At 37.5% G+C, this 72,089-nt stretch overlaps 2 protein-coding genes and 1 non-coding gene across 3 annotated transcripts; 2 read left to right on the plus strand and 1 right to left on the minus strand.

Moving 5' to 3' along the window:
* The first annotated feature begins 994 nt into the window (after positions 1–994).
* Positions 995–56,285, plus strand: LOC141630834 (uncharacterized). The gene is made up of 7 exons (XM_074443585.1): positions 995–1,221; positions 33,958–34,140; positions 35,920–36,912; positions 44,023–44,147; positions 44,242–44,376; positions 56,112–56,148; positions 56,245–56,285. Exons 1-3 carry the CDS (start codon positions 1,080–1,082, stop codon positions 36,360–36,362), a joined length of 768 nt encoding a protein of 255 aa, XP_074299686.1. The 5' UTR covers positions 995–1,079; the 3' UTR covers positions 36,363–36,912; positions 44,023–44,147; positions 44,242–44,376; positions 56,112–56,148; positions 56,245–56,285.
* Positions 24,141–24,247, plus strand: LOC141645164 (small nucleolar RNA R71). Its single transcript, XR_012544750.1, has one exon. It is a non-coding gene; the product is annotated as a small nucleolar RNA R71 (small nucleolar RNA).
* On the minus strand, positions 55,113–58,077 carry LOC141641518 (protein FAR1-RELATED SEQUENCE 5-like). The gene is made up of 5 exons (XM_074450177.1): positions 57,957–58,077; positions 56,602–57,238; positions 56,291–56,492; positions 55,796–55,964; positions 55,113–55,549 (listed from the first exon to the last, which is right to left on the minus strand). Exons 1-5 carry the CDS (start codon positions 58,075–58,077, stop codon positions 55,113–55,115), a joined length of 1,566 nt encoding a protein of 521 aa, XP_074306278.1.
* Between the last annotated feature and the right edge of the window lie 14,012 nt (positions 58,078–72,089).

Consider the following 72,089-nt stretch of genomic DNA (forward strand, 5'->3'; position numbering starts at 1 on the left):
AGTCGTTATGGTGGCTGTCGTGGGGTTTTCGTCTGAAGGAAAAGGCTGCCGGTGAGTAAAAGAGGGCTCTGGCAGTGGTGCCCGGGAATGAAAGGTGCTAAAGCAATATGTTACCGACGATGGTGGTGGTTTGTGGCGGGTAGTGATGGTGGTTTGTGGTGGGTGAGTGAATGAATGGTTGTTGATAGATATGGTATTCCCTTTCATATAAACTAGCCAAACAATAAGCAAACTTATGGGTGATCTCATTCCTTTAAATAAGTAGGGGTAATATGGGTATTTTGCGTAAATCTTTCATTAACGAGTCGGAAAACATGAAAAACGAGTATCAGTTCAAATATACGGTGGTGATTGGGGAGAATACGTAAAAGTCGGGGGGTTATTTGTAAAAATACCAATACGTGGAGGTAATTTGTAAAAATACGCAAATATATGGTGGTTATTTGTAATTTATCCTAATATATTAATAAAATCCGGCTCTGAGAGTTGGGTAGGTACTGACCGTACTGTGTAAGCAACCTTTTCTTTATTACTACCAAAAAAAAACATGACAACAACAGTACAATATTAACCTCATAGGAGTACAAAATACCGGTTCGTTCAAATGTGAACACTAACTTTATTGGAAGGCTTAGTTTGAATCGTATGAGAACTCATAAGACAAGATCCATCGAAGTCTTAGACAAGACTTTGGGATAAAAGACCTTCATTGTTTAAGGGAGAAAGGAGACTTGACTTATCCGAACTGAACAATAGTTTTTATTTGTAAATTATTTTAGCGGAAGCAAAAGAGTAACAATAAGTCTTACTTAAAACCAACTATATCCGTCTTATTAATAACACGGATCATATTTGATACCAAACTGAAAATATGGGCCGAGTACTATTGTTAGCTGGCATTTAATAACATTTTAAAGTACATAGGTCCTGTTGTTAAGTGACAAAACTGTTATTCTTACCTGTTACACACCTCCTTCATGTTCCCCAAATTTCTTTCACTTCTCTCTCTTCTCACCTCCTAACTCTCTAAAAAAAAAAGAAAACAAATACATAAAAATCAATAATCATCAACAAGATCAATGGGAAAGAAGAAAATGGCAAGCAGAACCCCTCCAAAAAAGGGTCCAAAGAAGACTGTGGAGGAGGTGCCATTGAGGTCGAAAGCCACCGGAAGGAGGAGGTTTATGGTTGAAGAAAGTGCTGGTGAAGATGAGGAGATGGGTAAGAGTAGGAATGTTTGTCTATAAAAACGATATTGTTACCAATTTGGGCAATGCATGAGTGTTTTGGATTTGCATGTAACACCCGCCATTTTTGTAATCTACTTTAGTGACCGTATTTTATTTTCGATTACGATTTGATTTGTATGACTCAGAATTTATCTGTGAGCCATTTCTTTTCTTCCTTTGAATTCTTAAGTTCTCTTACGTCTCGAATATTCCTTTGTTTCGAGAGGTATTATGTTTCTAATCTTTGGAGCTTCGTTTTATTTATTCATTTATTCGTATTATAATTCTACTCCGAGTTAATTCGTTGGACTTTGGAAATTATCTCTTTTGAACCCTTTTTATTCTTATTCATTTTTTCTCATATGTTTTAATTCTTACTTATGAGATTTAAATTTTTATCTTTTAATTTACGATTTTGATTTATTTGTTTTATTAAATCCGTTCTTAGTTGATTTGCAGTCCAATTTATCAAATGGACCGAGTATTGTTCAAATGATCATTTTAAGATCAAAACCTAAACCTTTTACCGAGATATTTTAAAAGGTGTTTAACATCTTTATATTTTATTTATTCACATAATATCTTATCATTCACATATCTATTTCTTTTGCAAAAAAAATATGAAACGTAACCCTGTAACTCTGAGGGTTACTCTGCTTCCGACGTTGTAAAACAAAATCTACGTACGTGCTTGCCTTTTTGCTTCTTTATTTCAAAATTCTACGTACGTGCTTGCCTTCTTGCTTCTTTATTAAGATCGATCTTCTCTGATCATCCGTTCATCTATACTAAAGGATTTCGTGACGATCCACACAAGGACGAGTACTTGATTGATTCGGATTCGTAACAAGGTAACTGATGCCTATCGTTGAATGCACCAAAAATAATATTTATAATTCCAACTACAACTATAGATAGCGGTAGCAGGGTCGAACCACAGAGAGGCGAATGCAATTATTAGCTGTCTGATTTTAGTCTTTAAAGTAACAAGTGAGTGGGGGTTTGTTTTGAGTTGATCTATGGCTAAAGGCAACAAATGAAAAGTAAACTAAGCTAGTAGATGAAATCAAGTATTAAAAGGGTGCTAAGATGGTCGGTTCACTATAGTTTCGGCGGCAGCATCCTAGGTAAGTCTGAAATAAACACAAGAGACGGGAAAATAAGAAGTCCTCTCGGTCCATTCTTAACAGGTAGCATCTTTCGATCTCGCTACAGGTCCCTAATATCACTAATATTAACTTTCGTCCTGAAAAGTGATTTAAAAGTCTAAATTAACTTACCTTTCGATCTCATTAATCTAGTCGTCTTAATTAGGTAGTCTATCTCCCTCCCCTATCTTTCGATCTTTATTGGGCCGGTCAATTTCTAGGCATTCAACTAGTCGCGTGCACTCGATTCGTCAAACATAGTAATTAAATTAATTAAAACGAAGCATATCTCTTGTGGCCAGTCGATCGACCAGGGAACCCAGTCGATCGACCATGGCGCGTTCTAGGTCTTCCTATTCTAATGCCGCCTATACTATAGATTCCCTACATCCTAGCACATGGGGTTTAGCTACTCATACTGGAAACAATAACAATAATACAATTAACTAATAAAGCAATAGACTTCATGATCAAAATAACTAAACAAGCAAATAACATGAAATGATACTTGGCTTTTGGGAAACGATTCTAGCAATTCTATACTACGAACGAAATAAAGCAATAGAACTGAATATTGGAACAGAGAATACCGTAAAAGGATTTGCAGAGAAAGGAAGAATCCGAAAAGCAAGAACGAAAATAAATTGTATTCGAACAAATATGCCCTAATGCTAAACTCAATATAGAACCCTAATAAATTTGATGATAATCTAAAAACTGAATAATGAAAACTTGATAATGTCAGGTTACGTTATATAGGAATATAACGTAACACTTATTCCTAAACCTAATATACAATGGGCTTTGGAATTCTCGTTCTATTTCTTTAATTTGCGCGTCAGCTCGTGTGATGGTCGATCGACCATGCAAGGCAGTCGATCGACTGGTCTGCACTGAACAGTAGCTTCTGTAAGTCGCGCTCTGGTCGATCGACTATGGAGGTCAGTCGATCGACTGGAGTAGCTGGTACTTGGTTCTAAATTCTTCATAAAGTTGTCTTTCAGGCCTCGAAATGCGCACCAAGTTCATTCCTTGTGTAAATACTTCATGTCAAATGCAATGCATGGTACTCGGGGACGGATTCGGCTCGATTTCTACTCATTTCCGCATAAATCTGCAATATTACATAAAAATACGAAAGTAGACGAAATGGGGCAAATAGTAGCATAAACTACACAATTGAGCTCTGAAATGCGTGTAAAATGAGGTGTAAAACATCATATAAATGACATGCATCAAACTTAACCAAACCAAACCCTTGCTTGTCCCAAAGCAAGAACAAGACTCGATTCTAAAACTTAATTGGAACGAGTTAAATTTCAGAGCGAAATGCAAACTGAATAGCCTAAACCAATTTAATGCAACAACTAACAATCAATTAGCAATATGAATCATGCAAACGAGTTATGTAGTCGTTAAAAATTGCTGAACCGTCAACTATAGAGACTTATCAAATCGGACTCTCACGTGTCGCCCATATCACACATAAGCACAGGTGAATAATGTATATGATAGAAAGAATTCATTTTGTAGTGACACTCACCTAACTACGACCTATAAGGACATGCCTGCAATCTAATATGAAAATAATCTCTATAACTGTACATATGCATTCCAACCAATCAAACGACCATGACACATGCCGAGGTAAATATGGATATGTGAGGTAATGGGTAAGAAGAGGCTAAGATAAATTTGGATAAAAACAGAGTTAAAAGCCAAGCTAGTAACTAAGGGAACCAAATTATAACAACATCCAACTTCTTGCTCAAGATAAATCAATAAAATCGGTGCTAATGATAGCACAAATCTCACAACCTCCAATAATTAATCAACTCCCCATAAGATGATAATAGAGCATGGGATTAAAATCACCAACTGATCAAAACTCTGACCACGTGATTTTATTTTCTCCTTTCTCGGGCTTCCGTCGATCGACCGGGATGGCCAGTCGATCGACCGCCCTCTACAGTACAGCACGTGTTTTTTTTCTTTTTTTTTCTTTTTCGAATCATTTTTCTTCTCTCTTTTTTTCTTTCTTTTCAATTCTATTTTTTTCTTCTTCCTTTCCTTCCTTTTTCATCTTCCCAACATCATCTCAAAAGATCATGTGCAAATAAAAATGAAGTAACAATCTCAAGAACATAAACTATTAGCTTGACAAGGGCATGCTAAATGTAGGATGTAGTAACGGGACAAAAAGGCTATTTTTGGCAGTGTGGAGCTTATGGGCAAAATGAATAAAAGGGTGACCTCTTCCACATGTGTCAACTAACCACGAACCAAATGCATACAGGTATTAAGCAGATTAAGTTCATATTTATGCAAATTAATGTAACATGCCTCATAAGGAATAACTACTCACAATCTTAGATAAACTGGTCATAGATGACACCAGTTATAAGCTCTAAACCTCAGAAAATGATGTAGTTTGCCAAAAATCTAAGTCAAGTCTCAAGTCCAGCAAGAATTTAACGAAAACTCGTAGACTATGCAAATGATTCTACTAATAACATGTCAATTAGCAAGGCTTAGGCATAAAACAGCTGAAAATGCAATGTCATCATTGATATACTACCGTTCCGACTAGACCTAAATGCTAAAATAAACGTGCAATTTTTTTTGAATTTTTTCGAAAATTTTCAATTTTTTTGAATTTTGTTTTTTATATATATAGGAAATAAAATAGACAATGCAAACTGAAATGCAATAAACATGAAACGGAAATGCAATAAAACATATGAATGCTACGCAAAACCCTTCCCCAAACCAAATTACACAATGTCCCCATTGTGCAAAATCATATAATGCAATAAAAGGGAAACAGGAATTTGCGTTTAAATTAGCTAAACAAGACATGAAGTAAGAACTCGGAAACTCACAAGACTTTAAGCGCAGCAAAAGGAAACCTCCCAAACCAGCGTGAGCTAGGAGGTTTCAGTAGCCAGCAGTGCTACTAATAAGTACCTGAAAAGATAGAAAAGTACCGCGCGTAAATCCGAGAAAACAATTTATTAAACGCAACATTACGTGTAAAATAAAGAAACGGAAGAAAACAGAAATGAGTCGGAGAATAAAGTGGAGAAAAGACTCCCTCAACTCCGCAAATCGACCAAACACAGCAGGGGAATGATCGAAAACAGGTACAGCAGCGTAGAACGATCGATCGACCACATTACCCAGTCGATCAACCAGAGTGAACAGGACGAAGCTCCTGGGCAGAGCGCTCGATCGATCGACCATCGCGCGATCGATCGATCGAAATACCTTTGTAACTTTCTGATTTCTTCAATTAGCTCAATAAATTGAGCTATCAAGGTCTATGAACCTGCAAATACACACAATAACGCGCCCAAAATTGTGCAAAACCCAAAGTAACAGTCTAAAGTGTATAAAATCCTAAGCAAACTTATTAAAATGCGAAGTCTCGCGCACACAAAAACAATAGAAAGTCCAAAAGCAATAAAATGAATGTTTTTGTAAGGTCTTAATCAACTAATAGTTGATCAAGAATGGCCACGGAATGTCCCACTTGCTCGGCTCCTGGCTACAAGAGGTAGCCTCTACAGTGCTCATCTCCTCAGCTGCACTCTTCTCAACTCTAACATTCGCAGAACTCAACGGATCAACAACTTCAGCATCTCCCCAATCAATAACCTCGCACGGCTCATCAGAATACAAATCGGACTCCGTTACTTTGACTGGCTCCTCATCATGCTCCTCATCAGTGCCATAGCTAAGACATCCTAAACCGCCTCTTTGAACGATTGGCTCCTTCACCGCTGGAGCAACATGCGGCTCTTCCTTCCCTAAACCAGCTCTTGCAATATCCAAAACAGAAGAATCTTCCTCCAATTTGCTCCCAATCTAGGGCGGAGGTGTTATAGCAGAAACAGGCATAGAGACAGGCATATCAGGAAGCACAAAATATGATTTCTTTTTAGAAACCGTATTACAAGTGACTGGCCACATGAGGTCTTTCTTCTTAGCTGTCTGGGCAAAGACAATGGAATGTTTCCCTACTTTGAAGGTCAAAGTCCCTGAGCCAACATCTATAACTGTACCAGCGGTGTGCAGAAATGGTCTACCCAATATGATAGGAATGTGAGCATCTTCGGGCATATCTAGTACAACGAAGTCAACAGGGAAAAATAACTTTTCTATTTGCACAGGAATGTCCTCTAAGACTCTGATAGGCTGGACGGCAGATCGATCAGCCATCTGTACTGTCATGTTGGTGACTGCAAACCTAGTCAATTTCAACTTCCTAGCAAGACTCAAAGGCATGACACTAATACTGTCTCCTAGGTCACACAAAGCCTTCTCAATAGAAAAGGTGCCAATACTACTTGGGACTAAAAAGCTACCTGGGTCTTATAGCTTATGAGGTGTGATGCGTGTCCTAAATATGATGTTTTACACTCTATTTCACACGCATTTCAGAGCTCAATTATGTAGTTTATGCTACTATTTTCCCTATTTCCGTCTACTTTCGTGTTTTTGTATAATATTGCAGAAATGTGAAGAATCCAGCGGAAATCGAGCCGAATCCGTCCCTAAGTACTTAGCATTGCATTTGACATGGAGTAAAGGCTCGGGAAGCGAACTTGGTGCGCATTTCAAGGCCTGAAAGATGTATTTGCGAGAGTTTTAGAAGCGGATTACCAGCTACAGTGGTCTATAGACTGACCTACATGGTCTATAGACTGTCAGAATGCTTCTCGACATTGCAGGCTGTTTTAGATGGCTATATCTCGAGTTTTAGAGCAGATAATCGAGTGATTCTAATTGGAGGTGAAAGCTTATCCTCTTAGATTTCCAACGCTGCGTAGAATCCTGATTTGACCAAGTAACGAAGAAATGGTCTTTGTTTTAAGATTTGCGCTGCTGCAGAATCGTCGAATGCAGTTGCAGACAGCGCATGTGGTCGATCGACTGGCCTCATTGGTCGATCAACCACTCCACGAGCTGATGCGCAATTTAAAAGACGAGAGACTGAAGCCATATTGTAATTAGGTTTAGGAATAGGTTATGTTATTTTCCTATATAACGTAACTTTATCTGCTGCTTGATACATCCATCATTCATTAGTTTAGTTTAGTTTTCGTCAATAAAATTTACTTTTCGCATTAAGGTTTGGTTCTTTCCTCTTCAGTTCTTCGTACGGTATTCTTCTGTTTCTTTATTAAATTTCATTGCTTTAATTCTTCCGTAGTTTAGAATTGCTAGATAGGATCCCAAAGCCAATTTATTGTTTCATGTTAATTATTTGTTTAGTTAATTTAATTATGAAATCATTTGCTTTGTTTATAAATTTTACTGTTATTATTGTCGCCAATATGTCTAGCTAAACACCCCTTGCTAAGATGTAGGGGATCTATGGCGTAGATGGCATTAGAATAGGTGACCCCGAATTAGGGCTTGGTCGATCGACTGGCTTAACTAGTCGATCGACTGAGCCGTTTAGTCGATCGACTGGGGGAGCTGGTCGATCGACTGACTTCGTGTTTGATTAGCATCGTTAATTTCGTTAAGTGCAATATTTAACAATGAGACCGAGAGGAGACTTGTTAGATGCTTAGTTTTGACCAACCCGTAGATCGAGAGATAGGGAAGGGCATTAATTAATGAATCAAGACGACTAAATTACATAGATCGAGAGATAATGTAATTTAGGCTTTAGGAATCACTAATCGGGGGCGAGAGCTAGCATTAGTGAGACTTAGGGACTGGTAGCATAGGCCGAAAGGAGCTACTAGTTAACTTGGCCCGAGAGGACTTGTTTTACCCATCCTACACGACTGTATTTTGGACTTACCTAGGATTGTGTGCCATCGCAGCTATAGTGAACCGACCGTCTTAGCATTTCTTTCATCATTGTTTACATCTTTTGCAACTTTTATTTATTTATTTAGTTTATGTTATTAGTTTTAGTTATAATTCACATCAAAACCCCCCTTACTGTTACCGATAGACTGAAATATAAAGCAACTATTATCTCCCTACCTCCCTGCGGATCGACTCTTACTACCACTTGCTAGTTGTAGTTTAGAAAATTATAAATATTATTTTTGATACTCACATCGACAGGTATCAAATTTTGGCGCCGTTGCCGGGGAGGCAGCGCTAGTTCTAGTTGTTTTTAATTTTAGTCTTTCTTTCTTTAGTCTCAGGGAACTTCGGTTCCTTGAGACCGTTCTCATGTTTTATATTCTGAGTTTTCCACAGAAAGAGGATGAAATCTTTGGTGCTTATTTAGCCAGACTTTGGGAGTTTATTGAGCCCAGACGAGATGCCTTTTCTGATCTCCAAATATGCTGCACTATTGTCCGGCATATGAATGACCTTACACGAGCATACCTCAAGTCTATAGGTAAGTGGGATTTCGAAGGAATCCCCGTAATTGAGGTATTAGAATTCTTTAATTGGTTTGCTACTGAATCTCTTAAACCTACTTTTTCTCTTCATGTTGACTCAGATGAGGGGGTGGGTGAGACCTTAGAAACCGATCTAGGAAATGCTGACGGAGACATAGAGGAGACCATTAGCGTGGTTGACAATCCTTTTTATGAGGATAGTTTAGAACCCCTTTATGATTCTTGCACTGATAGTGAGGTCGATTTGGAGGATCTCTTTGAGAACCTCCAACTTGATGAGTCTAGCGATAAGGAGAGTGAGGAGAAAAATTTTGACAGTCTTGAGGTTAATTGGGATGTGTATGACGATATTATAGATAACCCTATTATAGAGGACCCGATTGACCCATTTGACTTTACCGCCCCTTGCATTTGGGAAGATTATCCACCTTCTCCTTTAGATGACCAGACTTCTCCACCTCACAGTTCATACCCGTCTGAGCATCTTAATTCTACCCGCGTTATTTTTGAGTCAATTGCTCCTGAGCTCTCTAATTTTCCACCTGCGGATAATTTGAGCTTTTATATTCCGCCCTTAGCTGGAGGGCAGAATTATTTTGTGGATGATTTTAGGAGCTGCCATAGGAAATTTGTTAGGCTTAAATGTTTTTACATTTTTATTTCCTATGTTATTTCTATCTTATGGTGCTACTTACAGTTTTGTGTAGCACATGCGCAGATGTATGATAGGTTGCTGAGAGCCTTGAGTTGTTTTGATTGGGCTCCATTAGAGTAAGTCTTTGAAGAAAAAGAGGTCGAGCGGGACTGTCTCGAAACGAAACCAGCGCTAGCCGGGAGGCAACCCGGATGTGATTTGTTTAGTTTTGCGAATAAAATTCGTAGTTGTTTAAAAAAATAAATAAAAACTCTTAGTGTGTGCTTAGTTTAATTTCCGTCTTTAGACTGTTGTAATTGGGTTTAGCGCAATTTTGGGCGCGTTTTATGTGCATTTACAGGTTATTGGACCAAGTTAACTCAATTCATTGAGTTACTTCGAAGAAAGAAGCTGTTTCGTCAGGTAGGTCAGTCGATCGACTGACCTAGTTGTCGATCGATCGCCCTTGCCCTCGAAGAAACGGTACCCTCTGATCATCGTGAACTAGTCGATCGACCAGGACCATCGGTCGATCGACCACTGTAGCTGATGTACTTCTTTCTTCAATTTAATTCTTTGCACGTAATTTACCGCTTCATTTTTGTTTTCTCGGATAATGCGCGGTATATTCTGTCTTTTCAGGTACTTATGGTAGCACTGCTGGCTACTGAAACCTCCTAGCTCACGCTGGTTTGGGAAGGTTTCCTTTTGCGGCGCTTAAAGTCTTGTGAGTTTCCGAGTTTAATTTCATGTCTTATTTAGTTATAATAACGCAAATTCCCGTTTCCCTTTTATTTCATTACATGATTTTGCACAACGAGGACATTGTGTGATTTGGTTTGGGGAAGGGTTTTGCACTGCATTCATATGTTTTATTGCATTTCTGTTTCACGTTTACATTTTTGTTTGCATTTGTTATTTCATTTCTTATATATATACAAAATTTGAAAACTTCAAACAAATTTTCACGTTTATTTTAACATATAGGTCGAGTCGGAACGGTAGTATTTCAATGATGACACTGCATTTTCAGCTTGACATGTTATTAGTAGAATCATTTGCATAGTCTACGAGTTTTCGTTAAATTTTTGCTGGATTTGAGACTTGACTTAGATTTTTGGCAAACTACATCATTTTCTGAGTTTTAGAGCTTATAACTGGTGTCATCTATTACCAGTTTATCTAGGAATGTGAGTAGTTACTCCTTATGAGACATGTTATATCAATATGCATAAATATGAACTTAATCTGCTTAATACCTGTATGCATTCGGTTTCGTGGTTAGTTGACACATGTGGAAGAGGTTTCCTTTATTCATTTTGCCCATAAGCTCCACACTGCCAAAATAGCCTTTTTGTCCCAATAACTACATCCTACACTTAGCCTGCCCTTGTCAAGCTAGTAGTTTATGTTCTTGGGATTGTTACTTCATTTTTTGGTTGCAAATGCTCATTTTGAGATGTTGTTGGGAAGATGAAAAAGGAAGGAAAGAAAGAAAAAAAAATAGAATTGAAAAAATAAATGAAAAAGAAAAAGAAAAAAGTTCGATTTTTGGTCGGTGTACTGGGCTCATTGGTCGATCGACTGAAGCCCGAGGAGAGAAAGAAATCAAATCGTATAATTCAAAGTCTTTAATAAATGGCGATTTTTGCTCCCATGTTTCATTCATATCTTATGGGGAGTTGATTAATTATGGAGATGGTGAGATTTGTGCTTGCTATTAGCACCGTTTCGATTGAAATTTTGAGGAAGAAGTGGGATGTTGTTATAATTTGGTTCCCTTAGTTACTAACTTGGCTTTTAACTCCGTTTTTTATCCAAATTTTTCTTAGCCTCTTCTTACCCATTACCTCACATATCCATATTTACCTCGGCATGTGTCATGGTCATCTGTTTGGTTGGAATGCATACGTACGGTTGTAGAGATCATTTTCATATTAGATTGCAGGCATGTTCTTATAAGTCGTAGTTAGGTGAGTGTCACTACAAAATTACTTCTTTCTATCTTTTACATATACTCACCTGTGCTTATGTGTGATATGAGCGACCCGTGAGAGTCCATAATGATAAGTCTCTATAGCTGATGGTTCAGCAGTTTTTAACGACTTCATAACTCGTTTGCATGATTCATATTGCTAATTGATTGTTAGTTCTAGCATTAAATTGGTTTAGGCTATTCGGTTTGCATTTCGCTCTGAGATTGAACTCGTTCCATTAGGTCTTAGGATCGAGTCTAGTTCTTGCTTGGGGACAAGCAAGGGTTTGGTTTGGGGAAGTTTGATGCGTGTCCTAAATATGATGTTTTACACCCTATTTCACACGCATTTCAGAGCTCAATTATGTAGTTTATGCTACTATTTTCCCTATTTCCGTCTACTTTCGTGTTTTTGTATAATATTGCAGAAATGTGAAGACTCCAGCGGAAATCGAGCCGAATCCGTCCCTAAGTACTTAGCATTGCATTTGACATGGAGTAAAGACTCGGGAAGCGAACTTGGTGCACATTTCAAGGCCTGAAAGATGTATTTGCGAGAGTTTTTGAAGCGGATTACCAGCTACAGTGGTCATAGACTGACCTACATGGTCTATAGACTGTCAGAATGCTTCTCGACATTGCAGGCTGTTTCAGATGGCTATATCTCGAGTTCTAGAGCAGATAATCGAGTGATTCTAATTGGAGGTGAAAGCTTATCCTCTTAGATTTCCAACACCGTGTAGAACGCCTGATTTGACCAAGTAACAAAGAAATGGCAGCTGTTTTAAGATCGGTGCGCGCTGCAGGAATCGTCAGAATGCAATTCTGTAAAGCGCATGTGGTCGATCGACTGGCCTCATTGGTCGATCGACCACTCCACGAGCTGATGCGCAATTTAAAAGAGGAGAGACTGAAGCCCAATTGTAATTAGGTTTAGGAATAGGTTATGTTATTTTCCTATATAACGTAACTTTACCTGCTGCTTGATACATCCATCATTCATTAGTTTAGTTTAGTTTTCGTCAATAAAATTTACTTTTCGCATTAAGCTTTGGTTCTTTCCTCTTCACTTCTTCGTATGTTATTCTTCTGTTTCTTTATTAAATTTCACTGCTTTAATTCTTCCGTAGTTTAGAATTGCTAGATAGGATCCCAAAGCCAACTTATCGTTTCATGTTAATTATTTCTTTAGTTAATTTAATTATGAAATCATTTGCTTTGTTTATAAATTTTACTGTTATTATTGTCGCCTATATGTCTAGCTAAACACCCCTTGATAAGATGTAGGGGATCTATGGCGTAGATGGCATTAGAATAGGTGACCCCGACTTAGGGCTTGGTCGATCGACTGGCTTAACTAGTCGGTCGACTGAGCCGTTTAGTCGATCGACTGGGGGAGCTGGTCGATCGACTGACTTCGTGTTTGATTAGCATCGTTAATTTCGTTAAGTGCAATATTTAACAATGAGACCGAGAGGAGACTTGTTAGATGCTTAGTTTTGACCAACCCGTAGATCGAGAGATAGGGAAGGGCATTAATTAATGAATCAAGACGACTAAATTACTGAGATCGAGAGATAATGTAATTTAGGCTTTAGGAATCACTAATCGGGGGCGAGAGCTAGCATTAGTGAGACTTAGGGACTGGTAGCATAGGCCGAAAGGAGCTACTAGTTAACTTGGTCCGAGAGGACTTGTTTTACCCATCCTACACGACTGTATTTCGGACTTACCTAGGATTGTGTGCCATCGCAGCTATAGTGAACAGACCGTCTTAGCATTTCTTTCATCATTGTTTATATCTTTTGCAACTTTTATTTATTTATTTAGTTTATGTTATTAGTTTTAGTTATAATTCACATCAAAACCCCCCTTACTGTTACCGATAGACTGAAATATAAAGCAATAATTATCTCCCTACCTCCCTGCGGATCGACTCTTACTACCACTTGCTAGTTGTAGTTTGGAAAATTATAAATATTATTTTTGATACTCACATCGACAGGTATCAAGGTGCAGTATGGGTCAAATAAGAACATGACTCCTCAGTTAGTGCGACAGATTGCACAGTTTCAAGTGACTTCTTTTTAGACAAAAGTTGCTTCATAAATTTCATGTAAGCAGGCATATGATTAACTAACTCAAGAAAAGGAACTTGTACATTTAAGCTACGAATAACATTTTCAAATTTGTTAAATGATACCTGTTCCTTTGTCGGCACCAATCTCTCCGGATAGGGGGCTGTAAGAAGCAACTTAGCCCTCTCCTCTAGGTCTCTCATGCCGGCATCGGTGGATTTAGGCTGAAAATCCACTACTTTCTCTTTGTTGTAGCTTGACCCTTCTTCAGACCGTCTAAAAAATGAACCATTAATCGTCATCGGGTTATACTTTGGAACCGGAACTGACCCATTGTAATACCCGCCCTTTTAGAGACCCTTTGACCAGTGTTGACTGACCTTGGGAGCGGGAATAGTTCTTAGAAGTGCGTGCCAAAACTATCTTGGGATACATGTTAAGAGTGGTACTCGATATAGTAGAGGCTACTCAATCGAGTAGCTAGGTTACTCGATCGAGTAGGGGGCCACTCGATCGAGTATGTTGGGTACTCGATCGAGTATCGAGTTTTCAACGAGGGTTTTTAATCGCGTTTTGTTAAATCCGCAAATCATTTCCGCCTCATTCCTCCTATACTTTGGTCGCCTCTTTCCCTTACCTTCACCACAAAACCTCCATGGAAGCCTTTTGAAGATCCTTGTGCCTTAGGAGAGTGTCACTTGAGTCGGATAGCGGTCTTTTGCCGGGTTTCTCCTTATAGGTATGTCATAATCATCATCCGTGTCCTCATCGTTGCAATTAGGGTTTGCTTGGTAGTAATAGATGTTTGTGTTGTGGTTATAGGCTTTGTTTGATTGCTGGATATGTCATATGTTGGCATGGATTGGTTGCAGTTGCTTAAAGGTAGGTTCGCCTACTCAGTTTCTGTAGATAGTCTAGTGTGTCGATTGTCATATCATGGTTGTTATGTTACGGCTGCGTGTGTGGCAGCGTGTATGCTGTAGTTGGTTAGTACATACAGTTTGTTGGTTGTTGCGTTTGTTTGTCGTGAATGTTTTGTCTCGGTTCGCGAGGCGTGTCCTCGGCTGAGTGGGGTCACTTGCGGGAGTGGCTTCACGCCCTAGTTTCGCCCTTCGTGGAACCCGCCACGGAAGGGGATGTGCACATTAATGGACAGGGTTATCGCTTGTTATGAGGAGCGGGGATTTGGTGGGTACGGCTGCGGTCCCTACTGGCAGGGCTGATCCAGTGGACAGTCAGTGACTGAGGTTCATTGGATTATTGCGATTGTGCGTGAGGTTGATAGCGTTGTGTCATGTTGATAGCTATGTTGTTGTTGTCGTATCTTATCTCAGTACTGACCTTGTGTGGTTGTTTTGTTTGTTATGTGTCTGCCGTGATCCCTTATGGTGAGCAGTCGGTCTTAGCAGGTGTTGATGTTGTTGATAGCTGGAGTCCGGGCAGGGATGGGTCTTCACGAGATTCGATAGCATTAGAGAGTAGTCTTTGAGTTGTATCTTTTATATCGTTGTTGGTTTTAATTCACTTTTAATATAAAATAATAGTTCTTTTATCGACATTTGATTATTACTGTCCTCGGGCATCCGAGATGGTAATGCCCTTATATACTAAAGAAGGCCTAGTTAAGGCTCCTCTGAATATGGGGGTGTTACAAAGTGGTATCAGAGCGACGATTTTGGAACCTGTAACAAACAAAAAAAAATAATGAACGTAGGGAGTCTAATAAAATGAACCTTTGTGTATGTGTGATGGGAGCCCCAGCTGATGCTAGGGTTTGGGTGAGTAGGCGCCCTCATTCAAAATCTCGGCCCCATGACACTTAAGCCAGCCACATGGTATGGGAATGTGGAGTCCGTGTGTATATGTGTGATGTGTATGTTAATTGTGCCGGAGCTACCTCTGGTTAAGTCTTTGTTAGAGTTAATAGGGGTGTGATAGTGGTATTTGGGCCGTGTATGGTAATCGTTGGTGGAATTAGTGAAGTTTTTGGCACGATTAGTGAGCTTATACGATGGTTATGAGATATGTGACAAAAGTTTACGTGATAGAGATGCGTGAAAATGTGAAAGTGTATGTCGTGACATGAAGAGTGAACATGTTGGAGTTTGCTATAAGTTGATGATGACGGTAGTCATATACTAGTTTATAAATCCTACCGTAGTTACAATGATGATAGTTATAGAATTGTTGAGTTATAATATGAAACATAGCATATAGTAATGCGTATATGCCTTGTTTATTGGTTGAAATTGTTCCGCTGCGTAATAATTGAGTTGTGTAAGATGATTTGCTTATGATTGAATGTGGAACATGATAGATTAATTTGTTATGAGGAGTGTGTAATTATATGTTAAATGAAGGAATGGAGTAATGTTAATTATATGCTTCAAGTTGAAGTGAACCCGAATTTGGTAGTAATGTGTAAAGTAAGTTTAAGTGTAATATGATGACGTGATTATGTTTATGAATGATTCGGTAGAAAGTAAACCGAGTTGGGTAATTTGTGTAGTGTAAGGTGGAATAAACCTTATTTGTTTGACGATATGGTATGCTTAGTAATAATAGTAATGCGGGAATGAGCTTGATAATTAGTGCCGAATCCCGAACTTAGTTTGGAATCGACACGCGATGTTGTTTTTGCAGGAATCTTCGATTTACTTCGTACTTCTGACCGAGTACTTAACCATACTTGACCGAGTGCGAGTGTTTACTAGACCGAGTAGACCTCACTCGATCTAGTTAGGAAGCTATGACGTCGGGATGTGGAAAAATTTCTGCAGATACTCGACGAAATAGCACCTACTCGATCGAGTAGGGTGGTACTCGATCGAGTACCCAAGACACTCGATCGAGTAGGTTACTGTACAGTGAATCTTACGGGTTTCTTAAAACCCCTATTCTTCCTATTCTTCTCATTCCTTCCACTTCGTTTCGTGACCTAAGCTCTCAAATCCTCAAAAATCTCTCATATCTTGTGTTAGTAGTGGTTGATTTGGGGTTATTTCCTTTGCTTAATTTCGTTCCTTTACTTTTCTACTTAATCAAGGTATGATTTCTTCCCTATTTACATGTCTTTATGCTTTAAATTTGTTGAGGATGATTATATAACCCGAAAATTTCGATTCATATGATCAATTTGTTGCTTTTAATTGTTGAAATATGATTCACATGTTTCCCTTCCTTGATTATTGGTGATTAATTGCTGTAGAATAGACTAGAAATTTGCCAAGTTGAAACCGAAATTTCTAGGGTTTACAAAAATCGAAATTGATTTTGATTGTTTTACAAGGATTAGATGACGGAATTGAGTACTATACATTGTTAATATCATGTTGAAGAATGAATTTTGATGATTATCACCTTAAAAAGTTGCCTTAAAACTCCGTCTTAAAAGTGCCCCAAGTGGAAATTCGGTTGCTATATTTGGAATTTGGTGTTGTATATGACTGCTTAGGTAAAGGTTGAACTTCAATATGATAGTAGTGATGTTAAATGATGAAGAATATGTCAAAATAATTACAACTGTAGAGACCGTCTGACAAGATTAATTGAGTTATTTGTTTCTAATATTGAAGGTGATGATGATATGTCCTAAATTACTTTTCCATGAGCTAGTACGAATGCTTCACATGTTATTACATGGGTGTATAGAGTAACCTTAGAATCATGCTAGGATGTTGGAATTGGTTGGGTATGTGTGTTTTCCATGATAAAATTTTTTCACAACTATTGTCTATGAGTTGCTCTAAACTGAAGCTATGTGTCAAATTTGGGAAACTGTTGGTGAATGTGTGTACCTAGTTGAGTGTTCAAAGTTAATGGCATGAATTATGTGCTTCACATGTCGAACTTGTTGATGAATTTGTGTACTTAGCTGAGTATGTAAGGTCCAAATTGCGTGAAGTAGATGCTTTACATGTTTATGTAAGTTGCTTAAGTCATATGCTGGAACAGATGCCGAGACCGAACGTAGGGACCCGTCAGAGTAAACGGGGGAGGGTTACCCAACCTAAGACGGGGGAAGGGAGTGGACCCGTGGTACCTGCAGTTCCGGAGTACCCTTCTGTTGTGTTTGTAGATTTCAAACAGAGAGAGCGTTTTGTAGAATTGCAAAAACGCAAGATGAGACCAACGAGGTGTATAGATACTACACTGTTGGAGGATTTGGGAATAGAGACGGATGTCCGTCACATATTCGAGACTTTGGGCTTTACGGGTTTGTATAGGCTGAGGAAACACTCTTATCCTTTTCTTACCTTGGAGTTTATGCGCTCCTTTAGTTATGACCCAGCTGCCCAGACCGTTGAGTTTCGGTTGATGAACACCAGTTTTCTGTTGACTATGGATCTGTTTGCGTCTCACCTTGGGTTGGCCAAGCCTCCCAAGGATTCTATCACTGATATTCCTGCTGAGTGCGGTGTCTGCCGCCTAATCCCTTGCTTGACCGGAAAGCCGGCTCCACCTCAAGCAACATGCCGATTAATGATGTTCAAAGCATGTTAGCTTGAGGGTCTTTCTCCGTTCTCTTTCAAACCTCCTTTATGATGAGAAAGGATATCGATTAATCGAATAATCATGAGGTGTTGCTTCTGATGTCTTACCTCAACCCGGAGCGGGCCAGGAAAGTGGTCTTTAATGCTCTTTCCATCGTCTGTGCTGCCCTTGCCTTGATGGCTACTGCTTCTTCGCGGTACTTGAGCTGTGGCGCTATCGCCACTCGGTTAGCTGAAAAGCTAACCTCCTTTAAGGCCTCTTCGGACTACGTACCTTTGGCTACCCCATTGCCTACCATGGACCGTGACTACTATCTCGACCTGAAATGGTTGAGAACTTTGGATGACGGTAGCCTAGTTTGGAGGGTGTGGGGCATGAGTTGGATGAAGATTCCAGCTCCTGAGCACCTCCTACCGACGGAGCCTTTAGAGCCGGCGGTTGTGGCTGTGGACTCTGATGATGATGAGGAGGAGGAGGATGTTGATAGACCACGCCAGCTGCAGACCTACCTCATCGACGACACGATTCTCGAGGTGATGCCAGAGCCGACGAAGGGAGAGAACGCGGCGGTTGTGGTGGAGAGACCCAGGTTGGGGAGAGGACCCCGTCGAGTGAGGGAGAGGACCTCGGAGACTAGGCCACAGCCGGTAGCACCTCAGCAGCAGCATCGTCCTTTTCCGTGCTACCCTTACCTTGACACCCCGGAGACGCGATCCAGCTACTTGGCAGAGAGAGTGTCATCTACTTTGACACTCAGGAATATGCACGAGATGGCGTACACTCAGGGGATAGGGACCGAGGGACCGCATCCGGTTTGGTGGAGTGGAGTAGAGGACTATAGTGGGGTTTTCCACTCCTACGGGGTGGATCAGTCGACGTGGGGGACACCTCAGTCCTTTGCCTACGGTGGCTTGACCCCATGGTACGTGAGTCCGGGAGCCGGAGCAGGAGTGGATGCGGGTATTGGTTCATCGGGAGCGGGTACTTCTGGAGGTGGTGGTGATGATGAGGTGATGGTTGAGCAGCAGCAGCAGTAGCAAGATGAGTCATGCTCCTTGTTTTATCTTGGTTTATGGTCGTTGGTAGTAGATGTTGGTAGTGTCGTTTGATTTTAGTAGTTACATTCGTCGAAACTTTGATTATGGATATGTATTGTTGGCCATAAGGCCGGATTTGTTACTTAACATTGTTGCAGGGTTGATTTTGGGGTCGGAAATCATCTCGACCCAAGCTATGTGACGGCTATGTATATATATGTTGGTTTATGACAGGTTTTATAAGGCATTTTGGCCTGTAGGTATTCGACAGAGTACCCCGTACTCTATCGAGTAGCTGCAGGAAAGAAGGAAATAAAGCTTTCTGATCTTTGGGCTACTCGATCGAGCAGCCATGACACTCGATCGAGTAGCATGGCACTCGATCGAGTACCACTACATACTCGATCGAGTAGCACTGTTACAGGAGGTTTTCGAAAATTGAAATTGTGCAATTGTTTTATAATTGCACGTTTGAGGTTTAATGTGGTTATTAGTGCGTAGTAACACCTTTGAACCGTTAATTTCATATGTTAGACGTTGCGCTTGGGTTTTGTATGCATCTTTGTCACAAGTAGTGAAGTGGTGACGGTTTCTTGTTGTTTTAATATTACATATGCCATATTACTGTTGGAATATGTGTCCTCCGACAATAATGCGATCACAACTGTTGATCATGATGATCACATGTTTAAGTCTCATTTTAAAGAATACAATTGGGAAGTAATATTTTACTGTCAACTGGTCCACACATATCGGTAATGATTGGCTGACTAGAGTTTGACATTACTGTCGTGAGACGGTGGTGACCAGTTGATCCCCTTAGGTCATACCGAAAGGGTAACACTCTTAATTGATCATTTAATTGATCGTATGATGATACGGGTCAATTAAATTTCTTAAAAAATTGACGGACAATTTTGGAAGTAAAATTTACGTATCTCATTGTAATCTGATTAAATAAGACGATCGAGTAATCGAATTGTTTCATTACTTGGATGAAATTATTGTTTAAGGAAACAATTGAAATTGAATGAATTATTATAAATACAAGTTATTGTGATTTATAAATTGGTAAAATATTTTGGTACAAGCAATTATGAATTGCTAAGTCGATTTTTGTATATGACGTATTTTTATTAATACGTTGATTTTTAATATGTTAAAAATACATAACAAATTTATGTTACATATGACATGTGACATAAGACAAATTGACATTTTGACAAAGATAATATGGAGTCCATATTATCTATGTATACCGAAATTAAAGGAGTATTAGGATGAAATTGTGTTGATTATGTTAGTGGTGAACATAATCATTTCCCTAATAAACTAGCCATGCAACCTAGTGGTCATTGTGAAGACAAACTCATGCATGCATTGGCTCTCTCTTCTTCCCCTCTTCCACCCGGTTTTTTGAGAAGAAAAACACTTTGTTTTTCTTCTTATTTTACCTAACATACACCAAAAAATAGTTAGTGTATTTGCTAATTCATTCATTCATCTAAAATTTGAGTTTTAGAAAGATAAAATTCTTCCTTCTCTTCCTTCTCTCTAACCGAAATAATAGAGAGTCCAATAATATTTTTGGGTCAATTTTTACACTAAATTAATATTATTTTAGTATACATAATATTAATTTGATTAAGAGTTTGCCTTGGGTATTTTACTTTGGGAGGGATCCTATACTTGGATCCTAGTTCATCCATTAAGGAGCGCACAAGAACAAGAGAGAAGGAGATCTCTCTTGTGCCCATATAACCGAAATACCAATGTAAGATAAAGCTTTCTTCTTTAAATTGTTTATAGTTTGCATGCATAAGATCACCAATTAATTTTATGATTAAATTAACATAAAACATATATGAATATGTTGAGTTAAGAGATCGAGATTTCTAACAATTACTATCTATCCATTGAAGTTACATCTTTTCATACGTTTGTGCACACGATATTAACATGCTTTATCGACGGCGGCTAGTTATTCCGGTGGTTTGTGTATGATTTATAAATTAACGAGTATATGCTTAGCGAGTAATGTCCATAACAAATAATATGGTTCTAATTTATGATATGAAGCAAGTAATGGATAATGTGTGTGCTAATTTTGGTGGTGAACTTCGGGGACGAAGTTCCTTTTTAGAGGGGAAGAGTAATATCGCAAAATAAAAAGGCTGATTTTGAAATTATGTTGTTGTTTGTTTATAATGTTTTGTTGTTTAATTACAAAATTTCCTAGTACTTTGATCACATTGCTTATATGAAGTGTAAGTGGTTACTTTAGTTCATTGAAGTGAATGTGATAGTATATTTTATTGACGGTCATAAAGAGCTAGTTATGGTGCAAGGTGTCGTAATAGAATGAATTAGTGAGTAACACGGTGGTGTTAGTTGTGCAGCATGAAGTTGATATGAGATATGTTTCGGGTTGATAGTTGTTATCATATGATGGGCGATCGTTGTTTGTGCTGGTTCGTATTGCGCGGTTGATGTTTTATATATGATAGTTGGTAAGAGTTGATGTATACATATAGAGTAACAGTTGATGATGATAATGTCTGCATGATAGTTGTAAGAGTCGGTTTGAATAGAGCGTTAGACGGTGATGATGATGACATGGGGGATGGTATTTCCGGGGAGTAATGACTTGAGTAGAAGAATGGTGATGGCGTGTTTTTCCGTGTCTTGTGCGTTGAGTTAGGTGAGTTGAACTTCGGGGACGAAGTTCTTTTTAAGGGGGGAAGACTGTAATACCCGCTCTTTTAGAGACTCTTTGACCAGTGTTGACTGACCTTGGGAGCGGGAATAGTTCTTAGAAGTGCGTCCCAAAACTATCTTGGGATACGTGTGAAGAGTGGTACTCGATATAGTAGAGGCTAATCGATCGAGTAGCTAGGTTACTCGATCGAGTAGGGGGCCACTCGATCGAGTATGTTGGGTACTCGATCAAGTATCGAGTTTTCAGCGAGGGTTTTTAATCGCGTTTTGTTAAATCTGCAAATCATTTCCGCCTCATTCCTCCTATCCTTTGGTCGCCTCTTTCCCTTCCCTTCACCACAAAACCTCCATGGAAGCCTTTTGAAGATCCTTGTGCCTTAGGAGAGCGTCACTTGAGTCGGGTAGCGGTCTTTTGCCGGGTTTCTCCTTATAGGTATGTCATAATCATCATCCGTGTCCTCATCGTTGCAATTAGGGTTTGCTTGGTAGTAATAGATGTTTGTGTTGTGGTTATAGGCTTTGCTTGATTACTAGATATGTCATATGTTGGCATGGATTGGTTGCAGTTGCTTAAAGGTAGGTTCGCCTACTCAGTTTCTGTAGATAGTCTAGTGCGTCGATTATCGTGTCATGGTTGTTGTGTTACGGCTGCGTGTGTGGCAGCGTTTATGCTGTAGTTGGTTAGTACATACAGTTTATTGGTTGTTGCGTTTCAGCTGTTTGTGAATGTTTGTCTCTGGTTCGCGAGGCGTGTCCTCGGCTGAGTGGGGTCACTTGCGGGAGTGGCTTCACGCCCTAGTTTCGCCCTTCGCGGAACCCGCCACGGAAGGGGATGTGCACATTAATGGACAGGGTTATCGCTTGTTATGAGGAGCGGGGATTTGGTGGGTACGGCTGCGGTCCCCACTGGCAGGGCTGGTCCAATGGACAGTCGGTGACAGAGGTTGATTGGATTATTGCGATTGTGCGTGAGGTTGATAGCGTTGTGTCGTGTTGATAGCTATGTTGTTGTTGTCGTATCTTATCTCAGTACTGATCTTGTGTGGTTGTTTTGTTTGTTATGTGTCTGCCGTGATCCCTTATGGTGAGCAGTCGGTCTTAGCAGGTGTTGATGTTGTTGATAGCTGGAGTCCGGGCAGGGATGGGTCTTCACGAGATTCGATAGCATTAGAGAGTAGTCTTTGAGTTGTATCTTTTATATCGTTGTTGGTTTTAATTCACTTTTAATATAACATAATAGTTCTTTTATCGACATTTGATTATTACTGTCCTCGGGCATCCGAGATGGTAATGCCCTTATATGCTAAGGAAGGCCTAGTTAAGGCTCTTCTGAATATGGGGGTGTTACACCCATCAGCGTTTGGGTCTTGCCCCAATATTTTCGGAGTCGTCGTACCCCGAAACAAGTGGTCCCTCAAGTTATTTGGCATTGGAGGACGAAAAGACTCACCATCAGCAGCGTAGTCACTTGATTGACCATGCATGTCAGTCGATCAACTGACTTCTACAGGAACAGTAGCTGTGTCACTTCGCGGACTGGTCGATCGAGTGGGTATGTCAGTCGATCGACTGATATACCTGGTAGACGTCTTTTTCTTGCCACTATTCGTCACTGCCTTCTTCTTGCTTGGTTCCGCCTCATCTTTTCCAGTAGCTTCCTCGACCATAGCGGGCCCCTCAAGGGTGGACCCACTCCTCAAAGTAATAGTATTAAAGGTCTCCTTTGGATCCGTCTGCGGCGGTAAATGTCCCGGAGCTCGAGTTGCACTCTTGCTAGCCAATTGAGCAATTTCGCTCTCCAACATTTTCATCCCGGCCTCTCTAGCTTGAGACTCTTTCAGCAACAAATTTTTCAACTCGGCAAAATCGGAGCAATGGGACTGCTGCTGCTGTTGAGGAACATACGGAGGCTTTTGATATGGATGCTGCTGCTTATGAGGGGGCACATAATTCTGCTGCTGCTGCTGTTGTGGAGGTGGAGTCGGATTTAGGACATTTTGGCTACTCCACCTCAAATTCGGATGGACATTCGGCTCAAAATAAGTGTTTGTCTGCCTATAATGTTGAAAATCAGCACAAGACTCATAGGAAATGCTGCAGTTGTCTGAAACATGTCCTTCTCCTCCACATCTCTTGCGAGACGAAAGGACCGTCCGAAACAAAGATTCACATGATAGATCCCTCCTTTTGAAGCTCCTCCCAACTCGTACTTATCAAATCTCGCTGTAAGAGCCTCTAATGCAGCTACAGAAGGGGATTCAACACTTCTCCTTTGATTTCCCCTGGAATTTCCATACTCAGCCTTATGGGTGGCCAAATCATCAATAATTTTCCACCCCTTAGTTTCAACAACATTCTCCTGGAATCTACCATTAGCTGCCGCTTCCAGGATAGCTTTCTGATCGTCATAAAGCCCATTATAAAATTGATTGCATAGGCTCCATTTCTCAAACCCATGATGTGGAATAGTTCGCACCAACTTCTTGAAACGGACCCACGCCTCATGAAAATTCTCATCAGGACCCTGTTTAAAGCTCGTGATCTGACCTCTAATAGCATTGGTCTTCGAGGCAGAGAAATATTTCTTGTAGAATGCTAAGGCCAGCGAATTACAGTCCGTAATCCCGTTAGCAGCTTGATCCAGGTCTCGGTACCATTCCCTTGCAGCATCGCGGAGAGAGAATATGAACATCATCTCCTTCACCTGGTCCTGGGTCACACCGGTTGGTGGGGGTATGGAACAACAGTAGTCAATGAATGTCTCCATATGTTTGGCTGCATCTTCATTTGCAGATCCCCCGAATTGGTTTCTCTCAACCAAGTTGAAATAGGACGGTTTCGGCTCGAATTTTCTATCCGTCCATGGTAATGCGAATCCCTTATAGAGATTCTCAGTTGTCGGCTCAGAGTGGCTGGCTATACTTGCTTCTTCAGCCATGTCTGGAGATGTGACAGTCTCTGCTGAAGAAGTAGAAATAGGTGACGAAGGTGGATCCTCCTCAAACAGCTCGTTCTCGTAGTAACTAGACAGAGTACTCAACTCTTCCTCTGTCGGCAATACTCTAGATGATCGTATCAACTCACGCAAAGTCTTCTCAATCTCAGGATTGAACGGCAGTAATTCACCACCCTGTGACCTGCGCATAAGAAGAAACTACAAGTAGAATATGAGAATAGTTTAAGGAACATATGTCCCTTAAACTAAGAGAAAGACTAAAATAGAAACAACTAAAAATTTTAAACAATTGCCTCCCCGGCAACGGCGCCAAAATTTGATGCCTGTCGTTGAATGCACCAAAAATAATATTTATAATTCCAACTACAACTATAGATAGCGGTAGCAGGGTCGAACCACAGAGAGGCGAATGCAATTATTAGCTGTCTGATTTTAGTCTTTAAAGTAACAAGTGAGTGGGGGTTTGTTTTGAGTTAATCTATGGCTAAAGGCAACAAATGAAAAGTAAACTAAGCTAGTAGATGAAATCAAGTATTAAAAGGGTGCTAAGATGGTCGGTTCACTATAGTTTCGGCGGCAGCATCCTAGGTAAGTCTGAACTAAACACATGAGACGGGAAAATAAGAAGTCCTCTCGGTCCATTCTTAACAGGTAGCATCTTTCGATCTCGCTACAGGTCCCTAATATCACTAATATTAACTTTCGTCCTGAAAAGTGATTTAAAAGTCTAAATTAACTTACCTTTCGATCTCATTAATCTAGTCGTCTTAATTAGGTAGTCTATCTCCCTCCCCTATCTTTCGATCTTTATTGGGTCGGTCAATTCCTAGGCATTCAACTAGTCGCGTGCACTCGATTCGTCAAACATAGCAATTAAATTAATTAAAACGAAGCATATCTCACGTGGCCAGTCGATCGACCAGGGAACCCAGTCGATCGACCATGGCGCGTTCTAGGTCTTCCTATTCTAATGCCGCCTATACTACAGATCCCCTACATCCTAGCACATGGGGTTTAGCTACTCATACTGGAAACAATAACAATAATACAATTAACTAATAAAGCGATAGAATTCATGATCAAAATAACTAAACAAGCAAATAACATGAAATGATACTTGGCTTTTGGTAAACGATTCTAGCAATTCTATACTACGAACGAAATAAAGCAATAGAACTGAATATTGGAACATAGAATACCGTAAAAGGATTTGCAGAGAAAGGAAGAATCCGAAAAGCAAGAACGAAGATAAATTGTATTCGAACAAATATGCCCTAATGCTAAACTCAATATAGAACCCTAATAAATTTGATGATAATCTAAAAACTGAATAATGAAAACTTGATAATGTCAGGTTACGTTATATAGGAATATAACGTAACACTTATTCCTAAACCTAATATACAATGGGCTTTGGAATTCTCATTCTATTTCTTTAATTTGCGCGTCAGCTCGTGTGATGGTCGATCGACCATGCAAGGCAGTCGATCGACTGGTCTGCACTGAACAGTAGCTTCTGTAAGTCGCCCTCTGCTCGATCGACTATGGAGGTCAGTCGATCGACTGGAGTAGTTGGTACTTGGCTTCTAAATTCTTCATAAAGTTGTCTTTCAGGCCTCGAAATGCGCACCAAGTTCATTCCTTGTGTAAATACTTCATGTCAAATGCAATGCAAGGTACTCGGGGACAGATTCGGCTCGATTTCTACTCATTTCCGCATAAATCTGCAATATTACATAAAAATACGAAAGTAGACGAAATGAGGCAAATAGTAGCATAAACTACACAATTGAGTTCTGAAATGCGTGTAAAATGAGGTGTAAAACATCATATAAATGACATGCATCAGTAACTTCGACGTTACTCGGTATTACATCGGTTTAATATTTGTAGTTGTATGTATTATTGGATTTTTAATATTTTATGATGATTTAATGATAAATATGATTTTCAAACCATATGATTTCTGATCTCTTAATGTTTGCAAAGTATTTTGACTAAGTATAAATTTTATTTTGTCAATAGGAATTTATTTGGTTGATTTGCAAGTTTTATGAGTAAACCGATTAATATGATATAAGGATGGTATAAGTTCGTTTTTATAATTTCCAGAAGGTGTAAATTATTTTTCTGGGTTAAATGATAGATTTTAAGATACCATGAATTTTCGTGGTAATTATTTTGGAGTTTTAGTATTTATGTCGTAATTTAAAGTATTGATGCAGTTTCTGCGATTATAGCGATTCTGTTTGGTTTTAATTATGTTAAAAATACTAAATCAAATTGTAAATTCACGGGATTTTAATATGTGGCAGAGACATGGAGTATTAGGTTGTGTATAGATTTGTAGGTCTTCAATCATTATTTTTGATTTATGGTGTATTTTACAAGTTTGATGAAAACCGTTGTTAAATCTGTCAAATATGTTCGTCTGTTTGTAAAAATTATATCACCTGTTTTTATTTCGAATTTGCAAAAGTGTAAAGAATAGACTCCTATTATTTTGAAGTGTAGAGTCTGCATAAAAAATTTAATAATATGTAGACTTACAGTTTGGTCAGAATAAATTATTTGTGAACAACTCGCCGGTAAAACGCGTTTCTGACTTCTCTCAAAGATTCATTTTTAAAAGATATTTTTCTTTTGATACAGTAGCTAATCTTTTTCTCAAAGAAGATTTATAATGTTTACTTATGTTTAAAATTATGCCTTGCCTTAAAATGTTTTCTAAAAGTGGATTTATGAACCAAAACATTATGGGTGACATTTTCTGAAAGTTTTAAGAAATGGATTTTTAGACCCCTGATACTTTTGTAATTTAAAGTTGGTCAAAAAATGTAAGTTGTAGATAAAGCTACAGGTAACCATGAAAATTGGCCTTGCGTCATTTTGATTTTTCTGTAATTAATTATGAATTTTACAATACTGCTGTTCAATTTTATAAACTAATGTAGAACTCCGTCTCACTAAAGCCTAAGTAATAAGTCTTTACTGAAGTACCTTAAGTCAAAGGATGGTCTTTAAAGTTTAATTTCAGTAACTTAATTTATTTCTGTGTCAGCTACCGAGTAGTTTGCAGATCCTACTCTGTTTTCTGCTTTCTTTTATGGTTTTTAGTTTTAACACTTTTGAGGAATTTTATTTTCGCCCTTTTTATAAAAGTGGCAATTGTTTAGACTTGACCATTTGTTTTTTTTTATCCTTGAGAATTTTATACATTCTCAATTTATAACAGTTAGAACTTTTATCTTTTTGTATTTAATCCCATTCGACAGTGTTTCCGCCACTGTTTTGTACTAGATTTTATAGGGGATTACAGTTGGTATCAGAGCATCACTGCTCCCGACGCTCACACATTGATCTTTAGGAAAATGCCTAATAAATGATTTGACTAAATAAATCATATAGTGAGAGGTGGGTAGAAATCAATAAGGACTTGGATGTTAGTCTATGTGTTCCTGTAAAATCAATGACTGGCAATGAATCTATGTTTTATTTCTCCGATGAAGAAGATGAACGAAGGTTGACATGGACGTGGTGTTTTCCCGGACCCGAACGTGATCATTATGGTGTTATTGAACCCGCTCCACAACCTAGCTGACCGCGTGGAGAACTTGATGCCATATGGAAGGGACAATGGTAGTTCCAGCCCAGATTCAGTCTTGCTCAAGCTGTAGACCAGTTGGCCAAGAATAGATTCAAGTTTGGCGATGGTGCAGTAGACCAAGAGATGATTACAATGTGGATTTGTTAGATGAAGCGACCCAAGACTCGTGTGTTTATTTCTCTACCAGAAGATGGAGCGACCTAGTGAGCCCTCTTGCAACTCTAGACCTTAAAAATTCCTTCTCTGGTCTCAGACCTTGTTAGTCTATGATCATCTTTCTTCTTCCTTTACTTTTTCAAATTTTTAGTCGCTTCTTATATCCTTATTATAAATTTTCATCTCCTATTCTGATGAATAATCCTTCTTTGTGATTCCTCCACCTTGGTATCTATGCTCTTGAGATTCATTGGTTAAACTGACTCTTCTTGAAGAAATGTGATGGAAGTTAAGTAAGTTTGAGGTTTAGTAAAGTCTTGTTACTTATGGTTTTAGGATAGTGAGTTTTACCCTTAATGCCTACCTTGTAAGAGCTGTTATTTCTTGAGGATTAACTTGAATGGTGAGTGGTGGATTATGGAGTTAGAATTTTGGCATAGTTAATGGTTTCGGATTATAGGTAATTTACATATTTTGGACTGGAGGTAATTAAGGCTTTTATAGTATCCATGTGTCATTTTTGGTTGATCTAGATTAATCTCAGTTTCTATTCTTATGGATTTAGATCGTTGAGTTTTGATGTGAGGTTGTTTCCTATGAGCTTTTGGAGGTATGACTTCACTTTATTTGGGTTGTTTAGTGTTAGTCTTGAGAATAAAGAGTGTCTTAGCCCAACTGCAATTTGGATTGATTATATTGATTTGAAGAATTAAGAACCTGAAGTTGGGAATTATGTATACCTATCATATCTTAATGTCTTAACCTTAGTACTGGTATTTCTCGGGGAATATTTTGGTCTGAATTACCTTAAAGGAAATTGTTGTTTGATGACCTTGTATGATCGAAATTGTTGCTTGGTTGAGTTCTTAACCCCCTAGTTGTTACAGTGTTATAATTGAGAATTTAATGAACTTCTAAAAGACTTTGATGGACTTCTAAGAGAGTTTTATCTTCTTTAGATTGTACTTATGGATGTTAGAGGCCTTGTTGCTTTTAGTTCAGAGGAATTCTCATCAGAGCTTTGTCAGGTGATGTTTTCTATTTGTTGTTTCGAGGAGTCTTATGGATTTGATAACTTGAGGGGATTAGTTAGTCGGTTGGATGTTGAACTATTTGATGGATTCTTACCATATGCTATTCTGAGAGGTTGCGCAAGTATGTATGGTTTTGGATGAATGTTGTCCCAATTGATAATTTTGGAGATATATATTAGAAAGTTTGACAACTTTGAAATTGACAACTTAGTTGCCTGGTGTTACTAAGCTTGGAATTGATTTCGATGGAAATAGGAAAGCTGGAGTTTCATAGAGGAGTTGTACCAAGAATCTCGAGATGTTTATCCCCTTTCATAATCCTTGAGAGAGTTATATATGACTTTTAAATCTTTCTCTTCCTTGCTTTAGTTTCAAAACTTTTATCTTGATTTACCGTTGACCTTTTTCCTCGGATATTTCCATTTTATACAAGAGTTTCGACTTTTACAAAGTTTGGTTCTCGGAAATTTTAATTTTGAGTTATGATTTAAAAACTTTAATTTCATATTTAGTGTTACTCTGGATTAGTGTCTGAACTTGGTTTTGTTTCAAAATGTCTTAAAACTCATTTGGAAATATACCGGAATTGGTTCAAATAAAGTTATTTAATGCATCAAAAAAAAAAAAACATTCAAATGTTATGTTGTATATACAAATTTGATTTCTCGTTAACCTTTTTCTTTGAGAAATTCCATTTTACTCAAAATATTTAGACTTTTATAAAAATATTTTGATTATCTTGGAAATTTTGAATTATGACTAGCTTCAAATTTTGAACTTCTCTCTCTTTTAGTTTTGGGTTATCATTTAAATTTGGTTTTGTTTCAAATGATTTGAAATTCGTTTGAAAATAATTCAGAATTTTGTTTTTCAAATACTTTGATGCCTTGAGAAACTTTCAAAAGTGGTGTTGTATTTTCAAAATTTGATTTGTCCAAAGGTTTTAAGTAAAATTGGCACATTTACTTTTGAAATTCGACATTGGTGGATGCTAGGACTTGTCATTAAAGACGTCTAATGACCGGTTCAGTACTTGCTGATGCATGGTTGTAAGATTTGATTTTTCCAATGTTGACTTAGCCTTATCTTGGACGACAGAATCCTGGTTCGCGACAGTATTCCCTCGTTCCATGAGATGAGACAAGTGATTTTTAATAGTTCAATTTTGAAAACTGGTTTAAAAATTGTTTGACCTCAACGATGATTTTTTTTTGAATTTAAGTGTTAACTGAAATGATTTAGAATAAAAAAAAAATCATGTTCTTTAAATTTTGTTTTCTACTTTTAAGTTTCGAAGACGAAACTTTTTTTTAGTGGGGGAGGTTGTAACAACCGCCATTTTTGTGTTCTACTTTAGTGACCGTATTTTATTTTCGATTACGATTTGATTTGTATGACTCAGAATTTATATGTGAGCCATTTCTTTTCTTCCTTTGAATTTTTAAGTTCTCTTATGTCTCGAATATTCCTTTGTTTCGAGAGTTATTATATTTCTAATCTTTGGAGCTTCGTTTTATTTATTCATTTATTCGTATTATAATTCTACTCCGAGTTAATTCGTTGGACTTTGGAAATTATCTCTTTTGAACCCTTTTTATTCTTATTCATTTTTTTTATCTCATATGTTTTAATTCTTACTTATGAGATTTAAATTTTTATCTTTTAATTTACGGTTTTGATTTATTTGTTTTATTAAATCCGTTCTTAGTTGATTTGCGGTCCAATTTATCAAATGGACCGAGTATTGTTCAAATGATCATTTTAAGATCAAAACCTAAACCTTTTACCGAGATATTTTAAAAGGTGTTTAACATATTTATATTTTATTTATTCACATAATATCTTATCATTCACATATCTATTCCTTTTGCAAAAAAACATGAAACGTAACCCTGTAACTCTGAGGGTTAGGCCCTGTTCTTTTGGACTTAAAGTCACTTAATTTAAGTTCACTTCAGATCCTATAAGTTCAGTTCAGTTCATATCCTATAAGTTCAGCTCAGTTCAGATCCTATAAGTTCAGTTCAGATCCTATAAGTTCAGTTCAGTTCAGTTCAGATCCTATAAGTTCAGTTCAGTTCAGATTAGTTTCAGTCCAAAAGAACAGGGCCTTACTCTGCCTTCGCTGTTGTAAAACAAAATCTACGTACATGCTTGCCTCTTTGCTTCTTTATTTCAAAATTCTACGTACGTGCTTGCCTTCTTGCTTCTTTATTAAGATCGATCTTCTCTCATCATCCGTTCATCTATACTAAAGGATTTCGTGACGATCCGCACAAGGACGAGTACTTGATTGATTCGGATTCGTAACAAGGTAACTTCGACGTTACTCAGTATTACATCGGTTTAATTGTTGTAGTTGTATGTATTATTGGATTTTTAATATTTTATGATGATTTAATGATAAATATGATTTTCAAACCATATGATTTCTGATCTCTTAATGTTTTCAAATTATTTTGACTAGGTATAAATTTTATTTTGTCAGTAGGAATTTATTTGGTTGATTTGCAAGTTTTATGAGTAAACCGATTAATATGATATAAGGATAGTATAAATTCGTTTTTATGATTTCCAGGAGGTGTAAATTATTTTTCTGGGTTAAATAATAGATTTTAAGATACCATGAATTTTTGTGGTAATTATTTTGGAGTTTTAGTATTTATGTCGTAATTTAAAGTATTGATGCAGTTTCCGCGATTATAGCGATTCTGTTCGGTTTTAATTATGTTAAAAATACTGAATCAAATTGTAAATTCACGGGATTTTAATATGTGGCAGAGACATGGAGTATTAGGTTGTGTATATATTTGTAGGTTTTCAATCATTATTTTTGATTTATGGTGTATTTTACAAGTTTGATGAAAACCGTTGTTAAATCTGTCAAATATGTTCGTCTGTTTGTAAAACTCATATCACCTATTTTTATTTCGAATTTGCAAAAGTGTAAAGAATAGACTCCTGTTATTTTGGAGTGTAGAGTCTGCATAAAAAATTTCATAATATTTAGACTTACAGTTTGGTCAGAATAAATTATTTGTGAACAACTCGCCTGTAAAACGCGTTTCTGACTTCTCTCAAAGATTCATTTTAAAAGATATTTTTATTTTGATACAATAGCTAATCTTTTTCTCAAAGAAGCTTTATAATGTTTACTTATGTTTAAAATTATGCCTTGCCTTAAAATGTTTTCTAAAAGTGGATTTATGAACCAAAACATTATGGGTGACATTTTCTGAAAGTTTTAAGAAATGGATTTTTAGACCCCTGATACTTTCGTAATTTAAAGTTGGTCAAAAAATTAAAGTTGTATTTAAAAGCTACAGAAAACCATGAAAATTGACCTTGCGTCATTTTGATTTTTCTGTAATTAATTATGAATTTTACAATACTGCTGTTCAGTTTTATAAACTAATGTAGAACTCCGTCTCACTAAAGCCTAAGTAATAAGTCTTTACTAAAGTACCTTAAGTCAAAGGATGGTCTTTAAAGTTTAATTTCAGTAACTTAATTTATTTAAAGTCCTTAAATAAATTTTATACTTTTGGATTTAAGTTTAAGTTTTCTAATTCGAAGAAAATAAAAGTGTAGTTCACTTACAAACCATTTGAAGAATATACTATATCACTTGGGATATTTTTAAGTTTGGAATAATGAAAGTAAAGGCAGAGAATAATAAACTAAGGCATACGGGTTCCTATACAACTATATGATTGGGTACCCTTGTGGGAGGTACAGATTGTCGTAGAGTCATGTACATGTACTTAGACTGGGACTACGCACTGCGTGGTAAGACGAGTCCTGCTATAGTTTGTTGTCTAGTGAGTAGACTTGGAGTTGGTCACCTTTGCGTGACAATGGGTTCCCGAAACTATTGTAAGATGCTGCGGTATCAAGAATTATAGCCAAAGTGAAAATCTAGCCTGAACTATATTATTTCCATTATGCCATTTGAGGAATTTCGCTTTTATGCATGCAGCACGTTTATTTTAAGCGTGAGTTTGATAATTTATTTTTGTTACATATGGTTTTGATATTTCAATCTATTTTTGATATATTATTGCTTCTGTAACATTTATATCATGTGATATGGCTGGGAGAACGTCGTGTTACTCCCCATCGATTGTGGTTGTTATGTTTATAACATGACGGTGTTAGCTTTCTTTGGGGATTTTCGTGTCGGCTAGCGAGTAGTTTGCAGATCCTACTCTGTTTTCTGCTTTCTTTTATGGTTTTTAGTTTTAACACTTTTGAGGAATTATATTTTCGCCCTTTTTATAAAAGTGGCAATTGTTTAGACTTGATCATTTGTTTTTTTTATCCTTGAGAATTTTATACATTCTCAATTTATAACAGTTAGAACTTTTATCTTTGTGTATTTAATCCCATTCGACAGTGTTTTCGCCACTGTTTTGCACTAGATTTTATAGGGGATTACATTGCATGTCTATTTTGAATTGATTTATTTGTCATTTTGTGAATTAATATATAGATCTTTTAATTTTTCTTTGTAGAAGAGGCAGTGGTGACCAAAAAAAGAGGGCCGAAGGTGGTATTAGGTAAGAGAAAGGATGTTGTAATTCAGGCTGAAGTTGATGAATCAGAAATTGAAGATTCTGAAAGTGAAGGAGGACAACCACCGACAGTGGCGGAAAAGAAGGGGAAGGGAAAGAGGCAAAAGCCTCTTGCAAATGATGGTATAGTTCCTTAGTTGTTTAAATTTGAATATTGATGTTTAATGTTGTTGTTATATGTGTCAAATAAGATGTTTTCATAGATCCTTAGTATGATACCAGTTAAGAATAACATGGTGTCAATTAATTCAATTAATTCAATAATATGGTAATGCATAAATGTTTGACTCGTTGTGTTCTAATATGGGCATAAGATGTTGATAGTTTTGGTAAAGATGTGTCCGTTTTTTTAAATCAATTTTTTGTTCGAATTCGCAAACTAATGTGGTTACAATTTGTTGAAATTTGAGTACATAGATGAAAACTTTTATGTTTAGTAAAATGTCTCCATGAAGAGCACATATGGGACTATGTTGAATTTGTTACATTGTAGTATAATAAAGTTTTGATATCAATGTTACCAATTATACTACACGTGACATAAAAACAAGAAGGTGGTCACAAATATTGGAAAAGAGACAACATAAAGCTCAGATGAATTCTGGTGTAATGTGGTTCAGTTGTTTTCCTTGTCTTCTAATATGGCACCATGCCTTCTTAATTATGTGACCTGTTATTTGTGTTAGATAATGTTTACAGTTATATTGTAATGTGGTCACAAATAGATGATAAGACAGTACATAAATCAAAATTTGATGTTGTTCTAATATGTGTCCATAAAGAACATATTTGTGACTATTTTTAAATTATGGAGTAATTTGAATTTTATTTATACACCATGGTAAAAATGTATTCAGAAATCCTTATTATGTTATCATTTTTAGTAAATGTGACATAGATAATAATATGGTCACAGGTAGTTGAAAGAAGACAACATCTGTTCAGAAATCTATGTGTAAAACTTGTTTGCTTTGTGTCCAATAATTGTAATTTTGTGACCTATTTTTTATTTATTTTTGTTGCAAACTAATCTGATTTTTATTTTTAAACCTTGGTTAATATATTTTCAGAGATCCTTATTATGTTACCAGTTATAGTAAATGTGACATGGATATTAATATGGTCACAAATAGTTGAAAGGAGAACACATAAATTTAAGTATGTTCAGAAATTCATATGTAAAGCTTGTTTGCTTTGTTGTTTAATATGTGACCATGCCTCTTTTATTGTATTAGTGAGTTTTATTTCCGTAATGTGGTCACAAATAGATGATATGACAGTACATAAAACAAAGCAACACTTTTAAAATTTATTTTTTTAACCATGAAGAACATATTTGTGATTATTTTTAAATTGTGAATGAGTAAAATGTATTCAGAGATCCTTATTATGTTACCATTTTTAGTAACTGTGACATAAATAATAATATGGTCACAAGTAGTTGAAAGAAGACAACATCTGTTCAGAAATCTATGTGTAAAACTTGTTTGCTTTGTGTCCATTAAATGTAATTTTATAACCTTTTTTTTTGATGAAATATTATTTTTTATTTCTTTTTAAACCATGGTTAATATGTTTTCAGAGATCCTTATTATGTTACCAGTTACAGTAAATGTAACATGGATAATAATATGGTCATAAATAGTTGAAAGGGGGACACACAAATTTTAATATGTTCAGAAATTGAAAATGTAAAACTTGTTTACTTTGTTGTTTAATATGTGACCATGCCTCTTTATTGAATTAGTTAGATTTATTTATGTGGTCATTTGTTATGATGATGTGACCGTTTTTATTTATTTTGTGTTGTGAATTCAGATGTGTGTGTAGTGTTCAATCTGGTATAAAGGTTGTTTACTTTGTTGTCTAGTATGTGCATAAATGTTTGTTATATGATCCCAGGAAAATCTAAACAGCCGAAGGCGCCAGAATGTGTGAAGACAGTTTCTGAAGTTGGGGAATGTTCAAACAGAGTGAAATCCCAAATGATCGTCCGCTTGAAGAAACCGGTGCAAGAAAGAATGGAGGAGGTAATTGCTGATGAGAATAGACCCGTGGAAAAGGAGAAGGAGGTTGAAGGTCACGGTAACCCAAAGGCTTTGTACGAGCTGATACAAGTGTTGACACTTGCTAAAAAAAGAAGACGTCGGGGATATAGGGTTTGGTGGGCTTTTGGAGTTGAAGGCAAATGTGTTCTATCATTTCATAGCGGACGGGTTGATGGGAGTGTTACGATAACCATTCACAAATGTTTATGTTCAGTGAGAAGACCAACTTTGTCATCACCAAGCATGATGTGTATGATGTGTTCTTGCTACCATGTACAGAGAGGGATGTGCAGGTGACATCTAGCAAAAAAAAAGGACAACCCAGATCGGGAGTTAGTTCAGGCGTGGAGGGCGAGATATAATATGGGTCCAACGACTGAGATATCGTTGGATAAGGTGAAGAGGGAAATACTGGAAATAGTAGGTGGTGGTAACATGTTTAAGAAGCTTTTTGTCCTGTTAGCGATGGGCTGCTTTTTAGCACCAACGGTGCACAGCCGTGTTAATCTTAGGCTGGTCCGCGGTGGAGACAGTTGATGACATAGTGAGGCAGGACTGGTGCTCATATGTTTTAGCTAGGCTGAGCGACGCTGTTACATCGTACAAGAAGAATGACACAACAAATGTCGGAGGTTGCCTGCTATTTCTACAATTGGTCTATTTCCACCGCTTGAGTTGGAGGGGAGACCTCGCCAAACGTGAGCTACCCTTGGTGAAGCATTGGACATACGAAGATATCAAGCAGGGGGTGAAGGAAGAGAAGCTAGCGTACAGCAAGAATAGGGGACACTTTGGTATAGGGGAGTGACAGAATGAATTCTACCCAATCTCACGAAATCAGCCTAAAGTGTTATACCTGTAATACTCCGTATTTATAAGTCTTGGGGTACTCTATCGAGTAGCCCTTACTCTGTCGAGTAAGGGTAAGTTGCGAGATAAAATAGTTTCTGACCTGTTGGGTACTCGATCGAGTAGCTGGGGTACTCGATCGAGTAAGGGGGTACTCGATCGAGTACCTTGGGTACTCGATCGAGTGTCCGGGTTTACGGGGAGTTTTCTCGGGTTTTGTTAATTATGCGATTAAGGTATTTAAACATAGTCGTCATTGTTTTAAATCACTTTTACAAAACCTAAAACCTTGTTTAAGAGAGAAAGCAACCAGTTCATCTTCCTAATCGCATCCTTAGCAATTCCGGAGTTCGACGGTCGATTCGTGTCGTTGTTTGTATCGTTGAGTTCCTGCGTCGAGGGTAAGCTTTTAATATAATTTTTATAATGTTTTGTTAAGTTTGGTTAAACCCTAATTTAGAGATTGGGGGTTTTGTGTGTAGTTTGTGATGTGTAGCCTCTATGTGTTATATGATAGGAGGAGGGTTCGTAGAAGAGACTTTTGATACAAATTTGTTGATACCGTCTCGATTGTTGTGCTTTCCAGGTAGGATTTCCTACTCAGTATTAGTCCCATAATGGGATGGTTGTTGATGTGTTGAGATTGATTGTTTAATATCGTAATTGTGTTGTGACGGTGGTTGATTGTGATTATTGATTAATATCGTAATTGTGTTGTGACGGTTGTGATTGTGATTGTTGTCTCTGGTTCTCGAGATGCGTTCTCGGCTGAGTGGAGTCACTTGCGGGAGTGGCTTCACGCCCTAGTTTTGCCCTTCGTGGAACCCGCCACGGAAGGGGATGTGTACATTAATGGGACAGGGTTATCGCTCGGTATGATGAGCGGGGCTTAGGTGGGAACGGCTGCGGTCCCCCACGGGCGGTGGTGGGTCCGGTGGACGATCAATGATTGAGGTGATTGGAGTTGGTTGGTTGTGTGTGTGTGATTAAGTCGCATCTGTTTATCTTATTGTTGATGTATGTATTGAATTGTGTGATTAGTATCGACCCGTTTAAATGTTTTAAAAGCGTGGTGATCCATTCGGGGGGTGGTGAGCGATTATTGAGCAGTGTGATATGACGCGTATGGGATAGCTGGGATGAGTCATCACGTGGCGTTAGAAGTCTTCGTGTGTCGACGATGTCTAGTAGCGTTGATAGTTTTAGCTGTAGACCGTATGAGAACCTTGTAATTCCTTTTATTAGTTTTGGTTTGAACATGTAATCACTTAATCTATAATTACTTTAAGAGTACGTTTCTTTATTGTCTTATGATATTCAGTACCTCGGGCAACCGAGATGGTAGTATCCTTATACCTGAGTGATCCTGGTAAGGCACTTGGAGTATGGGGGTGTTACAAATGGTATCAGAGCGACGATTTTGGAACCTGTAACAAATGAACATAATGAACATAGGGAGTCTAATAAAATGAACCTGGTGTATGTGTAATGGGAGCCCCGGCTGATGCTAGGTTTTGGGTGAGTAGGCGCCCTCACTTCAAAATCTTGGCCCCATGATACTTAAGCCAGTAACATGGTATGGGAACGTGGAGTCCGTGTGTATATGTGCGACGTGTATGTTAATTGTCTTTGTATATGGTTTGTTGAAAGCATGTTGCATGATAGTTGGTTGACATGTTGGTTGGAATCGTTGGAAAAGTATATGAGAATGACGAATGATATGGTAGAAAAAGAAAGTAGTTCGTATATGATGATGTGTGATGAAGTGGATTTGTAATGTTGTTGTATTAGCAACATGGAAATAGGATTTGTAGTGTATGGGTGTGGTTTGTGTTATGAAAAGTTATGAAAATTTAAAACATGCGGGTAATACATGATTGAAAGTTTAATGTTATATGAGCATGATAGATGGTAATGTTTGACTTCTGGTAAGTAGTAACATGAAGAATAGAGGTTCAATGATATGTGTTTTATATAACGAATTGGATAAAAAGCATGATGGTTGTTTATAACGTGGCACTTGATAACACGAAGTAGATTATTTTGTTAATTGCATGAGGAGTCACGCAGATTTGAATGCGTAGTTGTAATCATAATGTTGAAATAATAATGAATGCATAGTACGTTAGGATATGTGAGATAACATTCGGGTAGTATTCGCGAGTCTGCATGACTCGATCGAGTGGGTATTTGTCGTTATGTTGACCAGAATCGTGTTTTTGGGCACTCGATCGAGTACCTCTGGCACTCGATCGAGTATGGGGTCACTCGATCGAGTAGCTGGGCTACTCGGTCGAGTAAGTCAGAGATCAGAAGGTCTGTTTGGGTTCTGGAGTCGGGGCACTCGATCGAGCATGTTGGGCACTCGATCGAGTAGCCTCAACTCGATCGAGTAGGTTCTGGTACTCGATCGAGTGGGGCCTGTGCAGGTCATATGCGTGTTTCGGGTCATATGTTTGTCTTTTGACATTCGTTGCATATTATGTTTAATTCAAAGGTGTTGTATTATTTCTTTATGTATTGTTTTACGTATGTGTTGGTCCTGAAGCGTAAGTTACCCAATCTTATGATGTAAAGAGTGGCACTATGATGAGTATGAGTTCGGTGGGGAGGACATGAGTTATATGTGATTATGATAGATATGATTGTGTGTTGAGGCGTGTAAAGATAAGTGAATATAGACAAGGGATGATGTGAGTATAATGAACGTGGGAATGAAAAGATTGAAAGTAAGAATGTGGATAGTGGCAGCTTGAGATGTGTAAAGAGTTAAGGAGGGAAATGGTTAGGAGTCGTGTGGATTATGGATTTATGTAGCGAAAGTTCGTTTAAAGGGGTTGAGAAGAGTAATATATAGTGAACTTTGTGGAGACATGTCGCGAGGTGTATTTGTAGACAGTGAGGGAGTTTGGGAGGTTTGGTTTATTAAAAGATGAAACTACTGTGTGAATTCCTTGGGTAATTAACGGTACTAAATGGATTCTGATTTCTAGAGATGTAAAAGGGAGATGCAATTGTTTGAACATTAAACGTTGGTTCTATGGATAGATTAGTGGCAAGTATGAGTGATAGCATAATAAGAGAAGATCCGTGGTAAGAAAGAGTGAGATGATGTCGGTAGAAAATAATGGAATTGAGTTTTGGAGCAACGAAGGGGTAACCAGATTTCTAAAGAGCTAGCTAGAAGGAACAAGGAGTTGAACTATTAATTTGTATTATTGAGTGTAAAGAGAAAAGAAGGATAAAAGTAAGCTGAGGAAAATGTTCACCGGAGCTATGTGATATAAAGATAAGGAATCATCGAAATGTGTGATGGTATCACGAGGATGTTAGCTAAAGGTTATATAGGAGTTTCAGGGCAACATGATTGGTAATAAGTCTCGAGGAATTAAGGGAGTAAGAAGTTGGTGGAGTGTTGGCACGATACGAGATATTTGGTGGAGAGTGGGATGACAATACAAATAAGATAGCATTGGGAATAATGTTGAGGTAATTTTGTGGATGGGTTTGATGTTCGTTATTTGCAATGCTAACCAAAAATTGGAGAAAAACCATGTTAATTTGATATAAGTGTAAGAGATTTGATATACGAGCAGCGGTGGCATTGGGGTATTATCACTAATGGTTAAGAGTGATGGTATATTAGAAAGGTAGCAATTCTAAAGAGGTTGATTTGGTAGGGACCTGATTGTTGTGTATGATTGTGAGAGGGTATAGGATGTGGTTAGATGAGGCGGACGCTATTAGTTGAATAGTGAAGGTGTGAGTATATTTGGCAGGAAGTGATGGTTGTGCGAATGGGGGAATATGTTATGAGGGGCATATGAGTTAAACTCGGGCGGCAGGTAACCTTTTTCGAGTAGGTGACTTACGTGGTCAGGATTGACTAGTTGGTTGTGATTACGGGTCTATGATATGTGTAAATGTTTGTGTGAGGTTCTGACCTCACAAGAAGTGGTATGGTATGATAATTATAAAGTTGTTTTATGAATGTTCTGTAATATATATGTTGGACACGGTAATTTAATTGAATGATATCCAAAAAGGTAATAACTTGATTGATTTGACATGGCAAGTTATAATTTTATGTGTATTGATAACACATGTGTATTCCGGGAAATGGTAGAGATGATGTTCATGAGATGCTTATCTGTTTATCCATATAATATGTTGCGTGGTGATTTAATAAAGTGGATTTGAGTAAGTTTTTCTTGTCTGAGAAGTTATGCTAAGTCAGTATCTATGGGAATTGTATGCAGTTGTGATGTCTATCGGTGTGGTTGTGGTGCCTCGGGTAGTGATCCGGGCACGGTACATAGTGCTATGATGCGGGTATTTTCGCACTACGGTGTGGCTGTTGGTGGCGGTGTTGTGATGCCGTCACCGGTTGTGGTGGAGTAGGCGGGATGATTATGATTCGGGTTTCGAAAGTACATACCGGTTATACATAGATTGTTGTTTTGTTTGATGTTGCTCTCTGCGAGTGTCGTTTGTCTTTGATAGACGGTTGTCTTGCTTATTCATGTTTTCTTTACCAGGTTAAGTTGGGAATGAGGTAGAGTATGATGTGAAATAGAATTGTATATGTTTCGTTGTTGTCATGGGATAGTGATAATCTGTTGATGGGACACGGTTGTGAGAGGTTGTTACGGTAATTTTGATCTTGTTTTCAGATGAGACATCGGTAGACATGGTAATGGAAAATGATTCGTAGAACATGTGTTGTAATGAGCTGAAAGCGGCAGGTAGTTCATAATCTTTTGTTGAGACAGTGAGTGTAGGGTGTTGGGGAAATTAGTGTCATGTTAAGTTGTGTATGAGTTTTGCGGTAATGAAAGAAAGAACTGGAGGATCTAGTGTGCGTGTACGTAACGAGTGCGGACCGTGAGTTATGCTTCTGGGAGATAAGTGCCTTACATAGAGAAGTATGTTGTTTGGCAGTAATAATGAAGAGTAGGTATGGTGATTTGCTACGAGTTTATGGTATAGGTTAGGTGCGCTGCCGAATGAGTTGAGGAATGGGAAATGTTTATGTATGGGAGCCTTGGATATAAGAATGGTGAGTGTTTGGTTTATAGACGGTTATCTTTGACATGTGGTGGTACAGAGGGTAATGAGATATAGATATGGTTTGGTATTAGTGAGTTACGAGGACGTAACATTTGTCTTAAGAAGAGTAGGATGCGATAAAACAGATTTTGATGGTTGTACATATGGTAATATATTCGGAAGTTGAGTCTTGATGTAGAATAAAAGATCGATTCGTGTTGTGGGTGATTTTATTAAAGGTCATGACCGTGCTTGTAGTAGCGTGATGTTTAGGAGTGTGAGAACATTTCACTAGTGTTGACAGTTGGATGATGAGGTTACAAGTGTGAGTAAACTTCGAGGACGAAGTTCTTTTTAAGGGTGGTAGAATGTAACATCCCGCTTGATGTCTATGAGTGTCTTGGTATTGGATTTGATAGTTGATGATATTATGGAGCTAGCAGCATTAGAGGATGGTAGTTGGTTATGTATGGAGTTGGTGTCGTGAGAGATATATATGTGGTAGATACGATATAGTGAGTCATGTTGTGGAATAAACATAGTTGGTGGAGTGGGTGTTAAGAGTTCATGTTCTATGTTCGGTCGAGTTCTTGAGTCCTTAGCTAGGTTGTTGTGTCTTGGTCGAGTCTGTATGGTTGTTTTTATGTATGGGTTGAACTTCGCGGACGAAGTTCCTTTTAAGGAGGGAAGACTGTAATACTCCGTATTTATAAGTCTTGGGGTACTCTATCGAGTAGCCCTTACTCTGTCGAGTAAGGGTAAGTTGCGAGATAAAATAGTTTCTGACCTGTTGGGTACTCGATCGAGTAAGGGGGTACTCGATCGAGTACCTTGGGTACTCGATCGAGTGTCCGGTTTTACGGGGAGTTTTCTCGGGTTTTGTTAATTATGCGATTAAGGTATTTAAACATAGTCGTCATTGTTTTAAATCACTTTTACAAAACCTAAAACCCTGTTTAAGAGAGAAAGCAACCAGTTCATCTTCCTAATCGCATCGTTAGCAATTCCCGGAGTTCAGACGGTCAGTTCGTGTCGTTGTTTGTATCGTTGAGTTCCCTGCGTCGAGGGTAAGCTTTTAATATAATTTTTATAATGTTTTGTTCAGTTTGGTTAAACCCTAATTTAGAGATTGGGGGTTTTGTGTGTAGTTTGTGATGTGTAGCCTCTATGTGTTATATGATAGGAGGAGGGTTCGTAGAAGAGACTTTTTGATACAGCTGTTGATACCGTCTGACTGTTGTGCTTTCCAGGTAGGATTTCCTACTCAGTATTAGTCCCATAATGGGATGGTTGTTGATGTGTTGAGATTGATTGTTTAATATCGTAATTGTGTTGTGACGGTGGTTGATTGTGATTATTGATTAATATCGTAATTGTGTTGTGACGGTTGTGATTGTGATTGTTGTCTCTGGTTCTCGAGAAGCGTTCTCGGCTGAGTGGAGTCACTTGCGGGAGTGGCTTCACGCCCTAGTTTCGCCCTTCGTGGAACCCGCCACGGAAGGGGATGTGCACATTAATGGGACAGGGTTATCGCTCGGTATGATGAGCGGGGCTTAGGTGGGAACGGCTGCGGTCCCCCACTGGCAGGGCTGGTCCAGTGGACAGTTAATGATTGAGGTGATTGGAGTTGGTTGGTTGTGTGTGTGTGATAGTTAAGCTGTCTGTTTATCTTATTGTTGATGTATGTATTGAATTGTGTGATTAGTACTGACCCCGTTTAAATGTTTTAAAAACTGTGGTGATCCATTCGGGGGTGGTGAGCAGTTATTGAGCAGGTGTGATATGACGCGTATGGGATAGCTGGGATGAGTCATCACGTGGCGTTAGAAGTCTTCCATTTGTGTCGGATGAAGTCTAGTAGCTTTGATAGTTTTAGCTGTAGACCGTATGAGAACCTTGTAATTCCTTTTATTAGTTTTGGTTTGAACATGTAATCACTTAATCTATAATTACTTTAAGAGTACGTTTCTTTATTGTCTTATGATATTCAGTACCTCGGGCAACCGAGATGGTAGTATCCTTATACCTGAGTGGTCCTGGTAAGGCACTTGGAGTATAGGGGTGTTACAATACCGCTTATCTGTTGTCGGCCAAGATAGAGAGGCCGATGAGCCAAGGACCATAACCCTCCCGCTTCCCACTCCACTGCTGAATGATGATGAACTTCGCCTGAAGTACCCAGACGTAAGTATTTGCCATTTGCCCTCTGATTTGTCATTATGTATCAAATTTATTCCCTGTTTCACTATATAAATATCGTGGCTTTGTATTGTTACAGGTCCGTAAACTGAAGTGGATGACCTCCAAACGCAACCTGGAACTAGTTTCACGACTTCATAATGACATGACGAAGGAATTGGAGGCTTTTTTCAGTGTCCATGTCATTGCTCAAGACGTGGTGCAAGCGGAGGAGGTAGAAGAAGGCGGCGAGCCGAGCCAACAGCATTCTCAGTTTTCATGGACTCAAGCTTTGGAGAACAATGAATATTTCCTTAATGATTTTCATACTATAGGGCGACTTGTGGATGAAGCCTTGGCGCTCAATCTTAGGAACCACCCTCGTTTGATCTAGGGATTGATAGCCTACATTTTGAAGACGGTGCGGTTGTGGAAAACCCCCAACCTGAGACTGCAAAAAACGAAGAAGCTGAGGCAAGTGCAGCAGTGGGTGAGCCCGTGGAAGATCCCCCACTGCATTCTGGAAACCCAGTGGCTGCAAGGTACAAGCGCGCATACACACGAGCAGCCAGGAAGCGTTGTGGTAAGGCATAAGTGATGGTATTTGGGGATGACAACATTTTGGATATCGCCTACGATGTTAATATTCTGGAATGGCGTGTGGTTGTAGGTAGTTGTTGTCAGTCAACCAAATTGTAGGAGGATATTTTGAAACATGTTTGTTTAGTTATTGACATGAATAATTCTTCATTTTGTAGTCATGTCATTGAACAAGTCTGTATTTATTCATCGTATTTTCTTTGTGAATATGGCAACAATTAGTAAAAATATGATGACATATATATTCATGGAAAATATGTGGCCATAATATCTACAGATGTGGCCATAATAGCTACTTCCACATAATCCGCAGGTAAACAAGTTGCCATTTGGTCTTTAAATGTTGTCAGTTTCAATTATGCTATTTCTTTGTAAATATGGCTACAGTTATTAAAAATATGATGACATATGTATCCATGGAAAATATGTGCCATAATATATAATAATGTTACCTAATAAGTAGCTAATAAGAACAATTGTTATCTGAATGATGATCATGTGTCAAAAAATGCTTATGTGGTTATATATAGTTAAAATAAGAATACATAATTGTTGGTGTAATATGTATGAAACAATTTTGATTTTGTATTGATAAAATTGTAAACTGAACAAGTCTTTATTAAATATAATATAATGTTTACACAGAAGCATAAAATGTTGCCAATTATATAATAAGTTGGATAATTGGTAATATGATTACAAATAGTTCAAATGAGGCTACATAAATGGACTACATAGATGTTGCCAAATGAACTAACAATGTCACCACCTGATTAAAAGTTGAGATCTTTCACAAGTGGGTTACAAAAAGACCATATAGGTTCACATAAATATTAGATAGTCAGGATAGTTCAGAGCTTTCCTCCCAAAATGTTGTAAACCCAAAATACTACACAAAATGTCAGTAACATACTAAGGTGACTTATAAAAGTCGTGGAATTGGAGTGTATAACTCCGGATTTTCACCACCCTTTCTGGCCCTTTTCTTTTTCCCAACACCGCTTGGTTTACGTTTACTCCTACCCTTGGTAACAGAACGTATAGGATTGAGTACGACCATCTCATTCTGAGCAGTGTTGTGACACCCTCATTCATTGCGGAAAAGTAAACACGTAATTCTAGAATAAAACTGCATGGATATGTTTGTAATAGGTTCATTTGGGTAAAAACCTGTAATTTTTAAAACCTAAACCTGTCATAAAGATATCCAAATTAAAAGGTGTCAAAACATACAAGGTCTAAATAAAATTTTCAAAACATAACCATTGCTAGAGTCGCGAATAGCAAAGTTATACAACCAAATGTAAAGAGGGAGACATATGTCCCTAAAATGTATGTGACATAAAAACTCGTATAAGAGTCTCTAAAATAAAACCAAATCTAAGTAAGTCCCAAGGTTACTTTGCTCGCTAGCTCGTCCATGAACCCCATATAAGCATCACCATACCTGTCGATCACATTTTATACAAATACGAAAGCCACAGTCAGTGGGGAGTAACTCCGAGTTCTCCCAGCCACGAAATGTCATAATTAATATAATATGTAAACATGAAAATATGAATATGAATAACACATAGCCTTAACATATAGAGGCTAGACAATCGTGCTTATCATGTGAACAACAATATAACAACACATAGTCCTAGCCTGTGAATACTAGACCGACTCATACTACACTATCATGTGAATCACATAACATCCGGGAATCCAAAATCTATCAACCATAGCCGGCTTGCATCTCACCTTCTATGATTCATAGAATCATCAAACAAGAAAGGACAATATATCTAGAGACAGGTATAAGTTCTTAGTACAGTCAATAGTCACTCTATAACTCGAGTCTATACCACGAGGTAAGGTAAACACCCTAGTCCTAAACCTGCGCAGACCTAGCGACATGCGGAAAACTACCGCATCTAAGACCCATGATAACAACACATGAGTACCCCTAAGGAGTCCACCAAAGGGTTGGCTAGTACTTAAGCTGACTACATACTTCTAAGAGTACGTCAGGAAGTCATACCCTAACTTGGATATAAACCCACCAAGCTAAGACACAAAGGCTATTAAGCGGTGAACATATACTCGTCAAAGACTATAATGGCCTATCTATGACGAAGGTCGAAATACTCACCTAGGACCTAGTCCCAGCTTGAATACTTTAGCCCACGCCACACAAGACAAGTGGGACACCCAATTAACTATAAGAGGGGCAAAAAGTCCAAACTTGCACACACAAATGATCATACACATCCTAGCATATGAAAGGCTACGCAAGAGCATATTCAGCTGACAATCCAACAATATCAATAATAATCCAAATTCCAGCTAACCAACAGTACCATAATCCATGAGAACGAGCTAAAATGGCAACAAGGCAAGAAGACTCAAGTAATAGGCAACCAATTCATCCAACAACCAACATATGAAAAGACAATCATACTCAAAGACAAATCCTCGACCCTAGTCCCGCGACGGGTCATCGGTCAAATCGAGGTTGACCGGTTCAAACCTAACTTGACCAAACTCATTTGGTCAAATTGGCCTAGCTCAGAGTCTTGGCCTACTTTGGCCCAAATCACAAAATTCATCACAATATCATTCTCATGCCATTTCCAATTTCTATCATGTGAAAAATATTGACATAGAGAAAATATGCCAACTTATAAAATAACCAATTCAACGGAAATATTAGCTTAAACAATTTCCTACATGCCAAAATACCAACATACTTCAAAACATGAACCATAGGCCCAAAACATCAAACAATAGACCCAAGACCCGACCCAAAGTGACGGGTCAAAATCCGGGCCGGACCCACCGAGCCTGCCGGGTCAGCCGCGCTTTTTTCCGGGCTGTTTTGGGCGGTTTTTCCCCCTTTTTCCTTTTTCCCACCAAAATCCGTTTCAAGCTCAATTTAATACCGTCTCAAGCAACAATCAACAATATTCATTCCGTTTCAACACTTAAATATGTAAAAAACAACATATTTAACAAAATTTAACAACAACAATTCATGTGAAAATTAAAGTTAACATGTTATTAATCACATAAGCATCCAACACATCATAAACAACACTAATGTGACATTAAATCGTCGAGTAACTCGGAATAGTTACCTTAAGCTAGAAAAGAGACAAGTAATAACTTGAGAAAGCTTCTAAAACCCAAAATTATGCATCATCTTCCACAATATATGAGTCTCCTAACTCATCTTCATATTCTTCACCTATAAGAACAACAAAAACACATAAATTAGTCCTAAATTCGAAACCCTAAAAAGATAAGACCCGTAACAAAATTGGGGGAAATGAAAATAAAGCTTACTAGTAGATGAGGATTGAAGAGAGGATTCCAAATATATAAGTTTTATGCAAATTGGTGGAGAAATGAAGGATTTATGGTGGTTTTAGGGATTGTAAGGAGCTTATTTTGAGAGGAATTTGGTTGTTTAATGAAAGGAAGAGAGAGAGTGGATTATGGAGGAATGAAAATTGAAAGAGGGGACAAAAGGAGGGGGGTGGCCGGTCCAATGGCATGGGGAGGTTGTCAATTGTTTACGTTTTGGGTGTGCTTCGACGGTAATTAGAAATATTCGTCGAACACGATTTCCGAGAATGTTAAAGTTCTTAAACACGATTTTACTTAAAGATTAAAGACTCATATGCTCAATATCCAAACTCGTTTACCCAACGACCGTAAGAAATGGGAAAATCCCAATATTACGACTTTTATCAGAAATCTATTTTATCAAAGTAAAAGGTTTAAATATAGTTTAAATTACTTTTAAACATTTCTAAACTATCAAAAGTGATTACATTACTTCAAACTAAAATAAAATTATATTTTATCAAATTATTATTATTTCAAATAAATTAATATTAAATTAAAATGGATTAAAATATTACTTTTAAAATATAATAAAGGTCTTCAAATTTACGGGGTGTTACAATCATCCCTCCTTTTAAGAAGTTTCGTCCCCGAAACTTAGAAGAAGGAACATTGTATATATGTAGGTCTTTCTCTTTAAATCAATTAATCAACATCTTCAAAACATGAACTTATGAAAATATACGTGTCCTTTCAATGGAACGGAAATATCCTCGTCGGTCGCCCGAGAACACCAACATTCCAAATCAGAACAAAAAATACATTTTTACGCCAACAACTGAGAAAACTAATTATCGGACGTCTCCAATAACGAGCCTTAACACTCATTGACGTTAAAACCAGTGGGAAAACATTAAAACATTTTCAAAAACCTTTAGTTCGAAACTCTTCAATAAGGATAATGACTCCACTAATCATGACTAAACTCTAACTACGGCTCTTATACAACTAAGCAATGACTACTAACGCAGAGAATATTCCAGGGAAGGAGAGGAACACTCGAAAGGATAGCTAAAACTCACAAGGATTAGATAAAGGAACGGAAAGTACCTCACGAGAAGAGTTCGGGATATTTAGCTAACATAGAAGATTCAGGCTCCCAAGTTTCTTCTTCGACATTTCCACAACGCCAAAGGATACGAACTAGGGGCACTACTTTGTTTCTAAGTTGCTTGTTTGCCCTTTCAAGGATTCGGATCGGCCTTTCTTCCAAAGCCAAGTTAGGTTCCAAATATGGGATTTCTTCTTGAATAACATGGCTCAGATCACTAATGTACTTCCTCAACTGAGATACATGGAAGACATTATGAACCTTGCTCAAATTCGGGCAACTCTAAGCTGTAAGCAACGGGACCAATCTTCTCAAGCACACGGAAAGGTCCAATGTATTTGGGACTCAGCTTTCCTTTCACACCAAAACGTTTCACCCCTTTCATAGGTGACACCTTAAGGAATACTCGATCATCAACCTCAAAGGCAAGTGGTCGACGACGGGCATCAGCATACGATTTCTGTCGGTCTTGAGCGGCTTTCATACGCTCTCGAATGATCGGAACCTGATTGATGGTCTCAGTCACCAAATCGGGTCCCAACACATGAGCATCTTGGACTTGATCCCAACAGACCGGACTACGGGACTTCCTACCATACAAAGCTTCATAAGGTGACATCTTGATAGAAGTATGATAGCTATTGTTGTAGGAGAATTCAACAAGAGGTAAGCACTTCTCCCAAGAAGTGTGGAAGTCTAAAGCACAAGTACGGAGGAGGTCCTCTAAAGTCTGGATAGTCCTCTCAGTCTGTCCATTTGTAGCGGCATGAAAAGCGGTACTCATCAGTAGCTTACTACCCATGGCTTCTTGCAAAGCAGTCCAGAAACGGGAACAGAATCTCGGGTCACGATCTGAAACTATATCCTTAGGCACTCCATGGTAGTGTACTATCTTCTTCACGTAGGCACCAGCTAGGACATCTAATCTCCATGTCTCCTTGATAGGTATAAACCTAGCACATTTGGTCAATCGATCTACAACCACCCAAACCGCATCTTTTCCGCTAGCAGTCTTAGGTAAAGCCATCACAAAGTCCATGGAGATGGACTCCCATTTCCAAAGGGGAACATCCAAAGGTTGTAGCAAACCCCCGGGTTTCTGATGCTCAATCTTCACTTTCTGACAGGTAAGACACTTGCTAACATACTCTAGGACATCAATCTTCATCCTAGGCCACCAAAACTATAATCTCAAGTCTTTATACATCTTGTCACCACCAGGATGAATAGAGTAAGGAGAAAGGTGAGCTTCATCAAGGATCTTCTTCCTCAACTCGGCTACTCTCGGAACATACATCCTACCTTGGTAACGAAGGTATTCATCACTATCCACCACACAATCCTTAGCTTGCCCAAGTTGGATTTTTGCTTGAATGGACTTGAAAGTAGCATCCTCAGGTAGGCACGTACGGATCTCACGGTAAAAGTCGGGTTCTGCACTCAAGGCACTAAGATAGTCAAAGCCCTTCCCAACAAGGCTTATCCCTAACTTTTGAAATTCCGTGGTAAGTTCATCAGGTAACACACAGATAGTGCTCAAAGAGTGACTAGTCTTCCTACTCAAAGCATCGGCCACCACATTTGCTTTCCCTTCATGATAAATCAACTCGGCATCATAATCATTCACCAACTCTAGCCATCTTCTTTGCCTCATATTCAATTCTTTCTGGGTAAAGATACACCTCAAACTCTTATGATCGGTATAAACGCGGCAATGAACTCCAATAAGGTAATGCCTCCATGTCTTCAAGGCATGTACCACGACGGCTAATTCAAGATCATGAGCAAGATGAAGCGAGGAAAGAAGGTATGAACGGTAACACTTATGGTCAAAGAAGAAAGGAAATTAGACAACAAAGAAACGTCAGGTACTCAAATCTCAAACAACAACATCAACCTAAGCGGTTCCGAAAACTTATTAGCAACAAAACTTATAACCACATCACTCCTAAGGATTTCCTCAAAACGCTCATGTTACTTCATCCTAATCTATTCCCTGAAACAGGGTACTCCACTATAAGTGTGATTTCACCACTCCAAATCCTCAAACATCCACAAGATCAAGGTCAAAGTTCCAACAAAGCTATACTCATATCCAACTAATATCAACCATGGGTTTCTCAAAATAGTAAAATCCTCAATCAAAGATCCGAATACCAAGCTATAAATTCCCAGAAAGGGTTCCTCAAATATTCCACCATTCAATTCCATCCATTTAAAGTCAAGTACCAAGTACTAGTATCCCAAGACATGTCTCACTACACTTCCCAAGGCTCTCAAATCCCAAACCTAAACAACAAAGCCAAGTTCTATAGCCTTAGTAACAAACGCAACTCACACTTGACAACACAAAATCCACCAATCAAGAATACTCACTTTATCAAGGATCTAGGTCTAAAAATCATTAAGTATGTCTCATCAAACTACCTAGGTCTTTCTAACATCACAACCTCTCAAAACCAGGGTTATGGGTTAACCACAAACAATCTCCTCAAAAGTCAAATTCTCCAACCAAGACCAACATTCCTCAAAAGAAAGAGTACTATAAAAAGGCGTTAAGGGAAGATAAGCAAGGAACAAAACACAAGTTGGGAGGGTAGAAGAGTCAATCCTAAGGAAAGAAAAGAGAGTTTAGAAGAGAAGCAAGCATTAAGAAGTAAAGAGTAAGGCAAGGTACACAAAGATGGAGGGATAACTTCGAGGAAGAAGGAGCATTCTTCACAAGTTGAACAAATCTCCAATGCCCGACGATAGGCACCAAATCTTGATCACGACACGGGTAAGCTCATGGTCATTGATCCAAGGGTACAAAAATGATTGACAATCAACAAACATGTTAGAACTTATCAAAGAGCAAACACACTACAGACTACCACCTTAGGTCCTTAAGTCTACCCATACTATCCATCTCTCAAGTTTATTATTTTAAGGTCAAGTTATTTATATCGGGGGTGCACAAACATGCGTCGGGAGGAAATATGTTCTGATACCAACTGTGACACCCACATTCATTGCGGAAAAGTAAACACGTAATTCTAGAATGAAACTGCATGCATATGTTTGTAATAGGTTCATTTGGGTAAAAACCTGTAATTTTTAAAACCTAAACCTGTTATAAAGATATCCAAATTGAAAGGTGTCAAAACATACAAGGTCTAAATAAAATTTTCAAAACATAACCAACGCTAAAGTCGCGAATAGAAAAGTTATACAACCAAATGTAAAGAGGGAGGCATATGTCCCTAAAATGTATGTGACATAAAAACTCGTATAAGAGTCTCTATAAATAAAACCAAATCTAAGTAAGTCCCAAGGTTACTTTGCTCGCTAGCTCGTCCATGAACCCCATATAAGCATCACCATACCTGTCGATCGCATTTTATACAAATACGAAAGCCACAGTCAGTGGGGAGTAACTCCGAGTTCCCCAAGCCACGAAATGTCATAATTAATATAACATGTAAATATGAAAATATGAATATGAATACCACATATCCTTAGCATATAGAGGCTAGACAATCGTGCTTATCATGTGAACAACAATATAACAACACATAGTCCTAGCATGTAAATACTAGACCGACTCATACTACATTATCATGTGAATCACATAACATCCGGGAATCCAAAATCTATCAACCATAGCCCGCTTGCATCTCACCTTCTATGATTCATAGAATCATCAAACAAGAAAGGACAATATATCTAGAGACATGCATAAGTTCTTAGTATAGTCAATAGTCACTCTGTAACTCAAGTCTATACCACGAGGTAAGGTAAACACCCTAGTCCTAAACCTGCGCAGACCTAGTGACATGCGGAAAACTACCGCATCCAAGACCCATGATAACAACACATGAGTACCTCTAAGGAGTCCACCAAAGGGTTGGCTAGTACTTAAGCTGACTACATACTTCTAAGAGTACGTCAGGAAGTCATACCCTAACTTGGATATAAACCCACCAAGCTAAGACACAAAGGCTATTAAGCGGTGAACATATACTCGTCAAAGACTATAATGGCCTATCAATGACGAAGGCCGAAATACTCACCTAGGACCTAGTCCCAGCTTGAATACTTTAGCCCACGCCACACAAGACAAGTGGGACACCCAATTAACCATAAGAGGGGCAAAGAGTCCAAACTTGCACACACAAATGATCATACACACCCTAGCATATGAAAGGCTACGCAAAAGCATATTCAGCTGACAATCCAACAATATCTCCAATATCAATAATAATCCAAATTCCAGCTAACCAACAGTACCATAATCCATGAGAACAAGCTAAAATGGCAACAAGGCAAGAAGACTCAAGTAATAGGCAACCAATTCATCCAACAACCAACATATGAAAAGACAATCATACTCAAAGACAAATCCTCGGCCCTAGTCCCGCGACGGGTCATCGGTCAAATCGAGGTTGACCGGTTCAAACCTAACTTGACCAAACTCATTTGGTCAAATTGGCCCAGCTCAGAGTCTTGGCCTACTTTGGCCCAAATCACAAAATTCATCACAATATCATTCTCATGCCATTTCCAATTTCTATCATGTGAAAACTATTGACATAGAGAAAATATGCCAACTTATAAAATAATCAATTCAACGGAAATATTAGCTTAAACAATTTCCTACATGCCAAAATACCAACATACTTCAAAACATGAACCATAGGCCCAAAACATCAAACAATAGACCCAAGACCCGACCCAAAGTGACGGGTCAAAATCCGGGCCGGACCCAACGGGCCTGCTGGGTCAGCCGCGCACTTTTCCGGCCTGTTTTGGGCGGTTTTTCCCCCTTTTTCCTTTTTCCCACCAAAATCCGTTTCAAGCTCAATTTAATACCGTCTCAAGCAACAATCAACAATATTCATTCCGTTTCAACACTTAAACATGTGAAAAACAACATATTTAACAAACTTTAACAACAACAATTCATGTGAAAATTAAAGTTAACATGTTATTAATCACATAAGCATCCAACACATCATAAACCACACTAATGTGACATTAAATCGTCGAGTAACTCGGAATAGTTACCTTAAGCTAGCAAAGAGACAAGTAATAACTTGAGAAAGCTTCTAAAACCCAAAATTATGCATCATCTTCCACAATATATGAGTCTCCTAACTCATCTTCATATTCTTCACCTATAAGAACAATAAAAACACATAAATTAATCCTAAATTCGAAACCCTAAAAAGATAAGACCCGTAACGAAATTGGGGGAAATGAAAATAAAGCTTACTAGTAGATGAGGATTGAATAGAGGATTCCAAATATATAAGTTTTATGCAAATTGGTGGAGAAATGAAGGATTTATGGTGGTTTTAGGGATTGTAAGGAGCTTATTTTGAGAGGAATTTGGTTGTTTAATGAAAGGAAGAGAGAGAGTGGATTATGGAGGAATGAAAATTGAAAGAGGGGACAAAAGGAGGAGGGGTGGCCGGTCCAATGGCATGGGGAGGTTGTCAATTGTTTACGTTTTGGGTGTGCTTCGACGGTAATTAGAAATATTCGTCGAACGTGATTTCCGAGAATATTAAAGTTCTTAAACACGATTTTACTAAAAGATTAAGTACTCATATGCCCAATATCCAAACTCGGTTACCCAACGACCGTAAGAAATGGGAAAATCCCAATATTACGACTTTTATCAGAAATCTATTTTATCAAAGTAAAAGGTTTAAATATAGTTTAAATTACTTTTAAACATTTCTAAACTATCAAAAGTGATTACATTACTTCAAACTAAAATAAAATTATATTTTATCAAATTATTTTTATTTCAAATAAATTAATATTAAATTAAAATGGATTAAAATATTACTTTTAAAATATAATAAAGGTCTTCAAATTTACGGGGTGTTACAAGTGTGTGGACGAGGTTCTTCAACCCTCACTTTCTCCTGAAATAGTTTTTGCTACTCATTAGCTGTAGTGTAGAGCTTGTCAAGAATTGCTCTTGCATCAGGCTCATTTTGGCACTTAGCAATAAGATGGTAAAGCTTTGTCATCACAGATCGCCGCCAATTTAAAGATCCATTGGCAATGGCTCTACGCATATCAGTTGGAAGAATACGGCTCCACACTTCCTTTTTGGCAAATTTAGTCCATCTTCTTAAGATGTACCTATTAGGGATTTCAGTCACAGAATGTATATGGAACACGCGAATTATGTGGAAGCAAAGCATGCCCATTTCCGGAAATTTCCGGCAAGAGCACTCTACCATGGTGTTTACGCAATCAAAAGTCACGTGATGAGTACTGTGAGATACCCCAGGTGGGTCAACACCATACAATAGAATTGAATCTTCGGTTGAAAGTATTTCAGCCCTTGTACCCATAGCCACGACAAACTCTTCTCAAATAAGCGAAACAATTCAATTGTGTAGACCTGAGAGGCGTGCTGTAATAAGTCGACTAAAGGATACACAGAGGTAGGGGTCGACCTAATACAGTTGAACTCTTTACGCTCCTCTTCACCTCTCCAACGCTTAACTGTCCCTTCATATATATGATAGAAATCGGAGTTGTTTGGGTGGCCTGAAAGGCTGAAACCCCATAGCATGGTTGGTACTCTTGCTTCTTTGGGAAGATAGTATACCTGCAGAGAAGTACTCCTTATTCAATGCGGTTGACCATTTCTCTTTTAATCCATACAATCTTTTAAACCACTCATTATTTTGCAGGCCATATTCTGATATCATTTTGCTCCAGGTTGTTTCAAATTCGATCTCACTATAGCATCCGTTCAAACATTTGTTGAATGCATTCTGAAATACACGATCATGTTTTAACAAGCCAAAGTGAGAGATCACATTCTGTTGGATGTGCTACTGGCATAATCTATGTATTGATGATTTTTAAATCTGCAAGCAGCGAATAATATCGTCATGATAATGTCCAACAAACGACTACAGACAAATTGTAACCAATTCATGCTAGTAAGTTGCAATTGTAACCAATTCATGCTAATCTGTTGTCATTTAACACTTTTGCTCTAATATCGTGATCATAATGTCTGAAATGAAAACAGCTATTACAACCAAATAGCAACCAATTCATGCTAATATGTTGTCATTTAAACAAATAAAGTTACCTCCTCAATTGCATTCTTCATTGCTAGGTCTTGATCGGTGAAAATAGAGACCGGTAGAGTGTCCGGGCCCATAGACTCATCGAAAACCTTGAACAACCACTCAAATGATTCTTGTGTTTCCTTAGCCAAGAAAGCACACCCGAACAAAACATTTGACCAATGATTGTTTATGCCAACAAATGCACCACAAATGAGGTTGTACCTATTTGTTCGGTACGTTGTGTCGAAAATCACAACATGATGGTATAGCAAGTAATCCTCTTTCATCATAGAATCCCGCCAGAACACGTTACATAACCTCCCATCTTTACCGAACTGAACTCGGAAAAAAAAAACCAGGGTCCTCCGCTTGTCTACTCACCAACAAAGTCATTAGTGTTGATGCGTCACCACCCTCAATAGTTTTCATATTAAGCCTACGAACGAAGTTAATATGATCTCTTTTTGTGTGGCCAACCAAATCATCACCACCAGCCGTTTTGGCGGCGATTCTATATTGCATAGTAGCGGGGACCATAGCTTCGGTCATGGCCTCTATAAACTCACCCTCAGCATCGGTAATTCTCCTCTCAGAACGATGATGATGCTGCCACTCGGGTGGGGTTAGTGGATGATTGTGTTCAAGAACATGGCTCAACACTTCCCATACTCCCTTATCATTCACTTGGACCCTTACATTGGTTTTGCAGAAATATCGTGTCTTAACATTTTTCTTCCCTTGGCCATAGTTAGAAGGACTTGCCTCCGACTTTTTCCCATTAGCATGCTGACCTTCACAAGAACACACAAAGTATCTCTCAAATTCAGGGGCTCCCGGAACATTAGTTCTACGAAGTCCGCTTTTCCTTATGCTAAATCCAATTGCTTGAGAATGCTTTTTGTATAGCTCGTATAAATCCTCCCACTTGTCAGCCACAACTCCTACTAAAGATCCTGAAGCATCAGTGACTGGATACAAAGACAAAAAAGGTAACATAATTATACTATATGTATACAATCAGGGTTCAACTATTTCACCGAACAATTAACCCATAACTGGTGACATATGTTTGAAAGAATGCATTAAATGCAACAATTAAATGTAAAGAAGGATATTAATGCTCCAATGATTAGAGATCATCATAGTACAATCAGTACATTCATTAAATGCAATGATTGGATAAAATGGTAACATAATTAAATCATTCTCATAATTAAAAGTTACATAATGAATCACGATTCAACTATTTCACCAGACATATGAGCCAAAAATGGTCACATATGTTTCAAACATGGATTTAATGCAACAATTAAATGGAAAAATAATGTTGATACTCCAGTCCTCTGAACATCATCAAATTATCGTCATCATATTCTAAATACAATGATTGTATAACAAAAAGTATAAATAAAAAAAATTATACACAGATTATTTGTACACAAATAAACCATAAGTGGCGACATGTTTTGAAATAAACGATTTAATTGTTTATGAAATCCTCATTATACACAGTTAACTCTAACAACACACATTCATTCATTCAAATTATTATTATTATTATACAAAGATTATATGTACAAAAAAAAAATCATAAGTGGCAAAATGTTTTAAAAAAGTCGAATTAATTCGTCACTCTAGGTTACGAGTTCAAACAAAGTTTGCATGCATATTAAGAACGATACTCACCATCACTGCTACGCACTTTGACCGCATCATCGCTATTGCCTCCAACATCAGAGTCCACTTGAAGAACGTCAGATGGTTCGTTATGTACGGTGATAATCTCACCCAAATCATCCAATTCCATTGAGTGAGATTGGTTCTCTTATTTTTTAAATTATAAAATAAATTAATGAAACAAGAAACTAAGGCGGTTTTTGGAAGACGAAGATTGACATATGTGCACCTGATTATAATGTGGAATTATGAAAATGAAGAATTAAGTGTTTGATGAATCTGAAAATTGAATGTTTGATGATAATTGTGATAAGAGAAGAAGCGATAGTCTGATATGATCAATGTAGGGTTTGTAATTCATGGTACTATTTTTATTATAATATTATACATGGCAGACAAAGTTTACGGCTCATTTAATGCCTTGGTCTACCCACTTGATTTGCCGCCTGATTTGTTTAGCCAATACGGACGGGTTTGACCCGTCTTATTATTTCAGACGGATACACTTTGTCTGAAACAAGAATTTGTGAAAGAGTAATAATATAGGTAAACTTGAAATTTTTTAATTGTAATAAATTATTTTGAAGTTTTCATCTTTTAATACAGACGAGCTCCCCTTGCTGAAAGTCCTAACTCCATCACTGATTGTAGACTCGTGAGGTACCTGGTCCAACTAGTATTAGAATAGGCGATAGAAGCGTAGGAGGGAGGGGAGGCGGTTTCGGTTGAGCTAAAGAGTTGAAATCCAAAGCATGATTTCATGGAATCTTGTGATTCGTAAGGCTCGTGGGCGATGATCAAAGTGTAGTCGTGTAGTTGGTTCGTTATCGTTAGTGGTCATGCTTCAACATTGCGAGCAACTTATTTGGTGTAACCACCACATTCTCACATTTCTCCACTTGCAATTTTGGAGCAACAAGCATATGACATCAATGGATAAACCCAAAAAATATATAAAGCCCAAATAAACATAATCGAACGAGAGTCTGTTTAACTTACCAATTTAATTCTACCCTCCTCAGTCCCTTTACGTCTATTTTGTAATATACATTTAACAAAAGAAATATAAAATTAACAAAAATATGCACGTGTCACAATGATAATCACAAGAGAATGTGAACTAAGCGGTCATAGGTTTGAAACCCATCAACAAAAGTTTTGAGGTTTGACTTGATATTTGACCACTGTTGACCGGCGTTGACCACTTTCGACCGTCAGATAACTGCCCTTGTTGACCGCCTGATGACCACCGTTGACCAGCTTTAACTGACGAAACCGACATTGGCTTCCATTAACTTTTTCGTATTAATGTTTGTGTAATTGGGTGGATAGTGTTTAACCCTTTAAGATGGAGTTACATCTTTACCCTTGAATCAAAATTGAATGGTGGGGAGCCATTCTCACCATTCTCACCTAAGGACCCGTTCTCAATTGTTGTGGTTTTGAAATTTTCCTTTTAATAAATTTTATTATGTTTATTATTTGCTAATTAGAGGAACTTAACTTTAATTTTATCTAACCCGAGTTGTTTGCGAGATATTTGAGCTTATTTGTTATCGATTGTTTAAACTATTTTCTCAAGCAGTTTCTTAACATCGCTGAACATACAGCAAAACAGAAACGTCCCGCTAATTTTATTTTATTACGGGTAAAAGAACTAATAATATAAAATTATATTATAATTTATAATAAGACTTGATGTATTTACATTGACTCAAAAACTGACACTAATACTATTCTTAGCAAATAATGATAATAATGTCTAAACACTAAAACTTGGGAGAAACGGTGTCTGACTAAGTTATTGAGAGACCAATCTTTCGTACCCTTTTATTTGTATTTCGTACCCTTTTTATTATTGATCGTGACATAGTAATTTCGTACCTATTTACATATACCTATTTTATCATTAATCATGATTTGTACCTATTTTATTACTTTTAGTATCACTTTTTTTTTAAAATTGTACAATAATCTCTCAATAAAACTTATTAAGAGACCGTCTCTCAGGAGACCTATTTCTATCTAAATTTATTTTCAAATTATGTAATAGTGACAGGGACAGGGTACCTAATGAAACTGCCTAGGGCCAACAGGATGCCAAATTATCCAATTGCAAACCAATTTGTGTATGTGTCCATATATGTGACACACCTTGAATCAAATGACTTGAATATGCTTTAATATTACTTCCGCCCGTTTCTTTTAATGATGTCCTTATTTAAACATTTTTAAGTTTGGTTTTACCTTTTTACGATCATTTCAAGGTGAAAAAAAAAATATAGGAACTCAAGAAGTCAACTAGTCATCGTAATTAGGACTGTTAATTGGCAGAGTAGATTTTCTGTCCAATTTTATGTCCCATCTTGTGTCTCATTATCTCTCCAAATGACACATTAGCACTTTGATATATAATATTACCATTTTTATTATTTCAAGTGTGATGTGTCAAGATCTTAAGGGAAAATGACACAAGATGGGACATAAAAGTGGGATAGGAGATCTCTACTGGATAATTGGTTATCCTGTCTATTGAGCCCGGCTCACTCAGACTTATAAAATAGACGGGTATATACAAAACATTTTGAGAAAATTACAAAGTCTCAGCTTATAAAACGTCTTAAATCCGCTTGTATGTGGGCCATAAATTTAACATGAACGAAATTCAAACCGGTATTTGATGATCTCAACTCATAATCTATTGAACAAGGGGGTCAAGTTATAAAATTTTTTATTGATTAATTTATCTATAAACTTAAAAATTCAATTATGGTTGGAACTCCTCACAAAATGTGACAACTCTTCCATTGTTTATACCTTAATTACAATTAATGACTAAAAAAGGAATATGTGGGTGTGGGGAATAAGAAGGTATCTTCCTTCATGGCTTCCCAAAGGAATATATGCCATATTGCCATGGCTGGCATAATAGGCTCACAATGCAAAGTTGGTGACAACCAACAATAGCAAAGAAGTAATGGCTAAGATTTCAAATTCTTTAATCTTTATCACTCGATATGTTGGTTCTACTACAAATAAAGTGAGTATTTGATTCTATTATTGTTTGGTGCTTCATTCATCATTTTCTTTATGTCACCTAAGGTTTCCTAGTTTAGCACTTTACCTTGCATTAGGAACACTACTTCTTATTTGTCTTAGGTAGTACAATTATTGTAGAATCGGATCATTGACTCGTAAGATCATAGGATCGCGTTATAATTCTACGTTTAATATTGTCAAAAAAAAATCGGATCTTAAGATCTTGTAGGTAAATTAAAATTCTACCTAAATCAGGGATTGATCCTGACGTTTTGGATCGTAAAATCATACGATTCTACTAATTTTATCATAATCAAGACCCTCTATTTGTGAATTAATCTAATTTTAATGATGGAGTTGAACTTATTTATCTAATTTAGAGCTTTTTTTAGATACAAAATACAAAATAGTCCTCCTGTTTAGGTACGTAAGAACGTAAAACGCCATTAAAACTACCAATAAGGGGGGCATATTTTAGAGACCAACTTTGGGTTAAAAATACCTCCAATTATTGATCATATATAGTAGAATAAAATTAAATGTAGCTCTCATTATTCATATTTCATGTAATAACGTTTTCATGATATTAAGCTATTGTCATTATTCAAATTTCAAGTAATAATGTTCCTTCCCCAATCAACATCTTGACAAATTATGACAAATGACAATTAATGGTCTTTCATAACGTAGCTCTCATGCATCATCAATTTAGCTACGATGGCTACAATCTCTCGTCAGCTATTTATGAACCCCTTATCACCACTTAATGGTGTCTTAACTATTGACCATTAACCAAATATGTCGACCTCAATTTTGATCTTGACGAATAAAATTAAGTTATGAATATTATCTCTCGAAAATTTTATTTCTAAGATAAATAATAAGTGGTTAATTTTACACAATAAGAGATAGTTTGAAGATTCAATTACAACAAAGAAAAATTGTACCCCACTTATTATTCTACCAAAACTTAAATTTTGAAGGTAATTGATAAAAGTTCTTACTTATGTTTAGACCATATTCTTTTTGGTTGAATGAAACTGAACTGAACTAAATATAGACGAAGTGAGCTAAACAGAATTATTGAAGTGAACTGAATTAAGCTAAACTGAATTGAAGATATGTGAGATGAATAGAATTGAAATAAGTTGAATTGAAATAAGCAGAAATTGGCTAAATAAAAGCTGAAATTAAGTCGAAAAGAACAAGGAAAGTGTAATAATATTATCAAGTACTACTGAAACTCAATACCACTATAAGCACGTGAAATATTTTCTTATAACCAATTATGAGTATTAAGAAAATAAGTCAATTGTAAGTATAGTGTATTGAAGTCGGTATTATCAGATTAATTAAGCTATCTCATTTATCAATTTACAAACATAATTAAAATGAGATGTAAAGCTTACGGTAGGCACTCTGGTTGTGTTACGAACAAGGCAGGTGAATGATTATGAATTGAAAGTTGGAAGGAAAGGTAAATGCTAATACATGTAACAATTGGTCTCCCTTGTGACGGGTTACCATTTGTGGCGGATATTTTGTGAGATAAAATGGTAATAAAATGGGTTAGTGGAGAAATGGGACCACATAAATAGTGTTGCAGAGAGAGAAAAAGTTGGTACTTTGTGAGGTAAAATGGTATCCGTCACTCAAGAGTGACGGATATGTGCCGGCACAAACAAGAATTTGCGTACATGTAAAGGTCTTGACTTTAACTAACTACTTGGTTGGGTTAAATAAATTACAAGTTGTTGGATAAAATGATTGCAATTCCAAAATTCTCATGCATGATAGGTTATACACTATAATTTCGACATATATATATATATATATATATATATATATATATATATATATATATATATATATATAACATTATAATCTTGTATTCTTGTGAGACATATAATACGGAGAGAGGAGAAGAATGTTCATCATTGGAAGGAATCACTTCACATGGACAATCCTTAATTATCTCTCCCTCAATTAAATTTATGCATAGACCGTGTTTTTGGTCAATGCCACATGCCTTTACTTCTCATGCTTTTTTTAATAATAATTTTCATTATGCTTATTTATTTTCCGGGCATCCTAAATAGTCTTGTTATCATAAAAAAAATGTTACTTCTTCCGTCTTGGTCATTTGTTACTTATTTTATTTTAGGTATTTCAGTCTATTATTTACCTTTTTATTTTAGAAATACATTTAATGGGCAATTTGATTCACCACACACAATTTGGTCCACTTGTCATTCAATAACTGGTTTCATCTCTTTTTCTTGGTCTTTGTATCAAAATCAAATGTAAACAAATGACCAGAAATAGGGAGTAATAGATACTCCGTATGAAGTAATAGCTAAAGCTTTAGTGGGTATGTATTAGTCTTTTTTTTTTTTTTACTTTTCTTTATTGCTTGACTTAGAAAAAAAGTCTCGTTAAACAAACATTGTCTACGTAAATAATTACCTACTTTTAAGTTCTCATCTTGATAACTTTTAGTTGTAATCATATTTTTGTGAAAGTAGTTCAGTCACCCTCGAAAACAAAAGTTTATAGTTCGCATTTTTTCTGTAATACTCCGTATCCCTTTAAAATATCCGCAAGTACTCCGTCCAATCACCCCCTAAACAAAATGATCAGCCAATATCTCCTGGTCTTTTTTTTTTAAAGGTTTAATACAAAATTTTCGACTTATAGAATTGGTCCTCCACACGATTATGGCATCAACAAATGAGTATGGGTACTAACCATGCGTAGAAACACAACAAAAGATGAGTAGAGTACTGCCTTATTAGTAGTAAGAACCTTCCCACCACTCCTCGTAATAAAATTATTCCACCAAAAAAGCCCAAAACTCCAAACTACTCAACCTCATATGACTTGTACATTTCCATATAAAAATCCCTCTTCCATGCACCATTTTATTTGACGTACAAACACCTCTACAATCACAAAAACTTCAAAATTAAGTCTCTCTCCTTCAAAATCTCAAAAAAAAAAAACCCTTAAATTTATGCAAATAAAATGGGATTAATCAAACAAAAATTCTTCAACAATCTTCTATTCCTCTTTATTTTGATCACAATTTCGTGCGAAATTATCATTGCTAGAGACAACCTTATTACAAGGAAAACAGAGGAAACCGGCATAATCCCAGACCCTAGCATAAAATGTGACACATGTCCATGTGACACATGCCCTGAACCACTTCCACCACCGCCACCACCACCAGTACTACCCGAGTGTCCACCACCTCCTCCTCCCCCATGTCCTCCACCACCATCACCACCTCCTCCACCAAAGCAGCCACCTTGCTACCCCTGTATGGAAGAGTATTCACCTCCACCACCTAGGTTCTCGTACACTCCGGGAAATGATCTGTACGTGACGGAGTATAATTACAGTGGTGCATCTTCCCAAATTAATGTTGTTACGGGTGTTTTCGTGTTTCTTGGGGTCGTATTGTTGCAATTGAGCATCATGTTATAAAATTCTAAGTCTTTAGTGTTATTTTCAACTCTTCTTTGATTAGCTATAGTTAAACCATTTGATGATTGAATGAATGTCAAAATTGATTTTGATAATTATATTGTAGTTCCACAACATATAATTCCAACTTATTAATTATTGATCAGTTGATTATTACTGTTTTCCTTTCTTTAACCAGTAGGAATGTCGATACTACTGTTTCCGTTTCAATCATTTATTTAAATGTTCTGTTCTTGCAGAATAATATTTTAATTAAATATAAACAAATCATTGAGAGGAATGAATTATTAAATATCGTTCTTTTTTGGTAAAATTTACTACTGTCGCGATTGCTTTTCATGCGGTTATTAAGGTTGTTTTTCTTACGCTTCAGTCTCATGCCACAAACAAAGGAAAAAAAAAGAAAAAGAAAGAGATGGTAGCGTAATAGGGGAGGGAGAATAATGAGAATAAAGGCAGGGGAATAAGGAAATAAAATGCTTGATGAACAAGAAAAGAGATATAGAAAGGTGGTGGGAGAGAAAGTATTAATTCTGGTGGAACAAAATAAATTAAAGTATTGTTGAGGTGGTGCATGTATTCATATAACAATTATTTATCCACGAAAAAAGAAAATGTAATAACGTTATCGACCGATAGAGTAAGAGTATTAAATTTTAGTATTACCTTAGCTTCTCGATCATATTCGTTTGTACTCTATACAAGAATTTTTATGTGGAAGTTGAAAATGTTGCAACTTTTGTATTCTAAATCTTTCAAAAACTTGTGATACGTTGAATTTTTGCATCACAATTATTGAAATGTTAGAATCGCCACTACTGCTGCTAATTAACCCCTATCTAGTTCCGGCTGCGTCATCTACTCTCTAGTCTTCCGACCTTTGAAAAGTAATGCAGAGTTAGTTGTGTGATGTATAAGACACCAAAATTTACAACTGTGTATTGTATGTGTTGATTGTTGACCCAATAAACTTAATAAAAATGATAAATATTCTCAAAAGTTGAGAGACTTTCCTAGAAGACAAGAATCTCTTATTCTCATCTCTCACTTTATTATTTTATCTACTAAAGTATTCGATCCTTGTTTTTCTCACCGTCTAAGATTTATATATGTTGTTGGTGCAATGGTGCTTGGTACCTTGGCAACCAAAAATCAGAAAGTTCATAGATCGGAATTATACGTCAAATTGAGTTATACGTAGTAAGATTTAGGATGTAATTGAGCTTAAGAAAAGAAACTCTACAAGATAAAATTAATGAGCAACAAGAAACAAAAATTTAATGACATTGCTCAATAATTGCCAATTTGCCATCCCTGGATGCAAGTAGATTTGGCGACCAAAGAGAGTTCAAATGTCAAAAAGTTTTTACCCGCAAAGACGATTATGGGAATATAGTTAGTTATTTGATTATTGTTATCAAGGTTGTTAGAAGGTTGTTACAAAGTTGTTAAGAAGTTAGTTAGACTTGTAACAACCTAGTCTATATAAACCCTTGATGCACCTCATTATTGTATCAAATCATTTCTTCAAAATATAATTACACTCAATAAAACTTCTACTAAATTCTCTCTGATTTCTTTCATCTTCAACATCTTCTTTATTCATCATCATCATTCAATCAATCATGGTAGATTAGGATTTTATATGGTATCAGCTTCAAACTTCGATCCAAAATTCATTTTTTTTTTCTATTTTTCTTTGCTTCCGCTTTCTTTTCTCTTCTTTGATCTTTGATCAATCAAAGATTTCTTTGGTGTTATCTCATCAAATTATTTAAATTCTATCTGAATTCGTCCGTTTCTCTGCAACAATGCCTGAATCAGCTGAATCAAGCTACTATTCTATGTTTGATGATCCTCTCTTTCTTTCTCCCACTGATCAGCCAAACTTACAGTTGACTGCTCAACTATTTGATGGTTCGAATTTTCTTCAATGGCAACGTGATGTGATTCAGTCTCTCTTCTCCAAGAACAAGACGGGGTTTATTACTGGTGATGTTCCTGTCCCTCCCAAGACTGATAAGAAATATAATCAGTGGGTTCGTGTTGATCTGCTTGTTCTGCGATGGATTCTGAATTCTTTGGAGAAGAATTTGCGTGAAAACTTGCAGTATGCTTCTTCTTCTAAGGCTCTCTGGTCTGAGATTGTTAAGAGGTACAGCTTAATGCTCTTGAGCCTTATGAATTAAAGAAAGATCTTAGCAATGTTAGCCAAGACAATTCTTCCTTGATTGATTATTACAGTAGGCTCAAATATCTTTGGGAAACTGTTGATAATTTGGACCCTATCCCTCAATGTACATGTGGTGTGATGTCTAAGTGTTCTTGTCAGCTTCTCAAACGTCTTCTTGATAGGGAAGCTCATTCTAAGTTGATTCAATTGTTGATGGGGTTAAATGCTGGCTATGAACATGTTCAAACCACCCTTCTTTGTATGGAACCCTTACCCCCAATCAACAAAGCTTTAGCATTACTACAGAAAATAGAAAAACAAAAGCATATTAATGATTCTGCTGGGGATGTTCTTACTTCTTCCACTGCTTTTGCCTCCAAGAAAAGGCATAACTCTTCTGGCCCTGAGTCTCAAAATCAAGGCAAAAGGCAGAAGGAGGAAAGTTATGAGGAGGGTTTTAAGCATTGTACTCACTGCAATAGAGATGGTCATGTTATTGAAGACTGTTACAAGTTGAAAACTTGCACTTTTTGCAAGATTAAGGGTCATATTCAGGAGCATTGTTATAAGTATAAGGCTTTTCTTGCAAGGAAGGGCAAGGGCAAGGCTACTGGCAAGACTTCTAATGTTTACACCAGGCCATCTGCTAATAATGTGGATACCGTGTTTTCTGAAGTTGATCAGGAAGACCAATATGAGCTTGTTACTCCTCTACATAATGGCCAGCATGTGTCTGATCCTCAGTCTTCCCAACCTGCAAATCTTCAGGCTACTTTGCATTCTGATGTGATTCAAGTCATTATTAACTCTGTTACTCAGAGTGTGCTAATGGCTATATCGGATGCATCTGCGGCTCAATCTACTCCTCAGGTTCCTAATACTTCTGGTTCTATTCTTAAATCATCAGTCAACTTTGCAGGTCAGTTCTCTTCTTATGCCTTTACTGCAAGTTCTAAATTTCCTACTTCTATTTGGATTGTGGATACAGGAGCTTCTGACCACATGACCTCTAATTTAGGGTTATTGCAGCATATTACACAGTTAAGAACACCAGTTTTAGTTGGGTTATCTGATGGCACAATTAAAACAGTTTATAAAACTGGCCAAGTCTTATTATCAGATGATTTAATCTTACACAATGTGTTATATCCCTGATTTTCAACAAAATTTGTTATCAGTGGGTAAATTAGTGTCATCTACTAATTTAGATGTCTCATTTGGAAAGTATAATTGCCTGTTCCAGGACCTTTCCAGTAAGAAGATTCTTGCTGTTGCTAGAAGGCATGGTGATTTGTACAAGTTGGATACTGGCCAGATCAAGGACCATAGAACCATGCTTACTGCATCAGTCTTTAGATTGTGTTCTTATAAACATTGTAGTAATGGTATATGTAATACAGCCAAGTCAGTAGATGTCTTTCTTTTCCATTCTAAAATTGGTCATTCTAGTTTCAATAAAATGCATCATATGCCTGATTGTAATAAAACTACTAAGCCCTTCTTTTGTGAAGTTTGTGTAATGGCAAAACATCATAAGCTTCCTTTCCTAAGAAGCTCTTCTTATGCTAAGCATCTGTTTGAGTTAATACATTTAGATGTTTGGGGCCCTTATAAATTAGCCTCCATCACTGGTGCAACATCTTTTTTGACAGTCCTAGATGATCATTCCAGGAATACCTGGACTTTTCTGATTCAAAATAAGACTCAGGCACCTGGTTTGATCAAGCAGTTCATAGCTTATGTTGAGACCCAGTTCCATAAACAGGTCGAAGTTATCAGATTTGATAATAGAACTGAGTTTTTTCAAGTTCAATGTTCTCAGTTTTTTAAGGACAAAGGGATCATTCATCAACGCAGCATTGCTGGTAGGCCACAACAAAATGGCAGGATTGAACGCAAACATAGGCACTTATTAGACACTGCCAGGGCCCTTAAGATTCAGTCCCATGTTCCACAAAAGTTTTGGGGAGAATGCTTATTGACAACCACTTATCTAATTAATAAAATGCCTACAAATGTGCTTAATTGGAGGACTCCTCATGAAATGTTGTTTGGAAAAATTCCAACATATGATGAATTGAGGATGTTTGGTTGTCAATGTTATGCCTCTATGCCTATAACTCATAAGGATAAGTTTGCACCAAGAGCAAGAAAATGTTTATTTCTTGGGTATCCTTATGGCAAAAAAGGGTATAAACTGTATGATTTAGATAAAAAAAGGTTATTTTTACTAGTAGAGATGTAAGTTTTCAAGAAACTGTTTATCCTTTTAAACAGAATACTACTAGTTCTAGTCTACCATTAGTTTCAGATGCTATTTCATCTGATTTATTATTTAATGCTAATCAAGTCCTCAATACAAATGGGAGTACACAAACTCATATTGAGTCTGGTACATCTACAACTGATAATACTGATTTATCTGCTCAGTTAATTTCTACTGAAGTGTCTACTCCTGCAACAAGCACAATGGCTCCAACAACTATTTCTGTTGATTTGGTTCAGACTAACAATGAACCTTCTGCAACTGTCAGGAAATCAGATAGACTAAGGAAACCTTCAGTTTTGTTAAATGGCTACAAGGTGAATTTTCCTAAGGGCACTGCTTTACATGTTAAAGTCCTTAATGAACTGCACATGTTGGATAAACAATATTTGTTATCCTTATGTAATGTTGTTGAGCAACTTGAACCAAGCTCCTATAAACAAGCAATGTCTGACCCTAGCTTGGCTTACATCTGAATGTAGCCTAGCTAGGAAACCTCTAGGCCTAGGAAATACCTCCAGGCCTAAGAAAACCTCTTGGTGCTGCTGAGCATAGGTCTATGTGTCTCAAGCTTGGCTTACATCTGAATGTAGCCTAACTTGAGAAGGGGGGGGGGGGGGCGTTATGGGAATATAGTTAGTTATTTGATTATTGTTATCAAGGTTGTTAGAAGGTTGTTACAAAGTTGTTAAGAAGTTAGTTAGACTTGTAACAACCTAGTCTATATAAACCCTTGATGCACCTCATTATTGTATCAAATCATTTCTTCAAAATATAATTACACTCAATAAAACTTCTACTAAATTCTCTCTGATTTCTTTCATCTTCAACATCTTCTTTATTCATCATCATCATTCAATCAATCATGGTAGATTAAGATTTTATAACGATCATCAAGGACCAAACATACAAACCCAATTCCAGGAAGACGAGGAGAGCACAATTGCAGTGCCAGGATGATCTGACCTCGCGAAGAAGCAATATGAGACAACAAAGACACAATAGTAGCCATCAACACCCTAATGTGTACCCTTAAGAGAACAGATCGGATGTAACAACCCCATACTCCAAGTGCCTTAACAGGACCACTCAGGTAGAAGGATGCTACCATCTCGGTTACCCGAGGCAATGATAATCATAAGACAATAAAGAAACGTACTTTAAAAGTAAATATAGTTTAAGTGATTACATGATCAAAACCAAAAGCGATAAATCGAAATACAACATTCTCGGACGGTCTCATCGCTAAGACTATCAAAGCTATAAAGCATCATCGACACGGCGGAAGACTTCTAAGCGCCACGCGATGACTCATCCCAGCCCTATCCCATACGCGTCATATCATACCGCTCAATAATCGCTCACCACCCCGAATGGATCACCACAGTTTTAAAAACATTTAAACGGGGTCGATTACTATTTACACAAGTTATATATCAACAAAGACAAAGAACCAACACACGGCTCAAGCAATCATACACAATCGGGCACTCCACTCCATCTCCGTCACCGATCGTCCTTTGGACCAGCCCTACCGTGGGGGACCGCGGCCGTTCCCACCTAAGCCCCGCTTATCATACCGAGCGATAACCCTGTCCCATTAATGTGCACATCCCCTTCCGTGGCGGGTTCCACGAAGGGCGAAACTAGGGCGTGAAGCCATTCCCGCAAGTGACTCCACTCAGCCGAGAACGCATCTCGAGAACCACAGACAAACAATCACAATCACAATATCAACAACCGTCTGACTCAATCAATTACACTAATTACAGACAATCACCACACATTATGTAAGTAATCGAGTAGGGAAACCCTACCCGGAAAGCAACACAATCATCGACGATCTAGCAAATTTGTCTCAAAACCTCTCCTCTACAAATCCTTCTCCTATCACATAATCACATAATCACAATCTAACCTTAACAAATCATAAAAACCCCCAATTCCCAAGATTAGGGTTTAATGAAACTTAAAGAAATACTATAAAATTGGTATGTAGATCTTACCCTCGACGCAAGGATCACAAAGGTATAAAGAACAATAAAATCCGACCTCTCAAGCTCCGGGATTTGCCAATAATGCGGATGAAGCGAACTACGTAGTTTCAATCTCCTTTTTGACTGAATTAGGTTTATAAAAGTGTTTACTAAAGATGACGACATATTATATATACTAATCCGCGTTATTAACAAAACCCGTCAAAACATAACCCGTCAACCGAGCTACTCGATCGAGTAGCTGAGGTACTCGATCGAGTGCCCCCTTACTCGATCGAGTATCAAGGTTACTCGATCGAGTACCCAACATGTCAGAAACTATTTTAAAACCGCAACACACCCTTACTCGACAGAGTAAGGCCTACTCCATAGAGTACCCATAGACTCATAAAACCGTAGTATTACAGTCTTCCCTCCTTAAAAAGAACTTCGTCCCCGAAGTTCAACCCATACATAAAACAAACCTACCAACTTGACTAAGACACAACTACATAACTAAGAACTCAAGAACTCGACCAAATATAAAACATGAACTCTTAACACCCACTCCACCAACTATGTTTACTTCCTTAACATGACTCACGATATCGTATCCACCACATATATATCTTTAGTCAGTTTGAGAGCATGTATTGCATTTTGGTTTGGTTTTGAGAATTGTACTCTTCACTAAGTATTTATATTTAAATGTTGTTTCTTCATTGTTTATTTGATTATCATTGCCTCGGGTAACCGAGATGGTAATATCTTCATACCTGAGTGGTCCTGGTAAGGCACTTGGAGTATGGGGGTGTTACATCGGAAAAATCATTTACTTGATATAATTGAGTAGAACGATACTTATCATATCCCATAATATATTCTTCTGAATATTTATTTAAAGAGTCCTAATGTGTACCCTTAAGGGCTTGCTTGGGATGAGAGTAATAATTAAGGGAGTAATAGAGATAAAATGAACTAAAAAATGGAGGGAAGGGATGAGGATTGGAGATAGAAATGGATAGAAATGGGGAAATATAGTGTAATAGTCCCCCCATTAAGGGAGTAATTGTTACCCACCTCCCCTTCTAAGTAATAATTACCTCTATATATAGGTAATAATTCCTCCCTCACCTCCTCTTTCCACCATCCACAACAACCACAAAGCACCAATCTCCTCCTATTTCTTCTTATTTTAG

This window comes from Silene latifolia, chromosome 2 (assembly GCF_048544455.1).
Source record: "Silene latifolia isolate original U9 population chromosome 2, ASM4854445v1, whole genome shotgun sequence".
NCBI classification, from domain to species: Eukaryota; Viridiplantae; Streptophyta; class Magnoliopsida; order Caryophyllales; family Caryophyllaceae; genus Silene; species Silene latifolia.

Bases quoted from the DNA above. Each gene is read 5' to 3' on its own strand.
- LOC141641518 (XM_074450177.1), bottom strand. From the start codon at position 58,077: ATGGAATTGGATGATTTGGGTGAGATTATCACCGTACATAACGAACCA. The intron at 57,239-57,956 runs GTGAGTATCGTT...CTTTGTATCCAG, and splicing joins CAAAGTGCGTAGCAGTGATG to TCACTGATGCTTCAGGATCT. The intron at 55,965-56,290 runs GTAACTTTATTT...CGTGTATTTCAG, and splicing joins TGAAGAATGCAATTGAGGAG to AATGCATTCAACAAATGTTT.
- LOC141630834 (XM_074443585.1), top strand. From the start codon at position 1,080: ATGGGAAAGAAGAAAATGGCAAGCAGAACCCCTCCAAAAAAGGGTCCA. The intron at 1,222-33,957 runs GTAAGAGTAGGA...TTTTCTTTGTAG, and splicing joins TGGTGAAGATGAGGAGATGG to AAGAGGCAGTGGTGACCAAA. The intron at 34,141-35,919 runs GTATAGTTCCTT...ATATGATCCCAG, and splicing joins AAAGCCTCTTGCAAATGATG to GAAAATCTAAACAGCCGAAG.